At 39.3% G+C, this 60,948-nt stretch overlaps 2 protein-coding genes across 6 annotated transcripts; one reads left to right on the top strand and one right to left on the bottom strand.

Moving 5' to 3' along the window:
- The first annotated feature begins 8,248 nt into the window (after window positions 1-8,248).
- PSMC1 (proteasome 26S subunit, ATPase 1) lies at window positions 8,249-17,310 on the top strand. Its single transcript, XM_037393794.1, has 11 exons — window positions 8,249-8,359; window positions 9,094-9,147; window positions 9,981-10,077; window positions 10,483-10,607; window positions 11,106-11,291; window positions 11,480-11,608; window positions 12,600-12,696; window positions 12,870-13,059; window positions 14,139-14,290; window positions 16,060-16,214; window positions 17,013-17,310. The coding sequence occupies exons 1-11, from the start codon at window positions 8,357-8,359 to the stop codon at window positions 17,145-17,147; spliced, it is 1,323 nt and encodes a 440-aa protein (XP_037249691.1). The 5' UTR covers window positions 8,249-8,356; the 3' UTR covers window positions 17,148-17,310.
- A 2,096-nt stretch (window positions 17,311-19,406) lies between these two features.
- On the bottom strand, window positions 19,407-50,906 carry NRDE2 (NRDE-2, necessary for RNA interference, domain containing). 5 transcript variants are annotated; one of them, XR_005105217.1, is made up of 15 exons: window positions 50,198-50,906; window positions 42,792-42,900; window positions 40,565-40,792; window positions 38,438-38,587; window positions 36,482-36,938; window positions 35,887-36,289; window positions 32,106-32,239; window positions 29,996-30,116; window positions 27,833-28,011; window positions 26,755-27,141; window positions 24,806-25,728; window positions 22,468-22,606; window positions 21,418-21,489; window positions 20,197-20,759; window positions 19,407-19,685 (listed from the first exon to the last, which is right to left on the bottom strand). XR_005105217.1 is itself a non-coding variant. In XM_037393789.1 (14 exons), exons 1-14 carry the CDS (start codon window positions 50,274-50,276, stop codon window positions 20,634-20,636), a joined length of 3,507 nt encoding a protein of 1,168 aa, XP_037249686.1. In that variant the 5' UTR covers window positions 50,277-50,906; the 3' UTR covers window positions 19,407-20,633. The 5 variants fall into 5 exon arrangements, 4 of the variants coding, with proteins under 4 accessions (XP_037249686.1, XP_037249687.1, XP_037249688.1 ...); XM_037393789.1 differs by having other exon boundaries at window positions 19,407-20,759; XM_037393790.1 differs by having other exon boundaries at window positions 19,407-20,759; window positions 40,565-40,789; window positions 50,198-50,903.
- Between the last annotated feature and the right edge of the window lie 10,042 nt (window positions 50,907-60,948).

The following is a 60,948-nucleotide window of genomic DNA, read 5'->3' as shown; positions in this document are numbered from 1 at the left end:
CAATAAATGACTAATGGGGAAAACCAGGATAACCTAGAGCAAAAAGTGCATCTCTTCGTGAAAACAGCAGCACACATACACATGAAGATCTCGGCTGGCAAGTTCTAAGCTCTATTTGAGAATCACTGAGATGAAAATGAGAGTCAAATTATTACACTGTTTAATGAATTTTACTTCTAACCATAAAGTATCACTTGCGTATTTGTGGAGGAATATTGTCATGGCACTTTTTCTTACAATGCATGATCTATTCTTAATGTGTATTTTCTACCAAATATACTACTAATGTAGTTTGAAAGGTCCAGACATTCCTGTGTAATTATTGCCAATGGTGTGCTGTGTTTAACATATCATTTTAGCTGGAATTCTTTTAGTTTTGCAAAGAAACATTGTTTCTCTGAGCAGGCATCTGCCTTTTTCATTCTCAGGCTGGGGAGGTTTGTTTTACCATGACCTAAGATGTCTCCTTTTAAGAGCTGACAGCAGAATACATTGATATTGTTTTAACTACTGTCCCTGTTTCATATTTAATTAACTGGAACACTTCCATGAGGTTTCTGCAGCCACGATTGTGCCACAATGAAATCACATTTCATGTATAAATATGCGTGGGCTGGACCATTATTTGGATGTGAGACCTGCCAGCAATATACTGCTGCTACAGAAAGTTGTCTTTAGGTGTTAAGAGTGATGAAAGCAGGATAAGGGACTAGAGAATTTTGCATCTTGATGTTGAGTCACATGTAGCCTGTGTCAGATAGGTCACTTCAGACTGAGCTTGGGGGTACTCTCATAGGTTACATCAGGGTTTTTTTTCCAGACTGAAAAACATATTCTGAAAAAAAGTAATGTCTCTTCTACCTCTAGCCTGTATAAATATATGTATCTTTGGTTGAAGACTTTCTCTTTTGTTAGAGGGGATACAAACAAATCCTACCAAATAATCACAGCACAGACAGTTGCAGTCCTCACACTGATGCAGTGCTTTTGACACAAAGAACTGTGTGCATCAGCCTGTCACCAAAGCATTACAATCTCCTCGTGTTGCCATTCAAGAAGTCACTAATATAACAGGTGATTTTACATGTTTCAAATGCAGTTAAGAGTAAATAGCATAGCTTCTAAACCAAAAGGTTATGAAAGATGTGACGCCCAAAATGTCATAGTATGACCCCAGTGCAGTTTGGTGTTATTGAAAAACAATATAATCCTACGAATCAAACTCATACACTCTCTAAAGACTAGATTATGAAGTATATTATCCTGACAGATATAACATCTGAATGATACAGTACAAAAGAAACTGCTGTGAATGAAACCCAAGGAAACTGAAATAGCGAGCTATTTTTAAAGCAGGGAATATGGAAATTTTCACTAACTATAAACTTGTATCTGAAAACCTTTGCTAAGGCTGACTTTATATGGGATTGGGGGGGAAAGAATCTGTATCAGGGAGGGACAAAGTTTTTTTTCAATAGATTTCTTTGTAGAATTGTAGAAGACAGAATACAGCACATGCATGGCTCCTGTGCTTTTCCAGAGGAGACTGGCATCTCCAAATACTCCTGAATTCATCATCCTGCCCATTATTTGAAAACCCCATGTGAAGCAATACCGAAAGCAAACAGAAATTCATGCATTTCTCATTTCTCACTCTGCATGCCACTACCACACTCATTCCACTGAATTCAGGGCCTTTTCCAGCTGTTTTGAATAGACAAGATTTCTGCACACTCTCAATAGTAAGTACTGGAACTTCCATGATGAGGCTTTGGTTCTTATTTTCGAAGTTTTCTTTCAATAAGAATATCTTTTGTGTAAATGAGCAAAGTGGAACTAGAAAAAACAGTCCCTCAGCAGCTGAAGAAATAATCTGTAGAAACTACTGCTTGCAAGTGACGATGACTGATTTGACTAACTCAACAGATTCAATTTGCATTATTAACAGTAAACATAATTACATAGGTATATCAACCATACCTCCAGATAGCTCTGCAATTACAGGCTGATTGAACAGACTATGCATCATGAAACTGAAGCCACAATTACTCAATAGAGGATGTGAACACGGTGGGACGCTTGAGCAGTATTAGATTACAGTGCTGCAGGAAATGACAGAAAGGAGTGATTACGTTATAGCCAACAGATTAATGTAGAACCAGTACTTCAGTGAGGAGCAATTAAAACCAGCATATCTTTATCTCAACTCCAGTGGCAAGGTGGTGAAGCTAGTGACCCCTAGGTTACTAGGGACATTAAGATTTTTCCACTTGTTTTCTGATGTCTCAGATAATGACTTCCCATTCTCTTACACTGATGATAGCTCTCTCCCTTCTCTCCACTTTCTGCTTCCCTTTAATACTCCGGTGCATTATGTCCACTCACACTATTCATTGTTATACCGAGCCTTTCCTTCTATCTAATTCAGTGGGCTTTGCGACTGTCCCTAAATGCTTTCTGACTTCTCAAAACTACTGTCTTTAACAAACCCTTCGCTAGTGCATCTGCACTGATCTGTTTTGCCCTCTGGCCTCCTTCCTGCACTGCACTGTGCGGAGAAGCCCCATGGAGCAGGCATAATGCCTTTCTTGGGTTTTGCAAAGCATGAGGATCTGCAGCATTAGGTAAGTAATTATAACAACTCTGCCTTTTCATGAGAAAAAAAAATACAAATCATTAACAGTTAATAATTCCATGGAGTGCACAGGCTTGACAAACATCTATTGTTGTCTAAGGATTTCAGGATCACAGCCTAAGTAGTAGTCAGTGTAACATCTAGAAAGCATTCATAAGTGTCTTTAGAAACATTACTTTCTGTATAATGAGGGGGTAAGTCTATTTCTTTCCATGAAAATTATTTCAGTATTTCTCCTTCAATTGAATGAGTCCTGCAAAGTGGCTCTGGAACAAACTAAGTTTATGTGCAGGCTGATGTAACTGATGATGAAGTATTCAGTTTGTTAAAACTATTCCAGGCTCTTAGTATATTGATAGGTCGACCCTGAGGAGTGCTGGGTGATGGCACCTTTTCAACATCAGCAACTATTAATCGGCCAGGTGAAGAACTCTGTATTCTGTTTAGATGGCATCTCTGTATTTTATCACTTCTCTTTTTCTCTTTCCCCCAAATTTAGTAGTATTCTCATCAGGCAGTCTTTTGTATCAGCTTTCATAAAGCTACCAAAAGCCCTACAAAATACAGACTAGGTAGTATGTTAGACCTCACAAACAAATCAGCTGCATTTGCCTGCCACGCAACAAAAAGTCACCATAGCAACATCATTCTTTGTTCACTGCTGAAGTACTATAAATTCTTTTCTTACAGAAATACAAGAACTAATAAGCCACACCACCTAGTATTTTGCCAACCACTGTTTCAAAAACAGGAAAAAAAGACATTTTCTTCTTACACTCACTTTCAGTTGGGTTTAGGATGCACCTTTCCTCTTGTGCTGCTTTCACTCATCGGAACCCTTTGGGCCAAACTTTGCCATCACTTATGGGAATGCATTTGCCACCAGGTGAATGAGGAGAATCTGATACTGCTTATACTAAGGAAGACACAATTTCACTTTAGGACTGAAACAGTCTCCTTCACCTACCTGCCTCTGCCTGCCTACAAGACGATGAGGTTTAACTTAGGGGAATTGTGTGTTGCTTTGAGACTTCCAAATGAGACCATATGAAGACACAGCATATTACAAGCATAGCTTTTAATATAATGACTTGTTCTGCAGTATTCTAAAAACATGTGTGAGTCAGTCTTCAAGGTGTCAGACTTTGCTACAGCACTGAAAGATTCCCAATAATTTTATTATCAACATTTTTAAAAGTGTCCATTCACTCTGGATGTTTTGAATTCTGCTTGTCCAGTTCTAAATAACTCCTGCTCCAAGGAGTCTACTTCTTAGTGGTACTCAGATTTCACAACACCAACATGTATCAGTGGGAGCTGCTGGGCAGAGGAACAAATACTTGAAGATAAAGTGATGCAGGTGAGTCAGTAGCTGGAAACTCAGGTGAGCAATCCAAAGACACTTATTTGAGCAGCTTAGTTAAAAAAAGTCCTGTCCCTAGTTCCCTGGGTGGGCAATGTAAAGTGAAAGACTCTCCCAGAAGGTGATGAGCCTTGTTCTGAATTGGGGGAGAAACTTCTCTTAACTGACTCTGTGGGGAGCCTACATGGAGTAAATACCCTGCGGATAACTACCCTCCACATAGTTACATGCCAGTTAGTAGGTGGTGGGAATAGCTTCCATTACTAAAATGTTTGAACAACTTGTAAGCAGCACAGAAACTTAAAGGTTAATTGGGTACTCAGACACACACAGACTCAAAAAAAATATGTATTTCCAAATGGTCCTTAATAACTTGCAGTTTTATTCATTTATTGAAGGGGATGTAAGTTCATAACCCACTTACAAGGGGAGCCAAATTGCAACTTTTGAAAATATAACCCACTATATTAGCTACAATAGCAAGATTAATATTCCTCTTATCTGTAGGTTTGTTTATTTAAACTTTTGGAAACATAAAAAGCTCTAGGCGCCTAGACATAAATTAAGAAAGACAAATTAATATGAGCAATCCTAGTAATTTCCTCTGTGTGCAAAGGGAAAATAAACCTCTTTGCTATGTACTAATCCCAACCCCAATATTCCCCCAGCCCTCAGCTGCCCTCTTCCTCCTCAAAAGCCTGGGAACAGAGGTGGGGGTTTGCAATATGCCTAAAAGATAAGCCTACTTCAGAATAAAGAAAAGGGTATAGAAAACAGCAAGAAAAACAAAGCACAAAAAAACCCCACCTTCCCTGAACAACTTTTAGTATTTTTTGATATGAAGAGAAGCTTTTTGATGCCCCCAAGGCTATGTTTGTCTTTAGCAAACAAAGACTGTGTGTTATTTCCTGTTACTCCTCTTTGCTTGCTGTTTTGTTTTTTTCTAGCGAGGATAACACACACAAAAAATCAGAGGTGCTTGGATCATTAAACATATTTATTGTTTAAACTTTCTAATTTGATATTATCCATACTCTGCAGCTAAACCAAAAATCTGGATGTGGAAAGTTAAGACAAGCAGCCAGGTTACAGAACCGCATTTCTGTAATGCTTACAGTTAGCCAGTATTACTGACCCCAAGAGCTGAAAGCCGTTAACCAGATCGCCCCAAATCAGGAAGCTGGTTCAAAACCCACAGCATTTCCCTTCTGTGATTCATGTTTTCTGCCACAGCATGTATTTAAGCAAATGAGCTGGGAGACAATGTTGACAGCATCCTTTTACTGTTGCTCCCATATATAATTTCCTAATTTTTATAAAGGCTATAAAACCAGATATGCTGGCGCAGATGTGTCTTACAAGCCCACAAATGCGAAGCTGAGCTTTTAGATTCACCCAACACCCCTACTGTTTAGGTCAGCTTATGAAATAATTCTCCCACTTCAAATGACTGCAAAGCTACAAGCCACTAAATCCGGGTTTTATAAGAAAAAAGTGACGACAAATTTGAATCATACTGACCGTTACCAATTACAGGTATAATTCTAAATAAATATGGGTATGTCTGAATCTAATGTGAAGTTGAAGAGAGGAAATTATATTTGAGGGAAAGGATGTTCTAGCATCTGTGCACTGTAAGGTTAAAAGAAATACAGATGCAATCCTATAAGACAGTAAATTCCATAAAGTGTATGTTATTAAAGCAAAGAACATCTGTTTTCATTTCATTTCATTCCAAGTGTCCTTAGAAGTTACAGAACAGCTGATAGCATAACAAAAATGCAGCTAATTCACAAAAAAATAAAAATAATAGAGAAGTCAGATTAAATCCACAGTGCAAAACAGTAACCCTTGTGAACAAACAGAACCAAACCAAACCCAAATAAATTATCAAAATCTCACCTTTTTACACAGCCCCGCCAGTTACATTAATATTTAATAAATAAAATTCCCTACTCAGACATGGATTTAGAGAAAGCATGAAAGAAGAAACAACATCAAAGCAAACAGCAAATCATACTTCACACCCTACTGACTGCTCTATAGTGAAGGCGTTTTTCATGAACACTGATCTTTACATTGAGAACAGTGATGGATGTAAATACAATCTCTATGCTGGTTGATTTATACAGAATACAAGTATTTTTAGACTACATCCTCATTGTGATTGTAACTTTTGTGCTGATAGTGACGCTGACAAAAGGCCCTGTCCTTCCATATTGATTCCCCACACAAACTTGCAATAACTTCAGGCCAAAGAAGAGGAAGTATCTGAAGATCCCCCAAGTTCATCAGCGACACAGCCAGGGTTCCCAGAGGCAGCAGGCACTTCGGTTCTGCAGCAAGCTGCCACGGAGCAGCCGCTGCAGGCCCCCAGCAAGGATGGGGCCTCTGGTGCAAGGACACAGGGGAAAACACACTTGACCCAAAACCGGCATTTGGTCCCAAACTGATCACATGCTTGTGTTCAGTCTGTGCTTTACCTCTGGGAATGTCAAAAGCTGGCACCAAAAGTTTCCCCAGGAGTATTACAGATTGGTAGAGCTCACTGTAAGTAGAAATGTTATGTTTATCTGGAGGGAGGGATTTCCTGAACTTCACCGGTGTTCCTACAGTGCTACCCATAAGCAAAGCAAGTCTTACACACAAAAAATTTACATTTTTATATTGACTAGCCAATGCAAGAGATGAAAGGAAGCATCAGGCCTAGGAAAAAAATCCCATAACTTTAAATATAGGCCATGAAGAATATTTACCACTCTTCCTCCTCTGCTTCTACACTCCCACACAGGTCAGATTACAGCAGGAAGTCCAAAGAGAAAGGTCACAGTGTCTCTTCTTGCTTGGCATTTAAGACTCCTGAAACTTAGATTTCATTCCTAGACATAAAAAACCCCACACCAACTCTCACTTTCTTTGATTTGTATTTCCATTTTTTAATTACTGAGAAGCTTATCTGGTTGCTCCCTCTGCAAATAACTTTAAAACAAGGTTGGATGTCTTCACTTATTTTGAAAACACAGGTGGGAAAACGTTACAGGAAAACAAACTTTTGGAATAAGAGTTACAGGCATTTTATACACAGAATGAATGTGTGTTTATATTGCTGGAACAGTCAAAACACATGGCAGCTCACACTACAGGTGGAGAACCACCAGCACCAGTAGCACTCTGAAAACAAGCAGTACTCAGTACCAGACACAGTCTCAGTAAAAGATCCTTCCATCGGTGTTGTAAAACACGAGCTGGTTTTGTTCCTTTCCATACTTCATGCTACTCTCCTGAGCTTTAAAATTCTGTCCTCTTCAGTGTTCACATACCTTCTTCCACAGCACCAGGCTACACATTAAAAGCAGAGTCTGCAGCATGTGCAAGGCTGTGTTGTGACTGATGAATTCTTCCTGACAGCATATTTTAAAGAACCTCCCACGGTACCTGATGGGACCAGGACCTCGGCCCAGGCAGGCGTACAAAGCAGGCAAGAGCTGCAAACTCTAACGTTCCCACTTGTGGCACAACACAGCCAGAGTGCTTTGGGTTTTCCAGGAAGACCCATCTCTCTGTGGTGAAGTAGCAGTGCTTAAGGGACATAAGCGAAACCACCAGGATTAAGGCATACTTTCCCAGCATATTCAGAGGTTTTAACACCATTTTTATGAATTTTAACCTTGCGGCAACTGGCCATTATGAGCTTTAATACGTATCATAAGCTTCTTGTATTGATGTGAACTGTAAAAATACCTGAGAAACATCTCACAGGGAACGAACTGCTTTCCTCTAGGTCTCGGTGGTGGGGCAGTGCCATGCTTTCGAAGCAAGTCCCGCTGTTGGCAGGCTGTTGGACATGCCTCCACCACTTAGTCGCTATGAAATGCTTCTTCTGTTAAGAAAAGTGTTATTAATCTGAAATTGTACTCAGAAGGTATTGCAGCTGAAGTAGTAGCTGAAATGTGACCACGAAGTGGCCCCCAGCGGGGCAGAAGTCGCTTTTTCTCCACCAAGCGGTTCACTGCGGCCAGGAGGACGCCCGCGCATCCGACTGGACCGGCTGCAGGCGGGGGACAGCCGGGCCGCCGGGGTGGCCGAACGCCAAAGCCCCGCGGCCGACGGGCACCGCCGGGGAGCGCGGCGCGCCCAGGCGGCGGCAGGGAGCCCCCTGCTGCCCGGGGCCGGCGTGACAGCCCGAGCGGCGGCCCCAGCGCCCGGGAGGCTCCGCGCGGGGTCACGTGACCCACGCCGCTTACGCGGGCGTCGCGCCCTTCGCCCCGCCCGTCTTGTCTGTCCCTTGCCGGAGCCCGTAGCGGCGGCACCGCCTCCGTCGCCGGGCGCGGGCGGGGCAGCACTTCCGGCGCGGCGCGATGGTGAGCGGGCGGCACGGGCCCGGCCCGGGGCACCGGGGGCGCGGCCGCGCGCGGGAGGGGAGGGGGCCGCGCCGGCGCCGCGGAGCGGAGCGGAGCGGGGGGCAGGCTCGGCACGGCACGGCTCGGCGCGGCCTCCTCAGGCATCCCGCTGCCGTCGGCCGGGGTTTTGCGGAGTCACCGCCCGCGCTGGGCCTCCAGGCCGCCCCCGGCGGGGCAGCAGCGGGGGCCGCGCGGCCGGTGGCGCTGGGGCCGGGCAGGGCGGCGCGCCGGGGCCCGGTGCCGCTGCAGGCTCTCGCGGCCTGGCTCGCCGCGGTGGGAGGCCGGGGGGCCGGGGGGCGGGCGGCCTCCTGCGGGGAGCGGCGCTGCGGGGCGCGGCTGGCGGGGGGCGCAGGTGAGTGGGCCGGCGGGAGCGCGCAGGAGAGCTGCCTTGCGCTGCACGGCGGTTAGTGGCGCTCGTTAATTTAAGGGAGCAGGGAATGAACTCAAACTACGATGTAGCAAAGCAGTGCAGTGCTACGTGAGTCAGAACCACACGGGTGAACATCTCCTGCCCTGCCTCATAAGTCCACACTTTAATTCACTGGCTTTTGACATTTAATTGGTATATGTTAGTACTTAGTTTAGGTAGGAGAAGCCTTATTATGGCATTTCTTTACGTGGAACTGTCCATAGGCGTTGAGGTTCATAGCAATGTACTTACATTTGGCTGGTTTGTGGTTTTTCTTTTTACACAGGGTCAAAGCCAAAGTGGTGGGCATGGTCCTGGTGGTGGCAAGAAGGATGACAAGGTAATTGAAACCAAAACAAATGCTTTTACTGATAGGGCGAGGTACAAGTGTGCTACAGAGGCTGGTTGCAGTAGGTTTTATTTTACTTATTTTTTTCTCCTGCTGTTGTACTTGGAACTGCATAAGAATATGCTTTTGCTAGCTTGGATGAAATGTCATCTCTTTTGGATGTACATTGGAGAAAATAGCTTGCTGTTCAAAACCAGAAAGTTGTACTTAACTATAAAGGAAAATGAAATTATTTCAGTAATAATTTATTCTTAAGAAGAATAAGACTATAAATCTGTCTGGGCTAGGAAAGACTAGCTGCCTTCAAACTGTCACTTAAGTAACTGGCTTTGATTTGAAAGTGGCAGCATGCTGTCATCTCCACAAGATCTGTACTTCATGTGGTGGACTATTAGAGACCTTTCCAGATTCCTTTTTGGATGGAAGTGTAATGCACATGGCAAACTATGTCTAAGCTGGCAAACTGAATGCGTGTTATGTGTTTATTAAAATGCAACAGCAATGTTCAGGCTCAATATTTTCCTTATCCTTTCACGTATGATTTTTTTTGGTGTGATTTACTTCAGGCTTTAGCCTTGTAAGTTCTATATTCACTGAAAATTGACAGAAATCTAAATTAAAGAGAGGAATGTAAAATAAGCAGGAGAAGAAATTTTTGCACTTCCTTTAAAAACTAGGAATAATATTTATTTTGTATTTCTTGCTATATATCATAATTAGACCCTTAAGCTGAGCTCTCAGTCTGTGCGCCTAACATCTGTGTGTGTTTTTCGATTGTTAATATCCTGATTTTTTTTTTCCCCGGAATGCTCTTTATGAATAAGGATAAGAAGAAGAAATATGAACCTCCTGTTCCAACCAGAGTGGGGAAAAAGAAGAAGAAAACAAAGGGTCCAGACGCTGCCAGCAAACTCCCCCTGGGTAAGGATTCTGCCTGCCCCAGCAGTGCTGTGGGCTGGCCCCTCACTGAGAAGTACAGAGCCGTCCTCTCCCCTAGATCTGGCTGTATGTAGGTCATAACTGATTAAACAGAAGGCCAAATGTAGGTTTTTTCTAACTAACATAAAAACACAAACTAAGGTTGTTGTTATGCAAGATGCAGCCTATGGATTACTGGGTAAGAGAGAGAGAGAGAAATTGAAATGAGGAGAAATGCAGAGGAACATTGTCTTTTAACCTAGAATTACAGTGGGACAAGTAAAATACTGCTGCTTGTATAGAAGTTCCTGTCAGAAAACAAAAGCAGAATTTCTGGTAAAGAACTAGTGAATAATAGGTACCATGTCAAACTTGGTGTAAAATACTGTGATTGTACTTTGATTACAGTGACTCCTCACACACAGTGCAGACTCAAATTGTTAAAGTTGGAGAGAATTAAAGATTACCTCTTAATGGAGGAAGAATTTATCAGAAATCAAGAGCAGATGAAACCTTTGGAAGAGAAGCAAGAGGTGAGGTTTGAGTGAACTGTTACTTCTAATATTACAGTAAGTGCTCTAATCTAAACTGCTTCATACAAAAGCAATCGAAATAAGGTGCTATGAATGTGTAAAGTCAGTACAAATACCATGTATATTAATATTCTTCATTAAATCACAACTACTGTCCAGAGAACAGAGGATTTTTTTTCTAGTGGTGTAACGGTTGTGGCCCAAGCATGAGGCCACAGTGGTTTTTTGTTTCTTCTGTTTTGTTAGTGGTTTGTTGAAGTGCAGCTCCCAGATATCCATCAGTAGAGAAAGAAAGTCTGTTCTAGCTATGTACATCTATATAGTGACATCCACAGGTAGAACTAAACCAACAATGCATTTGTTACTGACCTGTGCTTTTATGCCTTTTGGGGAAAGACCGTTTCTGTTATGTTTGCTGTGAACTGTTGAGCCGGTGTTGTACAAGAATGTTTTGCCTGTGTTCTTGAGGGTTTTTTCTTGGATTCTTCTTGACAACAGGAAGAAAGGTCAAAGGTGGATGATCTGAGGGGAACACCCATGTCTGTGGGTACCTTGGAGGAGATCATTGATGACAACCATGCTATCGTGTCCACGTCGGTAGGATCAGAGCACTATGTCAGTATTCTGTCTTTTGTGGACAAGGATCTGCTAGAGCCAGGCTGTTCTGTTTTGCTAAATCATAAGGTGAGTTGTTTTTATAAAATGAAGCACAAAGTTCTTGTACCGTTTTTAACTAGCCTTTCTTTCTGAGAATCACAGTAGAGCCAATGCTGTTTGTTTCACACAGCTAAACAGATGGCATTGGGTTTAGGCTTCAGCTTGTATTAATAATGCTGCGTGCTTTCTTTGACAACTCTTAATGTTTGGATTAGGTTCATGCTGTGATAGGAGTTCTGATGGATGACACAGACCCTTTAGTTACTGTGATGAAAGTAGAGAAAGCTCCTCAAGAAACATACGCTGACATTGGTGGCCTTGACAACCAGATTCAAGAAATCAAGGTATTCAGCTGTACTAATTTACTGTGTTAAGCCAGCAACGTAGCTGTTGTGCTGGGAGCTTGAAAGTGTAAGAGCAGGACCAGCTGCTGTTCGTGGAGTGCTCTTTTGTGTCTTGCACTTCTTCGTTTGACTTGGCTAGGCAGACGCCTGGACCTAAATCTTTTCAGTGGGTAGAGTACCCATTCACAAACCGTACGCGCAAAACTTTTCAGTTGCTGTGGAACCTGGAGAGCCCTGAGCTCATAACAATCCCTGCAATACCTTACTATTTTGCAAATTGTAAAGTTATTGATTGTTGCAAGATGAGAGTTAAATTGTAAAAAGTGCTGAGGTTGTTTTGAGTGTCTGATGCCATGCAATCTAAGGATTTTGTGGGTAGGGCTTTTTTGGCTTGTTCTGTGTTTGCATTTATTGTTTGTAACATTGGGGTTATATTGTTTGTTCATGGGGGGTTTTGGTGGGAGGTTGGGGGATTTTTTTGTTGGTGGGTTTGGGGGGAGTGTAGTTGATTGTTGGGGTTTTTTGTTGGTTTTTTGTTTGGGGTTTTCTGTTTTGGTTTTTTTTTTTTCCCTTACCAGCAGAGCTCTATCTGGTAAAATGAACCCTGGTAAAATGAAACTCTTTTGCTTTGTGTAGGTGTCCAAAATCATAAATGCTCTTGAAAGGAAGGCATCCTTCCATAAAGGGTTCTCCTACGCCAGGGTCCTCCATGAGCATTTGGGAGTCAGGAGGTTGGAGGAAGGGGGAACACTCACTGGTTCTTTTCCACATGTTGAGTGGAAACACTGGGAAGACCTGTTCAGATAGAGTAGCTGTCTGCCTTTAGAACTGGAGGCAGCAGAGACACATGCTTTTCAAGGTCTGTTTAGAAATCAGTTAAGTTTTTTGCCCTGATTACTTTTATTAATGCTGCTCTTGAGATCCCTGCAGAACTTCTGCGGAGAGCACCCGCTCTTCATAAAAACTCAGGTTTGTTTTTCTTGTGCTGCAGGAATCTGTGGAGCTTCCTCTCACTCATCCGGAATACTATGAAGAGATGGGTATAAAGCCACCCAAAGGAGTCATTCTGTATGGCCCACCTGGCACAGGTATCTTACAGTACAGTAACAACTGTGCTGAGCGAACGCAAGTGAAATAAATTACGCTTGGTTAGGATTAAAACACAGTTAAGTCTGTCACAAATTTCGTATTTTGTTAAAGCGCTTCCCTCCCTCCCTCCCTCTGCAAACTAACTACAGTATTTCTTTTCAATTAAAAACAGGTAAAACTTTACTAGCCAAAGCAGTGGCAAACCAGACTTCGGCAACCTTCCTGAGAGTGGTTGGTTCGGAACTTATACAGAAGTACTTGGGCGATGGTCCAAAGCTCGTGCGTGAACTGTTCCGTGTGGCTGAAGAGCACGCGCCCTCAATTGTCTTCATTGATGAAATCGATGCCATTGGTACCAAGAGGTACAGTATTCGAACTCCGGCTTTGTATGCAAGGGTTGCCAGGGGCAATAAAAGGTTTCCTAGAAACACTTCTTATGCAACCATATTGATACTCCGTTTCTTGGCTCTGCTACCGTTTTCCTAATTGTCTTTTTGATATAAGCTTTTTTATCAAGTAAAACTTCAAATAACTTCTTTGAAATTAAAATACATCATAACCTTTTCATACTGAATAGATACCATCAGGGACTTAACCTCTGTTCTCTTGCTACCTAGTAATATCTCTATGATAAAGCGTCTTAACAGAGAGAGATGCTGTGTAGAAGTTCGTATGGTATCCTCCAAGTGCAAATCCAAATAGACAGTAATCGGCTTCAGTGATTCGGCAGTAACACAGCGTCTGTGATACAGGATATATCCACTTATCATTTGCCTCTCCAGATAGGTGGCTAAATACTTAGATTCTTAGAATATTATATAGTAAGGTACAGCATGTGATGTCATGGAGAAGCACTGCTTGTGCCACACTAAGCTATTGTTCAGTCTGTATCCAAGTTGTATTACTTCAACAGTTCTGTAGGCTGGGTGGAACTGTCCAATACAAATAGTCTTTAAAGTAGTCAAATGTTTTTAAATAAATAAAAAGGTGCTCTTACATATTACTATAAGGCTGCTAGCCTGAAGCTCTAGTGTAAGGCAGCTTCTGCCCCATGTGTTTCAGTATATGTAGAAAGAAACGTGGAATTCTTCATAAATGTTATGTCACTTCAAACTGTTCCTAAACATGGGTGACCTGTTTGGATATAGATTTTCTAGTCTAGATTTCCTTCACATGACTGCTGTTGCTTTCCCCAGCTACAAGAACAGTTCACTGTCTCTTTAACCTAGACGTCACAATATGATTCGGAAAACTTGTTTTTTGTTGTTTTCTGTAGGTGAAGATTAAATTTAAAAAAAAAAAAAATCTGTTATGGGTGTTTAAAAAAAGCAAAAAAAACCAACCCACAACATACTATTTTGTTTATGCATTTGTGGCAGTTATGTGAAGTATGTTCTTAAATTTGCATAGTGCTTTATCTGACTACCTTGTTTACTTAAAGGTATGACTCAAATTCAGGTGGTGAGAGAGAGATCCAGCGTACAATGCTGGAGCTGCTGAACCAGCTGGATGGGTTTGACTCTCGGGGGGATGTTAAAGTTATCATGGCTACAAACAGAATAGAAACGCTGGACCCAGCTTTAATTAGGCCAGGTAAGAGTCTTCCTACTGTGTACGTTTAAGTTGCTTTTCTTTGTGAAAGACTTCTCAAGCATGGGCTGGTAAAAAGAACGCAAGTTGCTGGGTAGTCTTCATTCACAGTCTCATCTGTGTTGGTGTGGCTGTTAAAATTGGAACCCCTTCACAAGTTTCCCAACGGCAGAAAAACCTGTGGAAGAGAAGTAGTATGTTGGTTTCCCTTACGTATACATGAACAATTTGAATGTTCTTCCTTTGTATTAAGATGACATAGCTATTTGGAGTAATTGTTAAGGCAGACTGTAATGCAGAGCGTTTCGTTCACTTCTGCAGCAGCTGGGGCAGGTAGGGCAGCACCACTTGTGCTTCATAGGTGAGGATGTAAGCCTTAACAATGGGAGCCTGGGTTTTGGTGGAAGGAAACAAGTCTGCTTCCTTACCAGCCTGCCATACTACTGTGGCTGGGGGTTGAGCGAGGGCGTAGTACCTTGTTTTGACACATGTATTTCATCTTGAGCCAAGAGCTTGGACAGGCACAAGCAGTATTTTTAGATGGCCCCTAACAATGTACCAAAACATTTCTGTAGGTATGTGGGGTCTGTTAAATCGGAAGGTAGGAAGCAACACAGATCAAAGCTAAGCCTCCCACTAGTGTCCTCAAGTAAATCCTGAGTACTGAAGAGGGTGGTAAAGATACTCCTACAGTGGAAGAGGTAAAGATAACTTCAGATGAAATTGCCAAAGAACAATGAAGAGCCACTAGACTGTGTGCACCCAAGCAGTTTAGAAAAACAGACTCCACAGTATGAAGTTGCTGAGGAGTGTGTTCTTTCAAAAAGGTCTGGGTTTGTCACTGTCTTAGCCTTACGCCCTCCAAATCAAAACCAGTGCTGTTTGTGAGAGTACAGAGGAGAGAATACTATACCAGTATTAAGAGACAAGCTAAGATGATCTAAAATTTAGTGGAAGCTTCCTATACCTATTGGGTATTTAAATTACAACCATTGCTTGAGCAACCAAGGCACTTCTGGCAGCTCAGTAGATCGATTTACTGTTGTGTGTGGTAGCCTGGAATATCATATGTGGTGCCATTGACCCTTCTTAGAAAAGATACTGTAAAACTAAAGAAAAACAGGAGTGATCTGGAGATGGAAAATATCTTCAAAAAGATTGCTCACTGAAGTTGGAACAATGAGTACCACAACATCCAAAGTCCCTGCTGACATAAAGGACACATCTGGTAGGGACTTGCAATGGAGCTATTTATGCAGAACCTTCCTTCTTCAGTTAGGGCTTTGGGTTTTGGGGGTGTTCTTTAGGAAATTGGTCATACAGGGAGGAAGGGTTCTTCAAGTTGCCGCAGTGATTTATTCTCTCTGTTGTGTGTATGTACGTGGCAGAAAATTAAAACTTCAGAGCTAACTGTAATCTCCAAGTAGAATAAAATTTATTAACAAGAGCATAAGTATTTGATTATTGCTTTTCTGTGCTGTGACACATCAAGTTTTTTACGTTTATACGTGACTCGGGGAAGGTTTTTCATGTTTCCCAGGTGAGGTGTCTCTTACCACGCTGCTGAAAAAGGTGGTGTCGTTGCAGGTGTCTTTCAGCTCCAGTACCTTCCTGTTCATTGCAGATAGTCTGATCTCACCACCTACTCCAAGACATGATTGACTGTGGTGTGAAGAAACAGTGACTGTCTGTCTACCCTTGAAATGTGCCTCCCGCTCTGTTTCCCATAGCTGCATGCAAAAAACCTAAGACTGAACTTTTCTTCTGCACAGGACGTATTGATAGGAAAATAGAGTTCCCTCTACCCGATGAAAAGACCAAGAAACGGATCTTTCAAATTCACACAAGCAGGATGACATTGGCTGATGATGTGACTTTGGATGAGCTGATCATGGCAAAAGATGATCTCAGTGGTGCGGACATTAAGGTAAGTGTATGTCACTATTGTTTACACTTCAAAACACAAATCAAACCAGTTGGGGTTTTTTTACTGCATGTGGAAGCATGGTCTGTTGAAACTGTTCTCTAATTACCTGTGGTTACATCACTGAGGGACAGTTGGATGGCTGTAAAATACCTTTTATGAGTGCCATGTGCTTGGTTTTACAAGTGGGAAATTTATTGTAATTATGAGGTAGCCAGTAAGAGTATGTACCTGTTACCTGAATATGGAAGTGGACACTAGAAGCGAAGCATGGAGTCTTGCACATTTGTGCAGGATTAATCTTAAACATTACTCAGGATAGTCCCTGAAGATGCTTCTTATCCTGCACTACATGGCAAGCAGATAAAAGTGCAACTGTAGATTAGGAAGCTCCAGACACGCATGTCTGCTTTTCGGAAGCAGACAGAGCTCTTGCTAGAGTTGCCAGGCTAATGAGCTTAACCGGACATGACGTTACTCATCAGCTCACTGCAGAAGGGTAAACACAGCCCGCTGTTGACAGAGCTGGATGCATCTGTTCCTTGCAGGAGGGAAATACTGTTGTTACGAAGGTGCCTTCCTGCCGTGGGAGCATTGCTCTGACTACAGAAGGGCATACTCAGTGAGCTTTGGCTAGGTGGTTTCACATGCTTCTGAACAGCATCAAACTTCAGAGTGCACATTTCGTTAACATTCTTCACTTCTGCTACAGTCAGTTGGAGCAGTATGATGATGATGCTGTCTTCTAAGGTATGGCTGGAGGGGTTGCGTAGCTGCTGACCCTTGCTTTCTTTGTTGCAGGCCATTTGTACAGAGGCCGGTTTGATGGCTTTGAGGGAACGGCGAATGAAAGTAACAAATGAAGATTTCAAAAAGTCTAAAGAAAATGTTCTGTATAAGAAGCAGGAGGGAACCCCTGAGGGACTGTATCTTTAAGTCCTCTGTCTCTGCAGACTGTCAGGAACTCTTTCTGTGTTGATGATGGTCTTTGTGTAAAACCATAGTCTAGCTGATTTTCATTCTTGAAGAGGTTAAATCCCAGTGGGTTTTGGGTGAGTGTAACACTTCATTTCCCAATAAAACACTTTCATGAATTGAACTGTTTTGGCAGCAGAGACCTGCTGTGTACATGGACCTGTCTGTTGCTTCAGTCAGACCGACTCTCCAGAAGAAGCACCAGTGCCAGGTGAGTGCTTGCCTCCGTGGTGCACAGCATGCTGCTGACACACCACAGCTGCAGGGGGTGCAGGCACCCCCCGTCAGTCCTTAGGCAGGGCAGTATCCATCTTCGTCTCATTAGTACTCATAGTTTAGGGACTTAAGCACATTTGGGTGAGGTAGTTGTAATGGTGAAGAGTTTACAAGTTTGTTTTCCTAAGAGGGCTACGTTCATTACATGGACCTGTTTGCTTTACTGCAATAGAGAATGTCTTTGAAAGGAACCCACGCAGCAGGAGGTTCCACAGCCCCAGGCCTGATGTGCGTACTGTTCAGGGACATGCGCTGAACAGCCCCCGTGCTGGAGGTGCACAGTTTGTCATACTGCAGACATGCAGAGAGTAAATTCAAACTACAAGTCACACGCTTGACACTTCTGCAGTGTCGTCTTAAAATGAATTCTTCCCTTCCAAACAAATCTATTGCCTGCAGCTCCATCCCCATAGCAAAATAGACATAAACTCCTAAGCTGCAGTGGTGCATATGCTGCTTATTGAGCGTTGTGTAGCATGCGCTTGTTAAGGTCTAAGAACTAAATTTCTACGTGTTGTACATGTGATTTTTAAGGCTTATATAAAGTTCCGGTTTGCAGTTAAGCAATGTGTGCAGTCTTTGTTCTGGAAACGTTTTGTGGGAACAAATGCTCTGGGCAGTAACAGACATCTGAGAGTTAACACGCAGCGCAGTCCCTCTGACTGCCAGTGCTGAAACAACAATGGCAGCAGCAAGGCCAAGAGATTTTGGTTTTCCATGTAAAAATTATGTGGTTCATTGTTAAAAACAAACCCTACAGATGAATGGAGTCTATTTAATCTGGATGACAGGAACCCTGAAATTGAGTTGTTTTTCATCTGGAGATAGAAAAACAACAAGCAAAGTTTTATTACCCATTCTTATAAACCTTAGATCCATCTCCTTGGAAAGGGCACAAGCAGCCAGCAATTTTTTAGCACTTTCTAATCATGGCAGTTGATCTCATCATTGCTTGAGGGGCTGAGGAGTTTTATGATGTGTGGCAAGCAAGGCTTTTTTTATTTGGGACACGGCTGCTGATGCTGGCTAGAAGCAACAACCCCAGAGAGGTCCGTTCAGCTGACTGAAGGAAAGCTGCAAGGGATTAAGCTAAACCCAGAACTGTCTGCCACAACGGTTACCAAAAAAAGAAACATAGCTGAAAATTACTTTTTGCAGCAGAACTTACCTTCTGCCACTTTTTCCAGCATTTCTGAACGTGAGTCACAAAGATCATGACAAAAGGAGAAAGTGAACAGTGAGTACGTTCCCCATAGGGACAGAAAAAGTGACTGGGGTGTGAATTAAAAGGCAGGACTTAGCCTAGGGGCTCCGGTGTGTGAGCGGCCTCCGCCCACCCCCAGTGAAGGAAGCAGCACTGGGAGAAGCTGTGCGAAGGGAGGGGCCCAGGGGCAGGGATGCATGGAACAGTGACTGAAACGAGTTATTGCTGCCATCACCAGAGGTGTTCCAAGATGCAGCTGAACAGGGTGCTAGATAATCTCACCTAGGCTTGCTGTCCCACAGAAGGTTGGCCCAGATGATCTTTCAAGGTCCCTCGCAACCTGGACTGCTCTGTGATTGTATACTCTGAAGAGAAACAAACAGGAGCACAGCCAAGCTTCTCCTGTTCTCCATGTGCCTTCCAGGTCTTCAGGGGGAAGGGCATTCTGCTTTGATGGAGGAACAAAGCCACACACACACACAAAATTTGCAATGTTACTGTGCAGCACACAGCCCTACCTCCAATTCAGGAGCTCTCTCACTTCTGGAAGAAGCATGGATTTTGAAAAGAAAATATGTATTTTTTTACAAAGACTAATCAATTCTCTAGCAAAATCAACATCATTTGCAACCACAGCAATATTCTAAGGTTCTTAAGAAGTGTAATGCCATGTAAAAGTCCACACATTCTGATTATTTTAAATATTGCAGGGAAAGGAATAAATGAGGTGCAGCCCAAACTAAAACATACTGTATCCTGTATTGTGCTACAGGCAAAACTGAGCCATAGGTTGTATAGCTTTCTCCAGCCATAGTTTTCCATGTACACAGATCTCACCAGGTGGATGATCCCAATTGTTTTAGTGCTGTTAGTAATATTTTTTTCCTAAAAACTCTCCGAAACAGTTTTGGGTATTCAGTGGCTGCAGGTATCCTCTTGTCAGATGAAGATCCAGCTTCTGAGTACTTGGTCTCAAAGAGTAGAGATGCTAAACTGTCTTCTGCATATTTCAGCATATTCTGTCTTATAAAAACAGAACATAACTGTATCTTTAAATTGTTACTATATTTCATATTACTTCTGTAGGAGAATGCCTAAAGGCTCTTGGAATAGAAGCTACTAATTAATCATGTTTTGACTACTCTGCCTTCTTCAGGGAGGAATAAATCCAGACCTCTGTTTCTCTCACAATGCCTACATTTGGGTCAAAAGCAAGTAATCAGTTACAAAAATTTGTTTAAAAGCGCGCTGCTTGGAGACGCATTATAGATACACTTTCATTTTTAATACACTCACAGTTCTATTAAATTAAGAAATAATTCAAGTTCCTTTTGAATTTTCAAATATTCAGGTATATTTCTCATAAATATTTATATTAAAATGGTCATCTGTTAAAACATACAAGTCCAAAACAGGTGCCTGCTTAAGCAAAGACTTAGCTTTTACTAACAGTATATGTACAAATGTAACTGCTTGTACAGATTTAACAGCTGTTTGACTTGGTAGTTACATATACACACACACACATACCAAGCTGAAGGAAATTACTGAAGCCTGCCAAGTGGAGAACAGTGGAGCATCCATCTGGCAGATGTTTATTTCCTGTGCTGCTCACCAAACCATAGCTGGCACGTACTGAATTCCTGCTGAACTCTAGGGAATGTAATTTCAAACAACAGAATAAGAAATGTGGGCAACATTCAACAGGAGGCTCCTTCTAAGAGGGTATCCTCCTGTAGCAGCCAGCAATACTTCAAAGAAATGGATGCATTTTTGTGGGCAAAATGCAGTACTTTATTCCAGAATACTTGCAGCTAGCAGAACTCCATTTTGACAGCAATTTATATAAAAGCTTTAAAAAAAAGTACATAGTACCCAATTCTCAACAGAGCTCCTGTTTGAAAAGAGACAGGTCTAACTTTGCTTCAGAACTACCTTCTGTACTTTCGCCACTCTTCTACAGTCTTTTAAACCTCTAATAGTAGATCCAGCTCTTCCACAGGTACCCGCACTCTCAATTCTTTTTCAGTCATTAGATCAAGCGTCTCTTGCAGATGATCAGGGAAGTACTCTACTGCGTCCATGTAGAGCACCTAGAAAGACAATGAGAACACTTTCTGTGCCATCTCTCCATCATAGCAAGAAACAGTATAAAGTACGTAGATATGCAGAAAAACTCTATAGCAAGAACGTAAGTATCGTACATTTCTCTAATACAATACAAACCAAATTAGTACTTCTACAGTGACAGCAATGTAATGTTTAATCAAATCTTTTCCAACTCCCACTAAATAATTTTATTCAAAAAGATAAAACATAGGTCAAGGGGTGCTGGAGCATTTGCAGCATATACAGATGTTACCTGAGGAATTGCAGGTGTTCCTGAGCAATTTCTTGTACTATTAACTAAACACATTTTTATTTGCCTATATATTTTTGCTACTACCATGCTCATGATAAAAGTCTAAAAGACACAATCACTTCTAGATGACACAGACAGGAATTTATCTCCTTGCCTCATGCAATGCAACGCAACATCTTTCTGTTCTGAAAAGCAAACACCACTGACCACTATTTTTTTTTCCGTTTCCATTTTACTTGCAGAAAATCTTACAGTATTTCTCATTCAGAAATCTCTCATTTCAATTGCATAGAAATCATGACAACTACTAAAGTCTAACTTTTTTTTCCCCCCAAATACAGAACTCCAAGAATTAAGAGTATGATGACAGGTTTCTATTCTATGCTTACCTTTGCCCAAGGACAGTTTTGAAGTGCTTTATAAAACAATCCTCTACTTTTTTCCTTTTTTCCTAGTGAAGTCTGTGAGAAAAAAAATGTTCATACTTCAATGCAGTAATAGCTGAAATAATAAAATGGTTATCTCTGAGACAAAGAAGTTACTGCTGGAAAACTCAGCACTTCTGCTAAGGAATCCTTATTACTATATATTGTGGTAGCTATGCAATTTGACTGGTGACACTGGTTACACTCTTCAATGTAATTGAGATGTCTTTAAGGAGTGTCAGGACTTTACTTGTCCTACAAATAATGGAACAAAGACTACCAGAAAGAGCCTCTGTTGAGTATTTCAATTAAAGTCACTGCCTTTGCCTGTATTTGACAACAATACTGCAAGGGGTACAGGTTGCCTGGAGTTACGGAGTCTCCATCCTTAGAGATATCCAAAAGCTATCTAGACATCATCATGGACAACTGGCTGTGGGTGGCCCTGCTTGAACAGTGGGGTTGAGCAAGATGATCTCCAAAGGTCTCTTCCAACCTCAACCATTCTGTGGTTCTGTAAAGTTACACAAAATCAGGATCTAGATTTGACCAAAATATCAAAGTCCTTGTAATTTCCTTACAGAACCCTGAAGTAGGTCTAAAGCATAAACACACGTAATCTGTGCTGATTTTACTTACATAACAATAATAAAATCCTAAGTCCCTACAATTTCTTTCCTCTTTTCTTGAATTTTGCTCCCCTGCCCACTTACCTTTATATTGTGACTAATGCTGGGTCAAATGCATCTATTGACATCTTATGACATATTTTTAATCTACGTAAGATGGCAGCCACAATAACTTGCCTGCATCTATACTAACACCAAACTGTCAGAAGCTATTACTCCATCTAATCTACATTTACCTTAATATTCCCAGCAGTAAGCAGCATTACAATTCAAATATATCACCTTGCAAATCACAGAGGTATGGCAGCATTTAGTACTGCAGCTGTGTTCATGAGAAATTCCAAATACGGTAAAAACAAATCAAAAAACCTGACAGTCTTCTTACCAGAAAGTTCAAATACATTCTCCACAGCAGTGGACAATGGGTACCATTTTCACTCTGAACTGCGTGTTCAAATAGAGCTACAATCCGATTTGTTAACCCAGTTTCAGGAATCGTAGAATGTATTTCACCAACATCTGCCCTGTAACAGAGGAAAAAAGAAACCACAAACCCTTAAACCCAAGCTAAAGGACCACATCCAGGTAAGAGAGGGTAAAAATCAATGTGCTGTCCCTGTTCACATAGCACTGTATATAGCCAGGTTTTTGCATTTCATGCTACAAACTCTGAATGTTATAAACCAGACTTTCAGCACTTGTTAATCTAATCAACACATTTCTATACAGGAAAAAAATCAGTTAAAAAAACCAGAAACGAGGTATTTTTGTGAAATTTCTTTTGGCATGTAAAAAACCAATCCTGTCCAACAGGAGTACAATAATCCACCACTATCATACGATCTTAAAACACCGATCTTAATCTTCATTCAAGACTGCGTATCATTCCAGACTTGCCACAGCAGCTCAAACTAAATCCAAGTCTAGGTCAGCAAGCCGCCTCCTGGTGCCCAGGCAAGCCTGTTCACATTTACCCATCACCTTTGTAAGACCATTATGTTGGTCTCAGGTCAAGGCTCTGTACCTCAACCACGATTACAGTAGTAACTTTCTTTTTCACCCAGAGATTCAAATCCCCTAAGTTCCAGGCATAACACAAAAGCAGGCATGTATTTTTCACCGAAGCATTGATTTTCATGTACAGCTGATACAGACTGGCTTATTTTTGATGCTTGAGCTTGATGAAACAGCCTGGAGCACTCACAGCAGTATCACTTCTGTTGGTGTGCACTCTCTTGGCCTGCCAGCTTGTTCCACTCAACCTCAACACTTGCTCCCAATTTGCCTCTTTTTCCAAGGGTCTTTGAGGTCATAGTTCTTCTCATCTTAACCTTTGCCATGAGGGAAAACTATGTAATCTACCCTGCACAGAGTCAGACATCAGCAGGGAGCACTGTACCTCACACTAACATACACACTACTGCTTTACCCTTCACGTTCATTTCTTTAAAGGAATTCCACGCACCAAAACAAAATAGGAAGTACTCACACATAGTACAGATATTTTCTTAGTTTTTCACAACATCATAAACCACTAGTTTTAGTGTTTTATGCGTGACAGGCCATTTATGTCTGTGTGGTAGTAGTACAACTCTGCTCTTGCAACATCCAACTTGTCTCTGTACAAATACAACCTATAAGAAAGGCTATGCTGGCGGAGAACAATCTGGAATGTCACAGAGGAAATCATCATTCTGGAATTTTAACATCAGTTTCCACTAACAATAATGAACCATATCATAGTGTCAGTCTGTAATTAACAGTAAATCAAATTATAATCCTCCTTTATATTTGGTGGCTGTAGAATTCTTATTACAATTTAGGATGAAGTATACTGACAGCTCAGGAATGTCACTGTCATGTATGCATGCCTGTTGCCAGACTGTGGCAATCAAAGCAGTGGGCACACTGTCATTTTAAAGTATAGTGATCATTCTGTAATTTCATCAAGCATGAATATTATAAGCTTACAGCTATGTAAAGCTTCCAGATAACATTTCCTAGAAATCTCTGTTGCTATGTGCAGACACAAAGAACGAAGCCACCAATGTTATTAGAGAGATGTAGGAGAGGTAGTTCCAAGCAATGGGTAGACAACAGTTCGAGATTAAGCTTTAAGAATGAACCTTCAGTTCCCCACATATCCTGTCCTTTTCTCCTTTCCCAGGAGCGGAGCCCAAACCACACTGTGATTCGGGAAATTTCCAGCCTCTTCTACCTAGCAACAGACCCATATGAAAACCAAGCTCTCAAGTACTCACTATGGAAACAGATCTGCCACAACTGTATTCCGTGATCCAGGAGTAAAGCAGGGCAGTGAGCTCAGTCAGGAACTGCAGCGTAGCTCCGTATTACACTCCTTATTGCTGTAGTATTAAAATGCAGCAGTTTCTAAGCTCACAGTGTCCACCCTGGCCATCTAAGGCAACTCTTAGCTATTTAAAAACGACTCAAATGCGTACCATCTTGATGTCAGTACCAAGTAAGTAAACACAAAGCAACACACAATCTGATCCAGTAGAAAGGACGTAAGACTATCACCTAGATCTTTAATTCTGTTCCAGATTTTGCCACTGACTCACCATTCAGTCTTGAACAAATAACCTTCCCTAACTACAGCCTCTTCATCCACAAAATGAGAACTATGATAGCATTTTCTCTCCTCTATTAAGTGATTAGACAGATTAAAAAAAGCATAATCATAAAGAGCTGCAAGATATTACCTCTGGACATTCTCAATGAGTTTTTTTCTCATTTGCTCTGCTTGGATTGCAAACAGCCATGGCTCTAAAGAGTTAGTAGACCTTGTGACACCATCAAAAAATCTTCGTGCTTTGCTAGCACTGTGAGACTTCCTTTGGATATGGATATATGACCTCCAAAGGGACCGGTTGCTAGGATACCGTTTCAGAGCCTCTGTTAGTGCCTCTCGCAGAGGATTCAAAGGATAAACACTAATTTTCATGTGGAATCTGAGCAAATTTGTATGCAGCAGTGTGACAGCTTCAAGAGCAGTGGAAAAATTTCGAATGCCAAAATTCTCTCCAGTATTTTCACATTTCTGTGGACCAAGAGCTTCAAGTTTTTCCGAAGTCTGTGCATATATTAATACTGCAGCATCAATCCCAACAGTCAAATACTGGAACAGTGCGTAACAACCAACCAAGTTAACCAGCTGATTAGCATCACCAACCTGATCAGAAACTGGTGGTTTACTTAAATAATCTTGCAGTGCATGCTCATATGTTTTACGAGCTTTCAAGACATTTACAGCTAACACTTGTCCACTATATGGCACATATGGTCCACTTTCAGCCAATTTGGTCAATATATGAACAGCACGTGACATAACAGCTCCTTCTATACTTTCTAGTAGTTCAACTTCCAGCTGAGCATAAAGCAGACTGAGGCTGCAGATTTGGGGACTCTTCAATCCTTCTGTCCCTGCTGTGCAAAGAGCTGTGTCAAATACCTTCCTGGCATCGTCAATGTTACCAAGCAGCCATTCCAGGTAGGCATACAATTTCCAGAGAGAAAGGTGGTTTCGGTTGTCAGGTGCTTTAAGGAGATTCTTGGCCAACTTTTTGCTCTTCCTCCCTTGTGCTTTCAGCTTCTTCTTCTTTTTCGCTTGGAGACACTGAACTACCTGCAGGGGAGAAAAAACAGAACAAATTTTGAGAGGAGTGGGAGAAATAAGGGAAAAAAACCCACCATACCTCACAGCATTTTTTAATTTCATTACTGTGTTTGTTTTTGTATGGTTCCATATTTCACCACAGTCTTATCTGTTGCTACTGAGTGCTGTAAATTGTCACAACTGCTTGTTGTCAAGTCCCCTGAACACAGCCAAATTACAGAGAATTCTCACTCTCCTGCCTCTGCCATTAATATCAAATTTCACTCTTTTAAAGGGCCAACTGCTCAAATAAAGTGCTACTAACCTGTAATGGTTGAGAAAAGGAAAATTAACTAACTTGTCTGGCCAGACACAATTTATGACTAGTACAATTAAACCACCAAGCAGCTTTTCACAATGACGAATGTGCTGACAGACAAATCTGCACATGGGGTGGGAAAATCACACATCTTCTGGCCAGGTAGAGTTTGGGTAAGAGACAGGGAACTTCTCTGTAAGGAAACACAATACTAAACTTCCTGAAGCGTTAGGAAGACAACCTGGACTCTCATCCTCCTGTGGGCATTTTTACCTAAACAGATCCGTATTCAAGTGATAAAGTGCTACTTCCTTCAACAACACTACAAATGTAACTTGTATAGGATGTAGTTTCTTGGTAAGATGCTCTTATCATAGTATTGAGTATTATGCACTTAGTAGAATAGTTTGGTGAAAGCACCTAGCTGACTCACTTTGCCATGTAGAAAATCACTTGCATGCATTCCTGTCTGGCATACAATGTATCATATAACATTAATCCAAAACGGCAAAAAATGTTTTGCTACATGTATGCCACTGTAACATATACTGAAGAAAAGGGGTGGTTTTGTTTGTTTTGGGGGTTTTTACTCCCAGTGCAATCTTTACCGGCATTTCCTGATGTGAATACTTAGTTCTACAAGACTTGATTTTCATCAATATTTAAAGTCAATATAAACATTAATACACAAGAAAGCCACATATCAAAAAAGTGATTATATGCAGATTCCTCATTACCTTAGATATTTCATACTGTAACCAACAAATGGACAGGTTGGATTTTTCCTTTCCTGAAAAGAGCAGGAATAGAACATGAAAAACATTCTGTATGAACTCCTCTCCTTCTTTATAGTGGCCTATGTGATGTCTCCCTCGTAGCATTGTGTCCATATGACCAATACTGTTGAATCCAGAAAGTGGAAATTCAACAGAAGTCAGTGGCTTTTCATCAGAAAGCACACTCTCAAAGATGTTATTTTCATCCATGGCAATATAGAGGTTGGAAGGGAAGAGTTTACTTGTACATGGAACTCCCAGGAATTGCAAAAATGAGTAGAGTAGTTGACGCTGAAGATCTGGATTAGAAAGCTGGATTAAAGATGGTCCAAGATCATCAAATAATACCTAAAAAAAAACCAAATTAAAACAAACTCCATTAATTTATGCAATCAAATAAAACCAGCACACCTGTAATTTATGTAATTAGAGAACCTTTTTAAGTCAATAAATATTTATAATTACTATTTAAATGGTAACAGTCATTCAAATTAAAAACAGACAAGTTAAGCAATGTGCTCTTCCAGTCAGACTGTAAATTTGCTATCAAGATCTCTTTGCCCACGAGTACCAAAGACCTCCACAGAAAACTTACACAATAAAGGTCTGGAAGATATTATTGCTTAGGCCATTCTAAGATATTTTTATTTAAAAAAATCAATGTCTGTTTTGACCTATCTCCCAAGAAGGAAAAAAAATCCACCTGACTTGAAGGCAACAAAACATTTGTTTGTTTAATGCATATATCTTCTTAAACACAGATTTCTGTCACATTTCCACATACAGATGAAAGAAATCACAAAACAGCAAAGACAGACTATTTGCCTACAGCCCTTTCCAAAGTTTACCATGAGCTTCCCATATATTTCAGAAGTCTCAGCACAAAACCTCAGGTAAATTTTGAATTCCAAACAAAGAAAATAATATTTTTTCCGAAGAAAGAAAAGTATTACTCCTCTAAAATACACATTAGCAATAAATTCAAAGGAAATGATAACTCATCTTATCATGTCCCCTTGCTTTATTATATCACAGTGACCTGTCTTTCTGGATCTTCACAATCTTCTTCCATTTCCTTTTTGGTTTTGTCTGGCCTCCAAGGTAACCAATGCCTTGCTTCACGAGAATACTCCACATCCAACCAAATATGCCACTTTGGGAGAGTTTTATCCTTTATTTCTTGATCCTCATCTATCTCTTCATCATCGTCATCGTCATCTAAAACCAAATCAAGACACAAACCCCCACATAAAATCATTATAGAAAAATTAATCCACCAAATCCAGAGGCCAGACTCAACATACAATTTAACTGCTTTAAAAATGTAAACAAATAAAGTGTTAATAAAACAGACACAAGACAGAGCTGAAAATTTCCACATCACAGTTCTGGGTTTTGACACCAACTCTGTAAGAGTAGGAGGTTTCCAGACTTTCTGAACCAATGAATCAGTGTCATCACTCAAACTTTCTCACAGAGGAGAAAATAAACCACTGACAGGCTGTGGACCGCTTTTATCAAAAGCGGTTTACAAGCAACAGCCAAGAATCAGTCACCTTTTTGTGCAACAGAGGTTCTTTACTTCATACCTGGGCATACAATCTCAAATGTGCTCTATGAATACTCACATGCATAAAACATTTTGAAAAAAACACTGGAAGTAAAAAGTAGTACTATAATATTAAACATCGCAAACCAAGCTTGACAATGTTGCTTTAAAATACCTGGTATTTTTAGTATTTTAATTAAGGTGCAATTGAAACAACCAATGTAGTTAAACACACACAAAAGGAAGTGCTTAACCACATCCCACTTTTATGATGAACCTTCTGGACTATTAGACACAATTAATGTATTTTTCCTGTGCGATGTATTAACTGTGCTGAAACTGACAAGCACCTGTAAGCTAAGGGAAAGCTTGTAGAGATTTTTCAGATATTTTTTATTTCTTGTTGGGAAAAAAAAAGGTCCTCAAAGTTTATGGTTACCTGTACTATTTTTTGGAGTACAAAACCAGGCCATTTCTATGCCACCTTCAAATTTTTAATCCTGACATTTACAATTAACTAGGTGAAACACTCCCACTCCCAGTTCTTAAATTTGAGGTAAAACAAACAGGTGATGGCAAGACTTTCACTCTCTATTTTTTATATTCTAGAGCTCCTCCTTTAGTTAGCAACTCTATGAAAAATGACAGTATTTCCAAAATCTAACCAAAGTTTGAAAGAAATTGACAGTTTCAGAGACTACACTTGATTACAGATTGTACCTGAACTTTTGGACTTGACACACATGGGGATAAGCACTGATATATGCTGGACCTGCCCAAGACCAACAGTGGTCATCTTCTCTGTACTGAATCTTCTCAATTTGTGGACAAAATGGTCAAAGCCATAAGGGGCAAGGAAACTCCATCTTAATCCAGGGACAAGGAAAGCACAGGATCATTTTTCAGTTCCCTCGTTTACTAAAAGCTGAGCCAAACTTGCTTCATTAGAGTTGCTACTGCAGCAGGAACAGCAAAAGCAGAGACAGCTCATCTCTGGTCAGATACATTCCAGCCCCCTGCTCCCCTTCAAGATACATCTGTCTGAGGAAGTCCCGGTGAGCACTGCAGACCAGAAGACAAGGTGGGAATAAGCACAGGGAGGCATTTTCTGCGTCCCTGCTCACCCAGAAGCACTCCAGCCAAGTGAGGATACAATTCCTCTGTTTTCTGCATCACAAAGAGAAAGAAAGATTTCCCTCCTGTTTCTACTATGTATTTGCTACAAGAAACTGAAACCTGATTCTAGAAATGGTATCATTAAGCTAGGAAACCTTGAGGCAACTATCATCTAACACTATAACCCCACCTGGTCTACCAGTCTGATGAAAGGGTGTTAAGGGAAGTAGCTTCCTTAGATGGGCATGGGTCTCAACCAAGTACTCACACCTTCAGTCTCCGCACAGAGTGGAGGATATACCCTGTTCCTTAATTCTTATCCCTAGGAAGGACAACAATATTCCATAAACAATATCATACATAGAATACTCAACACATGCTTTTCCTTGTGAAGTGTGATACACTTTACCTTAATCTCGCTAAGTATTTTTTAAAACGCCTATGCAAAAACATAAGAACAAACAGCTTGTATCATTCTAATCAAAATGTTTAGAAGAACACATAGACATACAACTACACATATCGACATAGGCATACCGGGCTTAAGAGCAATCCAGCCACCCTTTTCTTGTTGGTGCATCCATGCTTTCCAGCCTCTTGCTCCTTTTTCTCCAATTCGTGGTTCCCCGCTATCCCAAAAGGGTTCAAAGAATTCCACCTGTTGTTTTGGGCAGGGGCAACCAAAACAAAACAGAGAAAAATCATTTTTGCTGTTGTACAGACACTGCTTGGGTCAACTTAGATTTTCCAGACCCTACAATCACATATCTGGGTGCAACTTCTGTACCTCAAGACTTTGTTCGATGCTGCTTAAGAATCAGCAGGAACGACTGAGTACTTCAGTTATGCCTATGACACAGCAGGACTGTCATCAATCATGAAGACAGGTTGCTTTTAAAAGGTATTGGGCTTTAAAGAAAGCAGAAGACTTGTGTGCCAAATGCCCTAATACAGATCTTTCAAGGATAAGGATCCAAAGTCCCCAAAGTGTGGCTTTCAGAAATGAAATCTCTCATTTTCCCTATCTTCCATGAGACTACGAAGAATTTGGCTAATGGAATGATAATTCAGACAATCATACACCTATGGTCAAATCAAAATGCTACAGTTTGACATAAATATGACTGGACTGAGGACAAGAGGAAAAGATCTGTAAGGCCTTTCATTTCTCAGGTTTCAGGGTGGTCAACAACTTCAGGGCATTTTCCAGTGAATCATTGACTCTGTCACTGCCTGCATGCAATCCATCATCTTGAGATTCATCAATTCCTCCCCTGCTTTGTGGATACTTTGCTCTAATGACTCTGTCCTATTATATGCTTCTGCTGTGTACCAAACCTTGGACACTGAGATGTGACTTCATACAAGTATTAACAAAAAAATTTACTCTAAGAAAAATCAAGCATCAACATATCAGAAAATGCAGAGCTTAGAGCAACTGCAAAATCTAATTCTGCTCCTCATAGATTTATTCTTTGCTCCAAGTGAGAAAGTGAACTGTGAAAACAGTATGGAAACAAGTAATTCAAGACTGAGTCATAACACTTCTGTAAGAGGGCAATATGCAATCAGCTGTAAATCTGGCATTTTCCTATTTCAAGAACTGCACTTTCCAACTTAAACACTGTCCTTTTAAATTGATGTTCCTTTTCATCCTGGTTTCTTATGAGTTTTTAAACACTACAGATAATCTTGCAGTGTTGTATAACTTGAGCTTTATCTGTGTAACCACAACAAATGTCTCAAACTGGTAATTGTGATTTAACTCTAACCTTTTGGCTCTTTAAGAGGACACCATTATTATTTAAACTACAAGACTGCTCCATTGGTGGGTAATACCATTAATAAAGAGACCAAAACAATGGAGCATCAGTAGTGATTGCTGGAGAAGGTGGTGAGGTAATAGAAGAAAATTCAATTTCTGTCCTCTGTGGTAGCCCAGCTGCCTAACTGGTGCGCCACCCCCACCCCCCCCTAAAAAGGAAGCACCTCCCAGAAATTTAGTAGGATGATGCTACACTGGCAACAGCCCGCTGTAAATATTAATGTACTGATTATTATTGGGGTGCGAACCCAACATTATCCTGAGAAAATCAAGAGAAAAAGTGATTTAGTACTTCAACAGAAATAGCTGAATGGAATCTCATGGGCCAAATAAAAGATACTTTAAAGCATGAAGGTGTTCCTAATGTAGCCATCAAAGAACTACTGAAAACAGGTAGCTAAGAACCTAAGAAATGCTTGCAAGAACTGTCAAGAACAGAAAGCAACTGTAGGTTCTATCAGCTTTCTCCATCAAGAGTAACAAAACAGCAGTAGTTTTGGGGAAAAGAAGTAAGGGAAATGCTAACTAGACACAGATATTGGTCAGCCAGATTATTTTTTTTTTCATTTCTGATTAGCAAGAAAGAAGATACAAAACGACTGGTTATCACACTTTATTATATACAGTAGAGGCAGCCATTTAGCATGTAGTTCCAGAGGGCCCACAAGCATTTTTCCAATGCAAGCATCACCTTGAAGAACCACAAAGAACACTGCGACTCAAAATATTTCCCTATGTCCTTAAAAATTTACCAACATTCTTTTGTTACAGCATTCTCTGTAATTCACAAGGACATACACCCATTTAAACAGAAATTGCTACCTGTCCCCTTGTTGGCAGATCTTTTACACTGTCAGGTTTAAAGAAGGTGAAGTCAATCAGAGCCTGAAACAGAGACACTGCTTTCTCGGAGTGGCCAGCCTGTCTCAGAAAGTGGCACTGCTGAATAAATATAGCTGTAAAGTAAAGAAGATAACATTTTAATATTTCAAATAAATTTTTTGCACAGTATTTTTGCTACAGCCCAAATATGACACACACAAGTGCTATAGAGAATGGTTTTGATACATAACAGTATCAAAATCCAAAACACAGCAAATAACTAGCATAAATGTATGTCAGAATTGTTTTAATTAACTTTAAGACCTCCCACTTTAAATGTGTCAAAGAGATGATTTTTTATTCATGTCATACAGGCATTGTCCTTGTTGATGAGTAAGAGTTATACACAATAGTCCCAACTTCAGTTTATCCAACACCTGTCAGAGTGGGCCACAGTCCTCTTTGAAGATGCTGGGCATTATTATGATTCACACAGTAAGTGATTACAACAATTTCTGCATGACAGTTACACTGGTAATATGTTGAAAATATACCATTTTATTTCCAACTGTCATTCCCATTTTCTTCTCCTTTGCTTAAGAACTCAGTTAAGAGAAGTCTGCTCTTTACATCAAAGTATTACTGCTTGAAAGTAGAGTCCTATTCCTTGCTCTCCAACAAATTATTTCTGTAATCACTGCCACATCCCTACTGCACACTTAGCCCCAAGTTTCAACTTAAAAAGGGAAGCAAAGCCCATTTTTCTATTCATGTGTTTCCAACAAGAGTCTTAAATGAAAGAGCTGGGAAAATAACAGGTATTGTAAACACCTCTATTAGCAGGCAGTTCAAGGACTTCAGAGATACTCCATCACTCCAAATTACACTCAAGAGTTAACACAATAGGCTGCTCAAACCCCAAATTGCTTTAAATCAAAATTTTGATTGGCTTGCAAAACCACCCCAAACCCATAAATCAAGACTTAAATAATTCATCAATAGTTTTAAAAACAGTTCTTCAAAAACTATTGTTTCTTCACCAAACGCATTGGCTTTGGAGAGTTAAAACAGTCAAAATGTTTAATTGTCTAGATACATACATATAGTAATATTGGTTAGCAGCAATTTTTTCTAATGATCACCTTATTTTTTTAAAACTAAAAGATGACAAATGATTTAATCCCTTTAACTTTTATTCAAATTTAAATCAGATGTGTGTACATAAAAATTTGAATTCAGCTAGAACATGCAAACTAGACATTTTAGCAGATTTTCCTGCAAAGTCAGCGACTGTTTCTGATAACAAAGACTCTAGGATTTCTGAAGATATTTAAACACCACAAGTATGATTAAGTATATAACAGAATCTTCTTAACTATTTTAACCAACTCGGGCACTGTGTCCAAAGGACACTGAAAAAGATGTCCTTTCCTAGCCTCTCAGCTTCAGACAGATGAACTTTGATTTAAATAGTCTGAATGTAGAGAATGTCTCATCAGGACTTGCTGCCAAACTGGAGCCAAAAATAAATTATAGCATAAGATTTTCTGCATGCTGAAAAAAAACCCCCAAGATATTTGAAGAAATGCAAAGATCAGCATTTTCTTTGTGGTAAAAGCTGAAAACAGCATGAATACATATTTAATTTAGTCCATGATGGTAAGCCATTTCTGCAGCTGAACTGACCGTTTTTTTAGGATGTTTCTCCCCAACCAGTAGGTATAATTTGAAAAACAGGACTCTTTCCACAACAAAATTTGAGAATGTTTACCTTCATCTGCTTTACACTAACAGTTCCTAGTAAATTTAAAACACTATGAATTACCTCAAAAAGTAAAAAGTTATGTACAATTTTAAATCAATTCTTACCTGGTTACTTAAATGTCATGTTTTAAAAAACACACACCCATTTCCAAGCAGATAGTACTGCATACTGAATTGAACACTAGATGGCACAGTCCACCAATATTTAAAATTAGCTCATACTTCGTGGTTAGCAAAGGTCAAAGGTTGAAGATACAAGCCTACCATATTCCTACACTGCTACTCACCTCATAATTAATTTGTGAAACTCTTTGCATATTTATATTAACGAACAATTTGGTAATCTTCCTAATAAGTACACTGACAGTTCAAATTCAGCCCAAGAATAGGTATTTGAGTCACTAAAAAAAAATAATAATCTCCGATCAAGAAGTCTCCCCACTGGAAATTTCTCCACTCCTATTGTTTGAATTCCAAAGCGGGGGGAAAAAAACCCAAACAAACAAAATACCAAACCGAACAACAAAACCCCCAACTGCATTCATAAACAAATCACTACAGTCTTAATACAGAAAAACAAGACATTAAGAGTCAAACAGGAACACAAATGAAGTTGAGTTCATTTTCATTTTAACCTGTATATAGACATTGCCAGCAAACAAGTATTTTGAAAAACGTCAGTCAATTTAATATAATTAACTAAATAAAGTTTAACTCTATTAAACTAAACTTCTCATTAACAGTTCACAAACGGTATTTAATGAGTCAAAAAACGTTCTGTGCAGGGAAACAAAATGAAAGAATAACCTTTCTGTTAGGAAAAAAAAAAAAAAAAAAAAAAAAAAAAAAAAAAGAGAGATGCTGAATAAAACATTTGTCCTGAGAATCATTCCTTGTAGTTAGCATACAAAGTGACTGTGTTAGAAAACAGAAACAGTTGAAGCAATTAGAAGCCATCAAGCACAACAATATCCACCTGCCAGCACAGGTTTTTTCCTTTACAGCACTTTTACCACTGCCTAATCCAAGATAAATCAACCCAAGACCATAACAGATATGACCACCTGAAATTAATTTCTTAATCTAAGACTGGCTATTGCATAACAGATAGCATCATTGCTCAAACAGCACTTACAGGACTTGGGTACAAACAGAGGTTCCTTGGACTACGCCACACATGAAGAAATGCAGACCACTTTATAATAGTCTCCTCTAAATATAAAACAAATTTTAAAAGGGAAAAAAACCCCAAACATATTCCTGGTGACACTAATATTTCTGCCTCCTCAGTGTATTCATAGATTAATAATCACAATGACCCCCTGAGGTAGAGAAGCAAAATTGAGATGAGATAGGTTAAGTCATTTAGCTCCAGATAAATTTAAAGCCCATGGCAGAACTGAGCATGAACTTGTTTCTTCCCTGGATCCAGTCTAGCATCCTAACCATCTGACTAGCTTCCCTTCCAGGAATAATTATATAATAAATTATAAGTGGTAGATAAACGCATATAATAAATACAAAAGGTATGATCACATGGTATTACAGTTCAGAATTCCCCATCTACGAACTGGGATGCTCAAAATTTCACATCAGACTTCCCATGTCCCTTCTCTTCTCTGGATTAAAGTAATTAACTATAAAACTTTAGAACAAGATATAACTGTTTCTTTCACAAGCCAACCTTTTTTTAAAAAATAATAATTTTTTTTCAAAGAGAAAAGCACATCTCAACTGCTGGCTGCAATTCTCCAGCCTTGACATTGTACTATAAAACCGCTCAGCACATTAGACTTTACTGGATATTATATCACAAACTCTCCTGGGGAAGAAAAGCATCTGCTATATCCATATTTGGTTGGAATATCTGCTTTAATTCTCAGCTAAGAAATCAGAATGTCAGGCATTTTAAAAAAAATAAAATCTTCCTGTAATACATGGGGAAGTCTCTTATTACAGAGAATGTATTCAACTCCTATGAAGACCGTTCTGACCATAACATGAAACAGAATCTTACCCAGCATAGCTTCTTCTGTGCCAGGCAGTAGAGGGTGTGATACCATGCTGCCATCCTGTACAGCTGCCAGTGTAGTCAAACACTTTCCATAGAGACTATTGATTTTTGAAACAGAAAAGGTAGTGAACTGACTTTGACAGAACAGTAGATATTTCTTCCACAACTCCGGATTATTGGGATGTAAGAAAATTAGCTTCTGCCATTCTTTGATCAAAGCTGGTGGTTCCCAGAATTCTGCGCAAATCTTCAGCCTAGCAAGTTTCAGATCAACATTACTTGGATTGCTTTCAATTGCCCTCTCTAAAATAGCCAGTTTCTTTTCCAAGATTAACTTCAGTGATTTTCTTCTTACTTCCTGCTCTCCCTTACTGGCATAAGGGCTAGGTCCTCTCATTAATTCATCCTTAAAACAAAAAGAAAAATCATTACATGAGGAAGAATCGTCACTAAAATCACAAGAAAAATGCTGGCACATGTGAAGATGAATTAAGAGCTCACTCTTCACCAACAGAAGATACACACTCCTAAACAAATTAAATTACAATATAATGTTCATGTATTTCTTACAAGCAACCAGATCTGTCAGAACACATACCTGAAAAGAAACAAATTCCATCCAAGCATTAATATCTCTTGGGTTTTCTCTGACTTTCTTGTTATGTTCTTCCACTTTTGTCATTAGAATGGAGTTCATGTTTATCACAGGCTCTTGAACTGCTTGCTGCGCATTTACAGGCTCTGTACTCTTGCTCCCATTCCCTTGTAGCCACACTGTAGTTGATGGATCATAAATCCCAAGAGGATTTACCTCTGTTGTGTCAGAAGGATCCTCAGCTTCCATTTGGAAAACTGGTACGAAAGCAGCTGGGTCAGATGAAGAACTTTTACTGCAAACAAGAATCCCATCTGTGTTCAGCATCTTCACATTGTTCTTTGTGAAGTAGCGCTCAGGTCGCCTCTGTAACTGCTTCCTTTTTGATGCAGAACTGTCCCAAGTTATACACTGTTTCTTTGCATCTATGCCAAGACAGGACTCTCCTCTCCTTTTGTATCTTAGAAGGAAAAATACAATTAAGTATCTCCTAAAATACATGTTAGAAAAGGTACCTCCTTTTTGAAAGAAAGTATGGAAGAAGTACTTTAATTCAAATTGACCCAAGTAATGTATGCATAGACCTTCAAAAGTGTAAAGAACTTGGTAACTTTCTCCTTATTGAAGACTTTAATTTATATATTTTTTCAGTGCCAACACAACTTTTATTATCATACTAAGCTTCCTTTGAGTTCAACAATATCTGTCATACTCAGCAGAAGAAAGGGTTTTTTCCTCCTATCATTTTAAGCCATGTAGACAAACCTGGAGAAAGAACAACAGACCGCATTATTTAAAGCTATTTAGATTAGATTATTTCAAACTGAAAAAAAACAAAATCAGACACCAGTAGTTCAGTCTGGTACTGTCTTTCTGTATCCCTAAGCCTCTGTCCAGTTGATATGCCAAGAAGTGGGCAGGGGGTGGAGAGGAAGAAGAGATGAGGTTCATAAAGACCACAATAATCTTACGGATTAAGAAAGGAAAATACCATCTTAAAATATTACCAATAATATCGTTTCAGTGGCAAACATAGTGATGTGCAATGCTAAAATAACATTTTGCCTCTCAAACAATAGCTGACAATCCAAAGGTGGCAGAAAATTGGAATGGATTGTAACCAGGCAATTTTACTGCAAAGGTATATACACTACAAAAATAAAACCCATAAATCCTCCTTCCTTACTTCCTCTATATAGTATTTTTCTATATAGAATTTTCCTTGAGAACATCAAGAATGAGTGTACACACATAATGCACGAGCCCAGTGTAGGCTCCTTTAGATGAGCTTCTCCATTAATGCAGGGAAATGTCCTGAAGGGTCACCACAGTAAGTATCAGTAACCCGCTAAGGATTTTGAATATGCAATGTCATTCATACTCATTTGAAACGTAGCAATGCATAAGATGGATAACCTTTGGTACAATGTCTGGGTCATCTAACACAGAACCTGTTTGCTAAGAAAGTACCTGTACATTGTTTTGCAAGGACATCAAACTACTCAAGTAAGTGAACCTCTTCACAAATCAAGTATGAAATAATCGGTACCTTCATTTCCCTTTCAGACACAGAAACAGAACAATAAAGAGAGCGCAAAAGAGACACTTGCCCAAAGACGACCTGTAACAGAACTTGGGATTTCTGAGCTCAAAATCATACTTTTGAATCTGCCCCATGCTGTCACCTCCAGATGGCAGTCCTACTAGTTCACATGCCTACAGCCTACTACACAGAGTGTTGTTAAAGAAAATCATGCAATTTATGCCCCTTGTTTCATGCCAACTTTCACCTTTTAAAATATTTACGCCTAATGCAAAGTCAAGTTTTGAAGTAAACTATTCAGTTACCTTATCTTCCCACCTTCTACATAAAAACGTCATGGCCAGACTCAAGTTAATGAATCCTGAGACAGTGACTCCATGATAGCTGGAATACCAATAGAAATCAAGACATTGTACCTTGCTATGTCCCCTCGATACAGGGATTTGTAGGCCCAGTTTGCAGGGTCTGGTTTCTTGTCTATTCTGAAGGTTTCTGCTGTGAAAGCCTGGATATCATCAAGCCAAAGCAAGCGACTGCTGGTAAGATTTGGTGTTTTCTTATCTGGACTGCAGAAAAGAAGTAGTGTATTTATTCTAAGCATTTGTCCACATATTCAGTATTTACAAAATCCAGGAAACACTGAGTAAATTAAATTACTATGAACTAAAGAAATGCAGAGTCATGGTACATGATCCATTATTGCAAAGTCAGTCACACACTTGGGAAAACAACTAGAAATACACTAATAGGACCATCAAAACAAAACACAAACATTTCTTGCACTTCCAAAAACTGGATTTATGATTATGAAAGGTAATAGCCAATCAATTGCTTGGCAAACAGTCTAAAAGCCATATATTACTACTTCCATAATTTACTTCTGTCTTACTAAGATGCTACAATTAAGAAAAGAGGATAATTTCTAAGAGGATTGTGTTGACTAGCTGTAATTATACCCACGCATTTCATAAAACAGCACACAAAGATGTTTGTGGATTACAGTTATACAGATGAACTTAAGTGAAAATTGCCACCTGCCTTTGAACTGTAGACAACTATGAACTTCCAATCTGAATTCACAAATATGTAACTCAGTAAACGGGTTTTATAGTCTTGAGAAGCTTTCTAAAATTTCACAAGATCTATTGCATTTACAGCAATTTTGTGGTTCAGGTTTCAAAAACAGTCTCCTGAAAACTCAGTATTCTCTCAGTATCAACAATTTATGGAAAGAAGTAAAACCAGACATCCTGAAAGAACTTCAGCCTTTTCATTTGGGCAAAGCACTGGCTGGTTGGGCCAGCCTAGCAAACAGCAGATAAACCAGGTTCAGCACATAAATCCTTTCCATCCAGCCCAGACACCCTTCCAGCAAAGACTAGAGTGACTGGGCAGAGCAGAATGGTCTTGGCATCCCAATGATTTTCCATGGGGAAACAATGTTAAAAACCCTTGGCACAGACACATGCCCACAAGCCTGTGCTCTCAGCTCCTGATTAATTTGCCTTGGGAAAAGTAGTAAACTGAGGTAAACTCAAGGACTGCCTGGACTACCCCTAGCTGTGAGAACAATTCCTCAATGTCACCAAATCCTCACTCTGTCCCCAGAAGCAGCTGCAATGCTGTGAATTAAAAGCCAGAGCTGCTGATGCTAAAGGAAAAACAGGAACTAGGGAATCAGAGAGGCAAACTGGCTGCTCAAACTAGCAAACATTATGAGAAACAGGGAAAGCTGACTTACGCAGCCAGTTAGATTGGGCCACTTTGAATGAAATGACCAAAACCTATCAGACTGAGGAAAGCACAGCTAGGTATGGCAAATTTGAACACTCAGTGTGTTCACAGGACCTCTTTTACTGCTCAAAAATCATGCTAGTCACACGTGCCTATTTTCTTGTTGCATAAAAAATTATATATCCACTAATTACACAGTAATTTAAGGCTCTGGGAATTAACAAAAAATTTCTAGCAAAACAGTTTCAATTGTTTAAATACCCATCTAGATGTACCATGAGCAAGAAGTACAAAGCAACACAGCATACAGCAATAAATGGCTGGACATAAAAGAAATGTTAAATCATACAACAAACTTTGTCTTAATATGAAAAAAAGGAAACATTAAGTCTGTGAGGAGGAAGTTGTTTTACAAGGCAAATACAGCTATATATTGACTTTTGCACTAATTAAGAACATGCAATCCCTCTTCAAACTCTCCCAAAAGAAGATCCATGAAAGGAAACAAGATACTTACAAAAACTCAACATAAGTATCTACATGTCATTTAGAATGTATTTCATTACTGCCATCCCATGCTTTGTTCTGCAGAACAGTACTTCACAGAATATTTTAGTCAGTTTTTCAGGTATGAATAAAAAAGTGGTTCTAATTCAATTTTCATTGCTTTGAATGCAGGTTTACTCATATACAGCTTAGAAAAAAAAAAAAATGACCCACAAGCAGTAAGAATTTAATTCCTGCGGTTGAAGAAACAAGTACAAGAACACAATGAATTCACATCTTGCATAGTATTAATAAATACATACTTTGCTGCTGCTTCCTTTTCGTTATTTCTCCCACTTCCTGTGGTTTTGTCCTTGATGTACTTGGTGTCCAGGTCTGATTCACTGTTACTGGAGTCCCCTTTGGTTTTCTTTTTTGCCCTCTTATAGTGGTGATGTTTTTTCTTTTTCTTTTTTCTTTTCTTACTTGACTGTTTCAGAGTCTCATCTGTATCACTTTCCTCTGACAACTCTGACCTTGAAGTAGTCCTGCTTGGAAACAAGTATATATATTTATATATACACCTATATATCCAAGTAGTAAAACTGTAAAGAAATACCACTATGAGAAAGTTTAGAAAAATTTTACCCTTTACTTTTATTCTCCCTGAATTTTTGGAGAAGAGAGTTAGCAGCAACACATACCATGGAAGTGATACAAATCTGCATTAAATGGCAACTATGTCTTTTCAGCTGCTGGAATTAATGACAACCAGTCTTAAAAATTGTAATTGTCAAAGGCATTTTGATGTGTGATCTGTATAAATATCCATCTGTTACCATCACCAAATTAAAAAAGAGGACTGAGCTGATAAAGTTTCATAACTTTGCTAAGACAACTTAGGTCAAGCTAAAAGGATAAGAAATCTTTCAAGGTGACCTGCAAAAGAAAAAAGTCTGCAGGTTTTTTTCCTTGTTTCTTTATGATTTACATAATAATTATCAAAAGCACACTTTTAAAATCACTTCTGATCAGAAATTCAAACCTCACCAGTCAAGGAACGATTTTTGATGACTACTGAATAAATGTTACCATATAACATAACGCAGTAACAAACTACATCCAACAGACAACCGACTTGCTGAGAGATCACACAAGGGACAGATGGTTTTGTCAAAACACATGTATATCATTGTACATACTACATATACGCTGATACTTAATAATCAACTGAAATCACAGAGGTCTTCTCTAATCCTTAATTAAAGCAAAAGCTCCATTTAAACAGTTTTTCTGGAATCTTTCTAATCGAAGAAAGGAATGACAAGTCTTAGTATTCCTAATGTCAATAGAAGAAAATGTAGCATTTCAGAAACAAGGTACCTCAAAAAAAACCCTTACTCAATTTATTGAAGGGCACTAAGAAAAGAGAAGCCATGAGAGAACCATTAGCAGGCCTTTAAAAGAAACATACAGAACAACCCCCCAAAAAACACCAACTATGTTGGAGTAATTAGTTTTTACTGAACTGAAAACGTACCCTAGTAGTAGGCAAAAAGATCAAACATCTCTGTAGACTATCTTTTGACAAATTCTTTTTTGAAGATTAATTAAATATGGTGAGTTTGCTATGTAATTCTATCTGAATGGTAATTTGTAAATTCGTCAGTTTTATGACATTAAAGTCCTGAAAAGATCTGAAGAAATATAAGCAGAAATATAGCGTATGACTGATAAACAGAACAGTGATGGCATTTTCATCGCACAATGCACATAAATGGAAGAATAAGTATAAGAAAGATGTATTCAGCTGTGCTTGTTATAGACATTCTCTGTCATCAATAGATATCCTAAACACAGGAGCTTGTATCAAATTAAAAGCGACTAAGTTTTTTAACTTGGCAACTGCAACTTGATTCCATTCATTATTAAGTGCTAGTTACAGTGATTATATGCCGAGTACAGCAACTATTCTAGTGAAGGTATTAAAACTAGCTCTTCAGCAAATGTGGCTGCTTAAAGCTCATTTTTATAAAAGAATATAATCACCCACTTCAGTGATCAGCATGTTCTACACAGCCACACAACTTGATACATGTAGTATTTCATTAATTCACATCTTCAACTAGTTTTTAAAAAGTAAAAAACTTAGCTGTGAAATGGTTGATTGAGCTGGTTTTCACAGAGAAATCACAAAGATGATGCTTAATCTTTAAATTATTTCAAGGGTCACTTAGGACATTTAAAAGCTAATGAAGACTCATGACCACTCAGTTCCCTTCCAGTTCCAAAATAACAATGATTTAAATGTAGCTGTGAGAAGAAGAAAATGGGAATGTAATTGCATAAGTATAATTTCTCATTACTTTAAGTTAAAGGACATGGAAGCATTATTCATACTTTTATATATGACTCAGTTCAGGCCTTTTTAAATACTGAACAGTGGAATGAAAAGCAGCCCTAAAAGCTCTTGATTTTGGTCTCATATAAAAAAAGATAAGCAGAACAAAAGAAAGAGGCTATTTTAAAAGATACTGAAGCATATTCTACCTTATTAGTGGTGATTTTTCAGGACTGAGGTTTACAGCTTCTGCAGTGCGCTGATGCAGTAATAGTGCATCTTCTGTAGAGAAGCTTGGGTTACTAAGCCAGTCCAACTCTGCAGGTAAAGAAAAGTGTGAGATCAATACAAATCAGCTTGCTGTGCTTTTTAAAGTTGGGGGTTAATTTAGTCAGCCGACAGCTAAATTCACAGCAAATGTCACTAAGTCATGTGTAATAACTGAGCATACTGGAAAGCAGTCCATGCGATTTCCATTTAGCAGAACACTAGGCTGTAAAGAGGTAAAATATTTAGGAGATAGAATCTTCCCCTGACATAAATCTAGGCTTGAAACTATATAATAATACTTACAATTTAATATTGAAAGCAGATAATATGTTTCATAAATTGTTATATAATTTAAAAACCCCAAAGCTAATATTAATTTTTACCACATAAAAATTCTAACTACATATATATTACATGTTATGTGTGTAAGAAGATTTTCTAGTGTATCTTCATATATTTATATTATTAAATAATTATAATCACTATATACAATACAGGTATTTACATATTCAACAAGCAAAACTGAAAAAATTATAGCAGGACATAATTAAATGAAAGGTGTAGTTAATGTAATGCAACTTAGGTAAACTTGCAAAAATGTATTTACTCACTGTATGGAAAATATTTTTAACACTATTTTATTGATACCAACACCCATTACTGGTAAGAATACTCAAGCGTTTTATACAAGGTCAAAATTTGTCACTGGATTCTCAGCTCTCTAACCACCAAAATACCATTAGGCTTATAAGTAGTGTGAAAAAAAGCTAAATTATGTTAGTTTTGATATATTAGTCAGCATTAATCATTCCGCATCTAGACCTCAGCCATTTCAGTCATTGGATAAGATCAGATACTGACAGTATGAGGAAGGGGAATTTTTTGCCAAGATTTTACTGATATTGAAACTTCTATAACTATTGTCATAAATTTCATTTCTAGAATTCTTTCAAGTACATGAAGTTTTCTAACCTAAACAACAAATGTTACTTCGCATTAGCACAGAATTTAACAGCAGTCTCTTCAGTGCCAGACCACAGGAGATAACAACAAAAGGAACATTAAATTTGGTCTGTCTGTTCTCCATGCTGTTTACAATCATTTTTGCCTCAGCATTCTTCCTGTCACACTCCTGTGTCTGTGCTTTTGTCCACACTGACCTCTAATCCTTAAATAGCATGAACTAATTGCCTGCCAAGCCATACACCTCTCCACCTTCTTAAGTGTTTCTTTCAGAAATAGCTCTTCCTACCAAAATTCTTTCTTCTCTCTCTTATCCCTCAAATGTTGTCCACAAGAGGATTTAAAATGGAGTAGGCTGCAAAACAGTTTGTTAACCTAAATTTACCTCATCAAGAACTACATACAATGAAGCAAACCTCCAGCGTGTGTTTCCCAAGAGACTGCCCCTGCTACCAAAGACCAAAGGCCCTGTAGGGATAGTCACCTTCCCTGGTTCATCTTGAACCTCCACAACTGTGCAGAGGAGAACCAACAATTCATGACATTGTCAGGACCAAAACACACTTCCCATAAGCATCCCAACCAATACGCTGCAGAACACTGCTACACACCATTTCCCAGCTCACCAAAATGTAGGACAGACTGAAAAAAAAATTCAGCTGTATAATATATATGCATATTATTGTAACTTCCTGCCTGGCAATCAGAATCACCAAACCTAAGGCAAATACACCACCCTACTTCGGTGCAAATCAACATAACAGTGTTTTTTTCTCCCTTTCAGGAAAATACTTAAGATGTATTAATGTAAAATTAGAACAAAAACTGAAACCTTAAAACCACAATCCTTACTTGCCTATTTAAAATATGATAAAAATCTACTATTTCATATAAATTAATCCACCCTGGCAGAAACGTCTTCGTTTTAGGTAGGTGTGTATGATTCTAAAACTCAATCTACCACAAAGCATTCTTCCAAACTCTTCAGTGAGCTTAAAGGAGAAAGATTTATGCTGGATAATATCCAAACAACATCAAAATAATTATTTCCCCTGCTGGGGAACAGTGTTTTTAACAGTACCTTAATGTCTTATTTCAATCCTGTAAGAGATGTATTAAGAACCAACCTAAAATTGGAATTACTTAGAAAAACTGTATTATGTATTTTCCATGAAATAACCCAACATGTTTCTCATGGATAATTCTGTAAACATTATATTACTTAAAACACAGAGCAGTTAAATAAATGCATACACCTGATAACTGCATAATCAAATTGGAGTTATTCAATATATGTCATGCAGTATACCAAATGCTGCAGGATTTGACATATATTTATTATTTGTGATATTGATTTTTAAAATTATCTTCCTTATATTCAATTATTTCTGCTCATTTTGGTAATGAATATACGGTGTAAAAGAAGGTGGGAACAAACTGCAACCCTACAATGTCTTTCTGCTGGTCACACTCTGGTCTTCCTTTAACAAACAGATTCAGAGAAAGTCCAATGGTCCAGAGCACTCCGGATTTCAGTAAGTACAACTAATCTGTGTATAAAGCCTTTTATTTATTTACAGAATTAAAGGAGACATTTAATTCCCTTTAAAAAAATCCATCTTTGTTTTGATTTGTGTTGTACTACCAAGATCCACCTAACAAAACAGAAAAAATTTACTGGTTGGCAGAGTTTCTGTTGCAAAGGTGTATCACGTAACAGCACAGAAGTGTAACTTACTAGCTAGACATATCTTTTTAAAGTTATTATGTGTGTTCCAGATACACAAAATGTACCTAATTTGTCTTTGGCCAGACCTCCAATAACAAACTTCAGGCTTGAAAATACTCTCTGTAGCCTTTGAGCTTCTCTTCTTTTCAATAAATTATTGTTTCCCTTTGTAATGTCTAATAAATCATTTACTAGTATTATTTTTTTGGTAGAAATAAAGGTAGTCCTGTACTGATTTGAATGAAGAATTACAGCTCAAAAATCACTTTAAATATATTAATACTAAAACCCATGACACTTAAAAGTAAGCTCAAGTTAAATAATTTACCTTTAGTCATACAGCTGTTGATGACAAAATTCAGAATTCAAGACTTAGAAGTCTAAGATGTTTAAGACCTTGATCTAAGTTCTTTTAAAATGCTGTACACATCAAAACAGGTTTTTCATTGATTTCAAGAGCACAATATCAGTTCCTCCAAAGATTAACGCAATAATGCATTTTTTAATATTATTCATCAGTGTAAACACTTTAGATACGGACCAGCCCAAACTAGGAAAAAAATGTTTGCATGTATAAAGTACACTAAAACTTTGTAACTTTAAGCCTTATGGCACTACAGTGCCAAATGATTTCCAAATGGAGATATAGATCCATAGCAGCATTAAGAGCTTCTGTCTTAAAAACTGGAAAATAGGAATCAACAGCTACATTTCTTTTTAAAATAGCATGATTAATCACATTGATGAAATGAACAGAGAAGAAAATACACAAAGAAAGCAGTAAAGCTCCAGCTGTTTTTGAAGACACAATAAAACATGGAGCTGACCAACCACATAAATTTCCCTGAGGCACAAAACACACTTTAAACAAAAGAGGCTACACCTGAACTGGCAGAAGAGGGGAAAGCCGTTATCTTTAGATCTCTCTGTTTAGAAGGCTGTTCTAAGACCAGAACCATATTCTTAAATAAAAACAGTGAGTTGGCAAAATTTTGATTCCCCTCCTTCTTCCAGCAAATTAATCCTGCAGCTCACAAAAGGATGAAGCCTGGATTTCTGAGCTGTGTCCTCCACCCTTTACACTCCCTATGGCTGCCACAGCTTCAGTAATTATCTCTAGACCCTTCTACAGTACTTTGCCACATCCCTTAATTACTGGCTGGGCAAGAGGCAGACTGTGCTGTGTCAGATTGTGATCTCCAAAGATGTTAGCTGGCTAAGGTACAGATGCTCATTGCCAAGCCTATCTGTCCTGGTTACAGTTCAATTCATGTTATAGCCTCTCTTGCAGCAGTGGCACTTTTATCTAGTTTTACCTTTCCTAAGCAAACATAGATTTTCACAGACCTCCTCTATAACCTTCTCTATTTTTGCCATTTCTCTCTCTTACCACAACAAATTTGACTGAAAGGGTAAAAACTCCTGAAGAGGAAGAGAGGGATATTGAGCAAGTAAGCCTGCAGACACATGCACTGCAAGCATGCATGAGATACATTTCCTTAGGAAATTTGCCTTAAATATAGCAAAATAATGCCTATTACCATATTTTTATTATATATATTTTATATATATAATTATATATTACCATATATTATTAGAAATAAAGTTCCAAAATATCATTTTGAACTAACTTTACCTGAAAGTATCTGTTATTCCCTTACAGATGTGAAGGTCACTCACTAACTTGGTGCAATATGATCACAACAGTGAGCACAAGCAGGGTAAGGTTTATTTTTATATGTTAAATTATTGTTTTGGGACCTCCAAGGAATAACTCACTTTGAGAAATGGAGTCAAAAATCCCGACTGTGCCTGTAGCTTGGTACTACCTGAGCAGATGACATCAAATTGCATTTTTAAAACACTGAAGAACCACAGTGCAAGGACCAACTCCTGTAGCACAGTCAATATGCCTCTGTGGATACACCAGGGAAAAGTTTAGAATTCTTCAGCTAGTGTTTTCTGAACAATTTAATCAAATTGACCTAATACTCTGGAAAGAACCGAAATTTTTTCCATTACACAACATACAAGTCCAAACCTCCCTGTAAATAATCTCCACTGAATCAGTTAGTTGAATATAAGCACTTCAATTATCAAAATGCATTCCAAGCTTTAAAAATTTACCTTTTCAATTTCTTATTTTTCCTTGTCAGATGTCTAAAAAGTTTATCACTTTCTCAGACCATATTTACACTCTTTAAGAACATAAAGTATAAAAGATGTAAAAGACTTTTGTCATAATATGCATGTACTTGTTTTTGGTTTACCATCCACATGTTTGAGCACAACACTAGAAGCAATCCAATACCATTCCTTTTATACCTTCCAAAGCAGGAAAAAAAATTTAAAATTTACCATGCATGTCTACAGAGACAATTTTTAAGAGTTATGCAAAGCCTTCTGTTGCCTCTCAGAATCCTGAAAATCTGCTTTCAGCAAAAAACCCTGCACCATCCTACCTATACAATAGTTACAGACTGTAAATAATGCTGTGCATAATGCTTACTACTGTCAGTACAGTTAATTATGACAGTTCATGGCTACTGATAAATTTGTAATTTATCTTTTACCAGAAACTAATTAAGCTTGACAACATAATTGTAAGAAACCATATACAAAATTACTTTGCATTCTAGAGGTTGCTGCAACTCAGCATTCTAGCAGGATAGGAAGTGTACATCAATACTTATATTTCAGGCAGCACTTGTAAGTGGTTTAGGAGGATTTGTAAAGAGTATGAGACAGAGGTGGTTGGAGGAATGAAACATGGCCAGCATATTTACATTATTACCTCAATTTTTACAGTAGAACTACAAAACAGTCCTAAATGACTGCAAAAGACACCTCACTTTTGCATATCATGTTAAATACAACATACTCTGTGATCTCTGTATTAGGATGGACTTTGGCTTCACATCAGCTCTGAGAAGAGAGAGTCATCTATCAGACAGATAGCAAAGTTGCCCATCGAGTTCTCACAAGCTGAACGTGTGAAATTTGACATATGACAGTGTAAATGTGGTTCTGAGTTAATACTTAATTTTTATAACTTATACTGAAACACAGTCGTTAAAACACGAAGTACAATATTGGCTAAAACATAAGCCTAACAAATTGTGTTTCTTAATGCTTTGCCAATAATTCTCATACAAAAAACTTCCAGTAGACCAAAATGTAACTCATAAACAGTGCTAGTAACTACATTCTAGATCCAAAAAGTCAGTCTTAACATCTTCTTCTGTGATGTTAGATCTTCCAGACAGATGGTCTGCAGCGACACAGACTATGTGTAACAAACCTAGAGGCTAAAATCACAGAGTTTTAAAACATAAGCAAGGTCTTACTACTAGAGAGTTTTACTGTACCTCTGTCTGGCAGAGCAGCTCCTCTCTTGTCAGAAGCTGTAATTCGGGATCTTATTGCATCCACTACTCACTGCACCTAGTGTCATTACCAGAAAGGCTCCTAAACATGGCTAGAACACCCCGATACTGGCAGACAGTATCAACAGCTGCAATGCCATCAGGGGTAACACACAACTGGGTAGAACAAGAAGCTAACCCCAGACTGTGCTGCTAAAAGCTTAAAAAAATCATCACACTGACTGTACCAAATACACAAGAAATTTAGCCCAGGGAAACAATTATCTTGATGCTTCCCCTTACTGTGCTGCCTACAGCATGGGCAGACTAAAAGGTGGTGGAAGCTGGCAAGCAAACAGCATAGTTCAAAAACATCTCCCAGTAGAATTAATAAACGTCATGCATATTTCAGCATTTGGCAATACACCAGATAGGGTTCTTCACTCATTTAATAAAAATATAACTTGCTAGACAGCCACCATGACAGTCAAAATGATACTGAATTATAATCTCACTCGTGACGTTTCAAAAAATAAATTTTACAACTAAAATTTGGCTTAATAAGCCTGGAAATGAGAAAACACTTTTTAAGCTATCCAAGGCTAGTAGTAAAAAAAACCCAAACACCGAACACACACACACACACAAATCCCACCATCTCGCCTCTGCATAAAGCGAACCTTCTCCACCACACAGAATGTATACAAATTTGAGCCATGCCTCCAGCACCCGTCAGCAAGCAGTTAGCTGGAAGCAAATCTGAACACACCTGAGAACCCGCCAATGCGAAGGGAATGGGAACGTCCCTATTTCGGGTTCCCCGCGAGTTATCTCACAGAAATTAACTTTATTCGTAACTAGTAACTTTTTTCACACGGGCAGCGGCGCGCCTTGCGCGGAGTGCGCCTGTGCGGGCCATACGCGCTGCGCTCCGCTCCGGAGGGATGGGCCGGGCCGGGCCGGGGTCACGCCGCCCCCGCGACAGCGCCCGGCCGGGCAGACGAGCCCCTCTGCCGCGCTGCCCAGCCCCGCGGCCCGGGGTCCCGGACCCCAGCGGCAGCACCGCCCGCGCCGCAACTGCATGGCGGGGGCGGAGCGCGCCCGGGCGGGCCGGGCTGCCCCGCCGGAGGGTGGGCCGGCTGGCGGCCGGAGCAGGCCCGCTGGGGTTTGCGGGGAGGCCGGCACAGTGCAGAAGGCTCCGCGTTGAGGCGAGTGGAAGCGGAAGGTCTGCCCGAGGGCCGGGCCGCGGCGGGCTGCTGGGCGAAAGAGGGTTCTCCCAGGACTTTACCTTTCCTGGAGCCCTCGCTGTTGCCGGTTGGGGGCTCCCCTGGCTCGGCGGCACCGGCAAAGGCCGGGAACAGGGCCATGTCTCAGCTTACCGCCACTACTATCGGCCCGAACTGCCCCGCGGAGCGGCGGGGCAAGATGGCGCCGCGGCGCCGAGCGTACTGGGAGACGTAGTTCGCCCTCCCCCGCCTTCCCAAAATGGCGGCGGGGCCGGGAGGCGGCTGCGGGTATATTGCCTTCTCCAGGCCTTCGCGTTTCTTGTGCAACCCGCCGCCGTTGCTAAGGGGAGCGGAGAGAGGAACTGATGGAGGAAAAGTAAGGATTGGGGTTTCCAGAGCCAGCCTTTCCTTTCCCACCATCCTGTCATTCTCCATGGGGTTCCCCGTGAGGGAATACCTGAGTAACATCTGGAGACTGGAATGCTGAGCTGTGTAGAGGAGGATGTTTTAAGAACCATGCTGAAACCCGTACGGGGGGCTTAGGGAAGAAAAACCCTCCAGCGGTCAAGTCGGTGCTTTATAAGGCTCCTGACCGGGGAGTCACCCATCATGTTTAATAGCATCCATGATCCTGCCTTCCATAAAGGAGCTGGACCCAAAAGTGTGCCTTTTTTCTTCATATATTAAAGCTACTCCATAATGTTCTCCTTGTTTAATTTCTTTAGCTTTTCTAACTAACTCCTACACTGGTACTGCTGCATGACCAGAATTTCATGCAGTGATTAAATTACAGGTGTACAATGGGTCTAGGGATTATACAGAATTATAACTGGTTTGTTTTCTGATCCTTTAAAAAACTATAAAACTTTTTCTTAATCCTTGCTTCCTACTTTTGATATATTATTAATCCATAAAATGCTATTCATTTTTATCAACAGGAGTGAAGACTGTAAGTACAGAGATAAGAGAATTCAAGAACAAAACAGTGTTATGAACACTGATAGTCTGGAAGTCATCAAATGAGTGGGGCCTGATTGCCAGCTTGGAAAGAATGGGCTTTAAAATGTATGCTTACATGCGGTATGTAACATACAGAAATACGTATCTGCCTAGAACTGATACAGAAGATAGGGAAAAAATCTAAAAGAAGCACATTACTGATTTGTGACCAAATTCTGAAGAGATAATTTTAAAAAATATGTATCTTGTCACATGTGCTTTTTAACCTTTTTCCTGAGAAGATAAAACCTATGTAATTGTGCTACCTGAACAAGCATTTGGTTTTCTGTCTGCCTGGCATAATTTTTCCAGGTAGTGTTAGAAGTCATGACCAATTTCAACCAAATTTAACAGAAGGTTACAGGTTATTACATTGCTGCAAATTACATGGAAACAGGTAGCAACGCAGAGCAGGCTTTTCAGTGGGAGGAAAATGCCAGTGTGCATGCAGTTTATATTTGGAAAGTTGAGTCAGAAGTCTCCTGCTCATGGAAATATTTGCTACTATCGTATTTGGATAGTTACTGAAAATTGTAAATGTGTTTATTCTGCACACCTCAGCACTGGGAAAACTACCACATATCTACAGAAAATGTAATTATTTCCCTATTCTATTATGAGCCAGACTCAAAGCCCTTTCAAGATACTGATGTTCTAGATCCAGTATAAACTAAATGGATTTCACAACAAAAGCATTCAGCTTGTTTGCTGAATGTCATTATTCACATTGTCTCTTAGCTGCTTATAGTGATGGTAGCTAACAGCTTCACAATTAAGAGAATACAGAAAATAGGCTTTTTAAGAGTAAAGCAAATAACCAAAGAGAGAGTTTTTAAGAATCCTAAGTAGATATTTATGCCCTGCATCCCTGGAAATTAGCCCCAGTATGGATAAAGAGAGGGATAAGTTAACAAAGGGTGTTAACTTAATCCCTGTGACATTAAGAAAAAACACAACAAAACAAAACCCCAGCATATTTAACACTACCACAAAAATGCAGGCGGTATTTCCAGTTATTACAAGTGGAAGTCAAACTTGTATGAACGTTGCTTTTAGATTATTGCATATATTTGTACAAGTAGTTTATTTATCATTAGTAGAAATTAGTTATGTAGTAAAATCTTCTACAATTACATTTCCTTGACTTACTGAGTGAGCAATGCCCATTCTGATGAAATGTAGTTTTCTGCAATGTATTTAGTTCCACCTCCAACAAGTTTTATTTTGTAGCTTTTGTCTTAAAACTCTGCAAAATGCATTTTAATAATATCATATGAATACTTTGCTAAGCCTTTACAGACAAAAAGTACTATTATAAATAAATTATTTGCCTCAACACAGTTGAGCCAATCCTTTTATTAGGATTTAGTGAAGAACCTGACCAAAACACCTCTTGATGTCTAGAATAAAGTTACCTCAAACAGTCTGCACTGTTTCTTTAGTTCTATCCTAATAACAGCAAACCAGCAAGCCTTTTACAATACAGACAAAACCACAGCAGCTGTATGCAACAAGAGTTCCTTGTTAAGGAACAAACCAACTAGAGGAACTAACAAGTTCCCTACTTAAGAACACTCTGGTCTGCATTTTGCGTTGTATTTACCTATTTACATTTTAAAGTCTGGTATGGTTAATATTTTTATTACTAATCCATATTAAAGATTTTTCTTCTTTGGAAAGACTTATGGTAAATAATGTACTAAATTACCTAAGCAGATGTAAGACTGATAGTTTTCAGTAGATTTGGGACTTGAATTCTTTTGTATGTTTTGAGAAAAATGATAACATTATATTTAGGGACCAAAAAAACCCCCCTTTTATCAGGTCCATAATATTTTCCTTATTTCGGTGAAATTGTAGCAGATATTTGTGAATCTGACTTTTGTGAAATGTGTGCCATATGAAGCAGTAATTTGGGACCCCTCACCAGGGCCTGAAAGGCCGCAGCAGGCCAGTTTGGTTCTTGGCCTCACACATGCACATTTTGCTCTTGTCATGCTCTCCCCACACTTAACTTTACAGCCTGTGATATCACATCTCTCATACCTTTCATATTTTCTGTTGCTTCTCCACACTTTCTACTTTATAGTAAGTCCTGTAGTTAGTTCTTTGTTCTGCTCTGATGATTTGTTCTGCTCTGAGGAGCTCCTGCTAGAAGTAGGTTCATCCCTCTATGAGATATCAAGAGACTATCCTCTTTACAAAGGAGGGTTTGTTCTCGTATGCAAAAACTTACAAGAACAAGCCTTATAGTACAGCACTGTAAATGGTGTTATTTAATGCATATGCATTGGGTACTTTCAATAAAAGCATCAAAAATAAAGGCAACCATTTTGAGTAAGGGCTGCACTGCACTCATTTAACGAAATAAGCATCCCTAATATATTGTAAAATTGTGTAAGACTGTAAGAGCAGAGCTCACGTTAGGGAGGACATGAGATGAATTCTGACCGCAAAGCTAGAGGGACAATCAGGTGTATTCACATGTGCCTTCTTTGGCTCCCCTGAAGGACCCATATGGGATGGATTAGCAGGCTTCCACCTCTGTACTCCACCAGCCTTTTCAAACCTCATTGACATACCGAATGCTGCAGCATGTGCTGGTATCGTGATAAGAACGTTATGCAGTTTACTCCAGTAAGAAAATACGTGGTTTAAATATGACACATTTAGCATGCTCTAAGGGTGGGAGGAACGGGGCAAATGTGAAAGGCGGGTGCTGTAGCTGTATCTCCCTGCAGTGAGACCTATGGAGCACAACGGGGTTTCCAATAACACAGGTTCCTGTTCCCATGGCGTGCCAAGTTTCCAGCCTTCCTCTACATTTCCCCAGCCCCTTCTCAGGTTTCTTTCACTAAGAAATCCTTTTGTCTGTGCCAATGCTGGTCAGACGTATTGAGATCCACTGAGTAATTTTACCAAGGGATAATTTTTTAGAGACCCGCTCGGCAGGCGGAACGGTGAGAGCTCTGGTTTCAGCTCTGCCCGGTGCAGCGCGCTGCCACAGGGCTGTAGCCTCAGCACCAGCCCGTGGCCAGCCTCGCCAGGAGAACATGGTGGAGATGATCTCCTGTGGGAACATCATGAATTTAGGACTTCAGTGATGCCTGATAAGGTCCTCATAGCCATTTTATTTCCTTTCCACCCTGCTGTCAGGGTACTGCGTGGGCCAGCAGCTCCCAGAGGACCAGGAGCTGTGGGGGCCAGGACAGGAGCTCTCCAGCCAGGAGCAGGGCTCCGGGGGCACCGGGGTGATGAACTAAAGCCATGGTCAGACTGACCCTGTATGCATGTATGAAATATGTATACACTGTTCCATAACACAAAACAGAAACAGCAACAAAATTAATATGAAAAACCTTTGTTTCAAAGCCATACTCTAGATAGGCCTTTTAGGTGTTTAGACATAAACCTCAGACTTTTAAAATATTTTAACTTCTGCTGTACATGCATATTTACATATGTGAATATACATCTGTATTTCTATATCGATACAAAAAATGAGGATCTCGATACTGTTCCCATTACATTTACTGAGAATTTTGTTGTGAACAAAACTACACCCAGAAGAGGAAGGAGATATTTTGCAAACATAGCATTCTGTTTGCTAGAAGTGCCCACCAGCTTTTTATACGAGCTTTCTCACTATGAAGACTAGACAATTTTAAGAAATTCTGAATGAATAGAACTTCCTATATATGCAAAACCATGCAAATGTGTCCAGTTTATTTTGTAGAGAGACAGAGTCAAGGAGTTTGATTCCTGAGAAAAACCAAACCAAACGAAACAAACCAACCAAAAAACCCACCTCACCTCCACCCTTATTTTTGGGCTGGTTTTATATCTGGTACCCTAGAGTCCTACAATCCTTCTTTTTGAAACAACACAGCAATAGATCTTCCTGTAATAAAAATGCATTGGACATACTACTTTTATTCTCAGATGAAAACAAGTAAGCGTTACATGCCATTCTGACGGAAGGCATTCTGTTCACTGCAGCATTTTGAGGTGGCTTTGTGGCTTCATCATGCAGCCACAGGTAAAGCTTCCAGTTACTGCAATGGGGTGGTTTATTTGTGTCTTGGGATCATAGGATCAGATGTTTTAATTTGGGGGAGGGGTAGTATGCCTGATGAACCTTTCAAAATGCAGCCTATGAAACACAGTTAGCATGTTTAAATAGTTGGTATTTAAAACTAAATAGGTTACGCTGTCTAATAGACAGGATTTTCCATTTTCTATTGCTATTATCGTTCTGCTTTTCCTTGGGTTTCATGTTTTCTTATGTAAAATCCATGGTAATTTCTCATTAGACTTTTCCTCCAAATAAAGTTTATCTAGCCATTTATCCCTCATCTCTAACCTTTTGTGAACACAGGTCTGGAAGGGATGGTCTGAGTCACTGAGTTCAGTCTTCTCTGCTGAAAACCTTACCACATAAGTCTGTTCATATATTCAATTTTGAAATTTTTTGTGCTTTTCTACACACAACTCCTGTTGCAAGACAGGTCCAGAACCTTGATTTTCCAATGCTTAGAAACATCCTGACTTCCTCCTTAGTTTCATTCATGCTCTGTTTATATCCATCTGTTTCTGACCCAGCATTTTTCTATGGCTTTAAATAGCTCTTTGCCTCACCAGGGTGCTAACCTGGATCTAATCTATGCACAGACAGTAAACATATGCCACTCAGTCTTTCTTCTGTTAAGGAATTTAAAAATTTTGTAAGATTTTTTTGCACTTTTCTCAGTTCATATTCTGAACTAGAATTGTACACACTTCCAGAGGCAGTGGTACTCCACAGAATGGCCTACTTCTCATCCTCTACTGAAAATATTCTACAGCCCTGTATTTAACGTTTAGTTGGCTGAATCATACTAGTGATTTGTAATGATCGTGATCAATAATTACACTTGGGCATTTCCAATCTATTGCTTCCCCTGGATAAATCCCCCTATTATACCAGAAAATCTGGTTATTAATCCCTAAGGACACAGCCTTGTATTTTGTATGAAATTTAACTTTACTTCTGTTACTCCAGGTTCCTAGGTCACCTGTTTGTAGGAATGAAATTCTTGATATGGCTTGTTGTGAGGTGAGCCAAGGCCTCTCAGTTTTTGCCATCAGCATCGGCATGCACTGCATTTATTAAATAAGATTGGGCCAAAGTCTGGTATAAGGAGCCACATTTATAATCCCTCTCTAGTCTCATAATATCCTTTCCAGCACAGACCTATTGTCATCCCTCTTTTAGCCACTTCTTTATCTAACTTACATTTTTGTACTATTTCTCATTTCAACTAATAATCTCACAAGTACTACGTTATCAAGTGCTTTACTGAGAGAAAAATCAATAGTATCTACCAGGTTTCCATCCATAAATATTCTGCTGCCATTGAAGTATACCCATGTACCTTTAGTAAACTTGGGCTGCATTTTATCCCATCTTCCATTTATACTCATAGTGTTCATTATTTTAAAATTTTGTTTTAAAGCTTTGTGTGTTATTGTAGACTAACAGAATAATTGCAAATATATTAAAAGTTTATAAAAAGAAAAGTTAAGCTTGCTATATAGCACCACCACAATGCAATGCATGGATTAAAATCTCTACCACAAGCCATAAAACTTCATGCTGTAGTTCTTTCATTATGTTTCATTATTTAATTCAATCATTATTTCAGTAATGTTTCCCCATTTGAGTAAGTTGAGCTCTCCTAGTTTAGCTTCCATGCCATGGTTCTTTTCACTTTGTGTATATTCTCTTCTAACAGCAAACTTAGCTTTTACTTTCCTTTCTACATCTTTGTCTGTTCTGCAAGCTGCAAAATTTACTCATTAGGCTGGGAAATGTAGCTAGGTTATATATAACCTCAGCGCTTTGGAGCTCCCACTTCTTTTTGTGGTAGTTGCAATGTGCTCCCTATGCTGCTAAATAGTCTTTTGCTTTTTGTTTTGCTCTTTTGCATGATCTAGCTCTGGGCTAGGTTTGGAAAACCTTCCCTGAGTCCTGCATCTCCAAGTCTCCAAGTCACAGATTTATTCATTCATTCATTTCCCTTCTCCATTCCATACTGAGTTTTCCATTGTTTTTACTCTGACTACTGAAGTGGTTACTCATCCCAGTTCCATACTTGGAATGTAAATTCCAGATGTTTTTTGCATGTCTGAGATAAATTCCAGATCTCTGTCATGTTTAAGCCTCTGATTTATTCAGACCATTTGAATACTTCAATTACTATAATCTACCAACATTTTTTCTTAAGGTATTAGAAAAGCCCTCCAAAACTTCAGTTGTTGAAACAGTTTTGTTTGTTCTTCCAAACAAAGACTGCTCTGTTTTTACTTTAAATGCAACCATCTCTCTCCCTATCCTTACTGCCTACCTAAAATTAGTCTAAAATAGCATCAGATTGTGCCCAGTAAAAAAAAAAAAAATAATGCTTTGGTTGTCACTTGCACAAATATCTGGGATGTACTGGTATTAGTAGCTCATATTTTCCACTTTACATCTGCATTTTTTAATCTCTCTTCAACCTCATCAGAAATCTCCTTCATCCCCATGTTTTACCAACAACTGAGCCATGATGCTTGCAGGAGATTTTCCTTTCTCTCATCTCCATTTGTACTGCAAAATTCTATTAATTCAGCTGCCACCAAAATCACAAACTTTTCTCCAGTTTACTAGAAAATTTCAATTGGTAAATAATATCACATAGGTATCCATTATTGATATAAAAAAGTTTTATTACCAGACAGTTTGTATAATGCTTGAGTTGTATGCATTGTCACTTCTCTGACAGAATGCTGGTCACTGTCACTAGACAACCAATACGACAGACATTGAAACTAGCTGATAAATAGACAGTAAAAAAAACCCAGCCCACCCACCCACCGCCAACAACATAATGCACTAGAATCCTGCTGTCCTGAACTATTGGACTGTTCTTTTGGTGCACTGAGGATTATTATGCCTATAAAAACACCAGTCTAATACCTAAATCATGGATGGCATCACTAAGTCACAATAATATATTAACTGGGACTAATCATCTATGTATTTATTAAAATGAAATCCTATATCTTACTAGCAGTGAAAGTCTTTTTATACAAACTGCAATTATTCTGCTGAAGTGCTGTTACTTTTGACCTGAAGAGCAGCAATATGCTGCACAACCTTGAGAAGAGGAAAATGCATAGGCAAGTATACTTGGTAAGTGCTATAATAGCATTAGGAAATGTAATCTTCATGTAAAGAGGAAAAGACATTAGTTTTATTTTTATAGTCCTTCGTCAAAGGTATGGCTGTGCTTCTTCCATGCACTTCTTTTTCACCTGACTTGTCCCTCAGTGTTTTCCTGCACCCACTGGAATCAGTTCTTTTGGCTCAGAAGGCTGGAAAAAACCAGCAGTACAGGCATTAGAAGTATTAGAAGGAAAAGTGAGGGTAATGGTAATTCAAACCTATTTCTTAGTGCAGTAAAATACCCTAAGCCAGAATAATTTGGATGTCCATGCACCTTCATCGGGGTATAAGTGGAAAAAAACCCCACATGTCTATACAATTTTACATTTCATAGCTTATTTTATATACACATACAGAAGTGGAGCAGTTTGAAATTTAAAAATTTCCAAAAAAATTGAGTATATAAAAAATCTGGTACTCAGTCTGTACCACAAGCTTGAACATGCACAACATCATAAAAATGTTTGCAACAGCCTTCTTTGCCATGTGAGCAGGAGGCTGGACTAGAGGACCTTTTGAAGGCCCTTCCAAGCCAACCCATGTTATGATGCTGTACAAATTCTCTCTCCCTCCACAAGCTTTTCTCTCACAACCACTGATCCCCATCCAGACACACACAAAACCAGATAACAACCCTTTGTCAAATACTCACAGCATAAATCTGCCTCCCATATACACATATTTCCTTTCCGGTACCCAAATTCAGGATGATCATCACCACCATGACCATTTGCTTACAAATGGCCAGTCATATATCGTTCCTTTTCTTTTTCCTAAGACTCAGCATTGTACAACAATCATTTATCCCACATACTCTCTCCTCCCTTAATAAATGTCACTTCCTTTTTTAATTTCCCTCAGATTCTTCATCACTTTATCTCAGACCATCAATTTTGTTCAAAGCTATTGGGCTTTCATGAACCCTGAGCTCATTTTCACAACTGCAGCCATTATCTGAAATACTTTCTACCCATCTGGTTATAAATCAGTCCTTTTTGGTCAGAGGAGTTCTTACCTATCTTCATGACTTCAGTTTTGGCAGCACATGAAATCCACCTTCAGAAATACAAGCTTGGATATATCACTGGGATAGAACCAAGGCATTACTAAGACAAAGGAACAACAAACGCTGCATCAGTCCAGGCTAGTCCTCAATAGCTTGCAATTGAAGCATTATGTGTGGTTCAGATGGGTGAAGGAATGTGATAAATACATGGAGTGTGAAAGATTTACTCATATCTGTCTGTGTGCTTCCCAAATACTGTGCTCATCTCTGCTAAACAGCAAGGTAGCAGGTAGCCATAGTGGCCTTGATGGGTAAGATGTCTCTGATGATCTAATAATTCTTGAGAGGTCAAGCAGTGGAAACCAAAGCCCACAGACAACAAAAAACAGTGTTCCAGAGCTTGTAATGAATGACTCCATGAATGAAGAAGCCAGAAGATTGATTTCTGTAACCAGTGTTATTTGCTTAAAAAATGTTTTACATTACTATTGAAATCATCTGGAATACTTTTCCTCAAATTCTTCTAAGTCAGTGTGTCAATACGTTGTCAATACATCAAGCATTCTGATGACCCCTCTCTAATAACGTAGTCTCAGTTACTTCACTGAGGTAACTGGAGTAGATTTAGCATTCCTTTTACCACTGTAGATTAAAACACTATAGATCATTCCTCTTCAATTTATTGTGCTAGTATCATTTGTTTACAAATTTAGGATACAGAGTGGTATAGCCAACCTAAAGCATTTCTTATTCACTTAGGTGGAAAAGGAATGAAAATGAAAACATTTCTCATTTACAGGTCATATTAACAAACAAAATATTGAAATGAATCTTTCTTCTGTAAGACATAACCCCACATATAGTGTGATCTGCTGTAGTTTTTCCTGAGCACATAGCTCACAGGCAGCACATTCCCTGCAAGACTCTCTGACACTGCTCAAGGCCTTAGAAAACTACTGCAGTAACTATGGTCCAGGTTGGTTCAGAACATAACAATTGTTTCCTGTAGAATATGAACTGCTCACGGAAAATGATACTTAGATAACAAAGCTTAGGCACACAGTCCCTATTACGTTGTTCAATCTTGCATTGTTGATTTTCCCATTTCCCAAAGAAGCATTTCCAAATTTCAACCCCTGCCAGGTTGGGGATTGGATTCTTTTCCACTGTCCATTATTAGAGGAATTAGGAATTTGCAGAGGAAAAAAAACCCCAACCTTATCTACTGGTCCAAACCACAATACTGATTAGCCAGAAGGTGGAGAGTTTCTGAGAGGTTAAATATCAACCAAGGTAAGCCAGTGTGTCTAGCTCAAAGCAAAAATTAGGCATGTTTGATCTGCAGCACAAGTCCACAGACAGACCTGTATAGGACCACTGTAGATAGCTCTCAACAACTTCTGAGTACAGAGCATCCTTCCATTAGACTAAAAGGAGAGCAATGGCATTTACTACTCATCTAAACACATCTTAACATCTGCTTAGCCATCTCATAGATAAGTGGTGAGGCATAGGTTCCGCCTGTATTTCTAACAAATGAAGCCACAGTTCCCTTCCACTGA

This window comes from Falco rusticolus, chromosome 7 (genome assembly GCF_015220075.1).
Source record: "Falco rusticolus isolate bFalRus1 chromosome 7, bFalRus1.pri, whole genome shotgun sequence".
Lineage (NCBI taxonomy): Eukaryota > Metazoa > Chordata > Aves > Falconiformes > Falconidae > Falco > Falco rusticolus.
The sequence above is the reverse complement of the archived record's forward strand: the minus strand, read 5'-3'. Positions and strand labels throughout refer to the sequence as shown.

Excerpts from the sequence above, each read along its gene's own strand:
- PSMC1 (XM_037393794.1), top strand. Across the intron at positions 11,609-12,599 it reads ACCAGATTCAAGAAATCAAG|GAATCTGTGGAGCTTCCTCT; the intron begins GTATTCAGCTGT and ends CTTGTGCTGCAG. Across the intron at positions 13,060-14,138 it reads GATGCCATTGGTACCAAGAG|GTATGACTCAAATTCAGGTG; the intron begins GTACAGTATTCG and ends GTTTACTTAAAG.
- NRDE2 (XM_037393789.1), bottom strand. The coding sequence starts at position 50,276 with ATGGCCCTGTTCCCGGCCTTTGCCGGTGCCGCCGAGCCAGGGGAGCCC. Across the intron at positions 40,793-42,791 it reads GAAAAATCACCACTAATAAG|CAGGACTACTTCAAGGTCAG; the intron begins GTAGAATATGCT and ends CTTGTTTCCAAG. Across the intron at positions 27,142-27,832 it reads GTGAAGATCCAGAAAGACAG|GTATTATTTGATGATCTTGG; the intron begins GTCACTGTGATA and ends GTTTTTTTTTAG.